The sequence below is a fragment of the Ranitomeya imitator genome, chromosome 3 (genome assembly GCF_032444005.1).
Source record: "Ranitomeya imitator isolate aRanImi1 chromosome 3, aRanImi1.pri, whole genome shotgun sequence".
NCBI lineage: Eukaryota > Metazoa > Chordata > Amphibia > Anura > Dendrobatidae > Ranitomeya > Ranitomeya imitator.
In genome coordinates, this window is record NC_091284.1 from 41,109,506 (window position 1) to 41,170,453 (window position 60,948).

The 60,948-nt window shown below is 47.6% G+C and overlaps 2 protein-coding genes across 2 annotated transcripts in view; one reads left to right on the forward strand and one right to left on the reverse strand.

The window, feature by feature from the left end:
• LOC138671545 (antho-RFamide neuropeptides type 2-like) overlaps window positions 1–2,239 on the reverse strand; it is an 8,282-nt gene extending 6,043 nt beyond the window's left edge. Inside the window, exon 1 of the mRNA XM_069759724.1 lies at window positions 968–2,239. Coding sequence (XP_069615825.1) covers window positions 968–2,239 — 1,272 coding nt within the window. The remainder of the gene's footprint in view (window positions 1–967) is intronic.
• Window positions 2,240–31,244: 29,005 nt separating this feature from the next.
• Window positions 31,245–60,669, forward strand: BACH1 (BTB domain and CNC homolog 1). The gene is made up of 5 exons (XM_069760821.1): window positions 31,245–31,311; window positions 42,382–42,666; window positions 45,383–46,720; window positions 50,683–50,889; window positions 59,050–60,669. The coding sequence occupies exons 2-5, from the start codon at window positions 42,427–42,429 to the stop codon at window positions 59,446–59,448; spliced, it is 2,184 nt and encodes a 727-aa protein (XP_069616922.1). The 5' UTR covers window positions 31,245–31,311; window positions 42,382–42,426; the 3' UTR covers window positions 59,449–60,669.
• The last annotated feature ends 279 nt before the right edge of the window (window positions 60,670–60,948 follow it).

Here is a 60,948-nt window from a genome sequence, read left to right on the forward strand (position 1 = left end):
TTGTCTAGTGCACGATTAAACATGAGCACCAAATTGTTTTTAAAGTACACATAATTTTAGAGGTATACATATTAAATGTTAAGTTTTAGAGTCTAGTGGCTGGCTATGCTGTATCATAATCTACTTATCACATGTGATTTTGTGGTGCGATCTCAGAAGAAATTGCATGGGAGGCACCGCATGAGGCAAGTCACTGCAAAGTCTCTTTTCTGAGATAACAAGAAATAACACTAGGGCAGACTAGACGGATCAGACAGGTTTTTTCTTCCATCAGGTTCTATACAGAAATACTGTTTGTCTATCAGGCATCATCAAAAACTGCATCTTGTGAACCTGACCTTATGGGACCCTTTGAAGTCACCCTTGTATCCAGAACTTCAATAACTAGAAAACTGCTGGGTTGTACTGGGGTCTGCTCGTCTGAACCTGCTTCCCTGGGCCCGTACGCCCATGCCTGCACCCTGAACCTGTACTTGTGTCTGATCCTGTCTGAATTAGGACCTGACACTTAAACTGTTTGTATCCCAGTCTGTGTCTTTCCCTGAACATCTGAACCTGTCTCTGAAGCCTCCTGTATCTGAGTCAGGGCCTGTTTCCACACCAGCCGTGTCTGATTCAGTTCCTCCCTCCAAACATGTTGTCTGAATCAGTCCCTGCCCTAAACTTGCTACTGCAGTTCCCTTTCCAAAACCAGCTGTGTCTGAATCAGTGCCGATCTCTAATCTGCTGTCCCTGTGCAACATTAGTAATTAGTGTGCACTTGATTGTAAGTACCCTGTGTGAATCCGGCTCTGTCTGTCCCGTGTTCACCTGTCCATGTATTTTGTCCTGTGTCAACTTGGCTCTTTCTGTCCTGTGTGTACCCGTTGTTGTACTTATCTTGTGTGAATCCGATCCTTGTGTTAGTCCTATGTGAACCTGGCCCTGGCTGTCCTGTGAGAACCTGCGGTTCCATGCCTTTCCACACCTGCGGTTCCATGCCTTGCCGCTCCTGCGGTTCCATGCCTTGCCGCTCCTGCGGTTCCATGCCTTTCCGCACCTGCGGTTCCATGCCTTTCCGCACCTGTGGTTCCATGCCTTTCCACACCTGCGGTTCCATGCCTTTCCGCACCTGTGGTTCCATGCCTTTCCGCACCTGCGGTTCCATGCCTTTCCGCACCTGCGGTTCCATGCCTTGCCGCTCCTGCGGTTCCATGCCTTGCCGCTCCTGCGGTTCCATGCCTTTCCGCACCTGCGGTCCCATGCCTTTCCACACCTGCGGTTCCATGCCTTTCCACACCTGCGGTTCCATGCCTTGCCGCTCCTGCGGTTCCATGCCTTTCCACACCTGCGGTTCCATGCCTTGCCGCTCCTGCGGTCCCATGCCTTTCCACACCTGCGGTTCCATGCCTTGCCGCTCCTGCGGTTCCATGCCTTTCCGCACCTGCAGTTCCATGCCTTTCCACACCTGCGGTTCCATGCCTTGCCGCTCCTGCGGTTCCATGCCTTTCCGCACCTGCAGTTCCATGCCTTTCCGCACCTGCGGTTCCATGCCTTTCCACACCTTCGGTTCCATGCCTTGCCGCTCCTGCGGTCCCATGCCTTTCTGCACCTGCAGTTCCATGCCTTTCCGCACCTGCGGTTCCATGCCTTTCCACACCTGCGGTTCCATGCCTTTCCGCACCTGCGGTTCCACGCCTTTCCGCACCTGCGGTTCCATGCCTTGCTGCTCCTGCGGTTCCATGCCTTTCCGCTCCTGCGGTTCCATGCCTTGCTGCTCCTGCGGTTCCATGCCTTTCCGCACCTGCGGTTCCATGCCTTTCCGCACCTGCGGTTCCGTACTTATCTGCATCTGCAGTTCCATGCCTTTCCGCACCTGCGGTTCCGTACTTATCTGCATCTGCAGTTCCATGCCTTTCCGCTCCTGCGGTTCCATGCCTTGCTGCTCCTGCGGTTCCATGCCTTTCCGCACCTGCGGTTCCATGCCTTTCCGCACCTGCGGTTCCATGCCTTTCCGCACCTGCGGTTCCGTACTTATCTGCATCTGCAGTTCCATGCCTTTCCGCACCTGCGGTTCCGTACTTATCTGCATCTGCAGTTCCATGCCTTTCCGCACCTGCGGTTCCATGCCTTGCTGCTCCTGCGGTTCCATGCCTTTCCACACCTGCGGTTCCATGCCATTCCACACCTGAGGTTCCGTACTTATCTGCACCTGCGACTCCCTGCCTATGCGCACCTGCGGCTCCGTACCTGTCCGCATTTGCGGTTCTGTACCGGTCCGCATCTGCGGCTCCGTTCCTAGCTGCTCCTGCGGTTCCTTGCCTGTCCGCACTTGCGGTCCAGAACCTCTCCTAACAGTGACCTAGTTCTTCCTAAAGCGGTCCACTTTGAACTGGGTTCTATCCGTTCCTGTATTCCAGTCGTACCATAATAATAATAATAATCTTTATTTATGTAGCGCCAACATATTCTGCAGCGCTTTACAGTTTAACAGTTTCAAACACAACAGTTATAAGTAACAACGTTAATAATACAATAATTAAAGCAAAATAAGCCGCCCCTGCTCGTGAGAGCTTACAATCTACAATGAGGTGGGAGAGATACATAGTACAGGTGTGTATTTACAATGATGTATTTACAATGATGGTCCAGCCATCTTCAGGGGGTGGGGGATAGATGGGGATAGTGAATGGGCTACACACACATAAACATAAAATGACTTTGATTAGTGAATGTGATGGGCAGCTCTGAACAAATGTGTTTTGAGCCCCAAAAACTATGCAAATTGTGGATGGTCCTAATATCTTGGGGTAGAGCATTCCAGAGGATTGGCGCAGCACGGGAGAAGTCTTGTAGTCGGGAGTTGGAGGTACGGATTAGTACAGAGGTTAGACGAAAGTCATTTGCAGAGCGCAGCGGTCGGTTAGGCCGATAGACAGAAATGAGGGAGGAGATGTAAGGGGGTGCCGCACTGTGGAGAGCTTTGTGGGTGAGAACAAGTACTTTGAATTGTATCCTGTAATGAATGGGCAGCCAGTGTAATGACTGGCGAAGAGCGGATGCATCTGAGTAACGATTAGCTAGATAGACAACCCTGGCTGCTGCATTAAGGATGGACTGGAGAGGGGAAAGTCGAGTGAGAGGGTGGCCAATTAATAGAGCGTTACAGTAGTCCAGGCGGGAGTGGATCAGGGCGACAGTGAGGGTTGTTGTTTCCATGGTGAGAAAAGGGCGGATTCTAGAGATGTTCTTTAGGTGTAAGCGGCACGAGCGAGCAAGAGATTGTATGTGGGAGGTGAAGAAGAGATCGGAGTCAAACATAACACCCAGACAGACATACACAAAGAAAAGCAGACTAGGTCCTATTGAAGTGACCGAGGGCAAGGTCGCCCATGTATATCCATGATCTGGCCCAGCAAAACTTCCACACTCAGATTCTATTTTAACAACCGTATCTTTACTGTTATACATTTTCCTTAACACAGCGGAACACAATAATAGACAGTACAAAATATGCCTATTCACAGAGATAACGTGTAATAACAAACTGTCCCTCACTTTCCCTATCCACACGTTACCAGTTCCTTTGCTCCAGGAGGTTATCTTCCCACGTCGCAGGCCTGTCTGTCACTGCAGGGGGACGCTCCAGCCGAAGAGAAAAACAACAGGGATTAAACAAAACTCCATCCCTCAGGTCCAGACTGTAGTCCTGGGGTTCAACAGGTAAGGGTGGAATGTTCGGCCTCTCAACAGAGGACCCGCTTACAGTTCATGGGCTCCAGGGTCTGTGAAGATGTCACCGTTGGGTGCTCCGCAGTGTGGGAGCTGGGAACAATCTGGATGTCAGCTTCCAAGAGATAGCGGTCATCCAGGCAATCTTCTATATCGCCTCTACAGGAGGACGCCAGCACACACCGACCTCTCTCTGCACACACCAGTTTCCCGGGCTCTCTTTTTCCCTCCCCTTCCTGTTCACATGACATCACAGGGGGAAGTTCTGCCAATACAGTTTGTTTCTCTGTAATCACATTCAGCATAGGTATAACTTCTGGCCACACGGGGGCAGTGTCTGTCACAGATTCTATGTCAATGATAATAGAACAGTCACAGCCGGCCAGCTCACTACACTATAAATGGGGATCACCACAAGGCGAAAATGACACTAGTATAAACACAACTTTATTAGGCAACACATGAAAAAAATGACACAAACACTCACATTTAAAAACATTTAAAAAGCATAATCATGCTATGAAAAACAGCCCATAATACGGCAGTAACCCACACAGGACTCAAAGAGTACGATATCATATACAATGTATCCTCATAGAACCAGTCTGGCCATAATATGATATATATGGGCCATAGTACCTTGGCACTCCCCCAGATAATTTATACAAGCAAAAAACAAATATGTGCAAAAAAACAACAAAATATGGAGCTCACACAAACATGCTGATCCCTGCACCTAAATGAGACTGCACAACCTGCCTAACAATATGGAAACATATACATATGGGTGCATAGACTGAAAGGTGACAGGGACCATTTAGCAAGCAATACAGCCACTTTTGATATGTGACCCATGATGTACCACCAAAAATAATACTAAAATAGCACAGGGAGAGTTTCAAGGCCACATATGGACCAGGTCAATACCCCTGACGAAGCCACCCTGTGTGGTGGCGACACGCGTTGGGTCGTTGTGTAGCCCGCATTAGGATTCTCATGGGAGGCTCAACAGGCAGTGGTACTATAAGCTTTTGGGCATGAGACATTGGTAGCCCTTGGTCCATATGTGGCCTTGAAACTCTCCCTGTGCTATTTTAGTATTATTTTTGGTGGTACATCATAGGTCACATATCAAAAGTGGCTGTATTGCTTGCTAAATGGTCCCTGTCACCTTTCACTCTATGCACCCATATGTACATCTGTTTCCATATTGTTAGGCATATATAAATTAGGCAGGTATAAATTATCTGGGGGAGTGCCAAGGTACTATGGCCCATATATATCATATTATGGCCAGACTGGTTCTATGAGGATACATTGTATATGATATCGTACTCTTTGAGTCCTGTGTGGGTTACTGCCGTATTATGGGCTGTTTTTCATAGCATGATTAGGCTTTTTAAATGTATTTAAATGTGAGTGTTTGTGTCATTTTTTTCATGTGTTGCCTAATAAAGTTGTGTTTATACTAGTGTCATTTTCACCTTGTGGTGATCCCCATTTATAGGACCTAGTCTGCTTTTCTTTGTGTATGTCAATCTTTTCATAGGTCCTGGTGGTATCCCACTGTCCGTGGTGCCCCCTTACATTTATATTGTATAAAACCCAGACAGCGCGCCTGCTGCCGGGGTGTTATTATGGTGCCACCCACGGAGAGGGAAATGTCAGATTTAGGGAGGTTAGTAGATGGTGGGAGCAGAAGAAGTTCAGTTTTGGAGAGGTTGAGTTTCAGATAGAGAGCGGACATGATGTTGGAGACTGCGGACAGACAGTCAGTGGCGTTCTGTAGTACAGCGGGGGTAAGGTCAGGGGATGACGTGTATAGTTGTGTGTCATCAGCATAAAGATGGTACTGAAAGCTAAATCTGCTGATGGTCTGTCCAATTGGGGCTGTGTAGAGGGAGAAGAGAAGGGGGCCAAGGACTGAGCCCTGAGGTACCCCGACAGTGAGAGGAAGAGAAGATGAAGTGGAGCCAGAAAACAGAACACTGAAGGAGCGGTCAGAAAGATAGGAAGAGAACCAGGAGAGAGCAGTGTCCTTAATGCCTAGTCACTGTTGACCTAGGGTGGTCGACAGTGTCGAAAGCTGCAGAAAGGTCGAGAAGAATGAGCAGAGAGTGGTCACCATTACGTTTTGCTGTCAGAAGGTCATTGGTCACTTTGATGAGAGCAGTTTCTGTTGAATGTAGGGGCGGAAACCGGACTGTGAAGGGTCTAGGAGGGAGTGAGTGGAGAGGTAACGGGTAAGGCGGGAGTACATCAGGCGCTCCAAGAGTTTAGAGATGAAGGGGAGATTGGAGACCGGTCTGTAGTTGCTTGTGCAGGATGGGTCGAGAGCAGGTTTCTTTAGTAATGGAGTAATGATAGAGTGTTTGAAGGAGGAGGGGAAAATGCCAGAGGAGAGGGAGAGATTAAAGATTGTAGTTGGGTGAGTTGTGATGACTGGAGAGACTGGAGGAGGTATGAGGGAATGGGGTTGGTGGTGCAAGTAGTCGGACGAGAAGAGGAGAGGAGCCTGGAGACTTCTTCTTCTGTGATGGGATTGAATGTGGAGAGTGGGCCAGGGGAAATGCAGGGACGGATGGGAGTCACTGAACTTGGTGATTGGGAGTCGATTTCCTGACGGATATTGTCTATTTTCTCTATAAAGTGGGAGGCCAGGTCATCAGACCAAATGTCTGTGATAGGGTCTTGTGCTTTTGGCCCGAGGAGGGAGTGAAAGGTGTCAAAAAGTTTCTTGGGGGTTGTTGGATAGTGAGGAGATCAGGGTGGTGAAGTAGGTCTGTTTGGCGAGGTGAAGGGCAGAGTTATAGGTCCTTAACATAAATCTGAAGTGTATGAAGTCTTCTGGTGTGCGAGTTTTCCTCCATAAGCGTTCAGCACACCTAGAGCATCACTTGAGAAATCGGGTTACTTTGTGTTTGGAGGTTCTGAGGGTGAGGGGCACTACTTGGTCAAGGGTGCTTCTAAGAGTGTCATTGAAGTGATGTACAGCCAGATCAGGACAGGAAAAAGAAGAGATTGGGGACAATGATGAGTGTAGGGAGTCTGGAAGTACTGTATATGATGGTTAATGGCATGTAGATTTCTGAATGTATGGTAGGTAGGAGCGTGCTGGGGTGGGCGAGGATTTGTGAGTGTGAAGGAGAGAATGTTGTGGTTAGAGAGGGGAAGCGGTGAGTTATCTAGGTAGGAGATTGAGCAGAGTCGGGCGAAGACCAGGTCCAGGGTGTTACCGTCTTTGTGTGTTTCAGAGGTTGAGAGCTGTGAGAGGCCTAGAGAAGTGGTTAGTGATAGAAGCTGGGATGCAGATGTGGAAGTGGGGCTATTAGTGGGGATGTTGAAGTCTCCCAGGATAAGGGTTGGTAGTTCTGAGGACATGAAGTGCGGCAGCCAGGCAGAGAAATGGTCCAGGAAGTGGGTGGGTGAGCCCGGGGGCCGGTATATGACCGCTACTCTATATTGGTACCAGCCAATATCTGCCAGTATCTGCGTAACTGTATATCAGCCATGTCCACCAACACCTACCTGCCTGTATTTCAGCTGTGCCCACCAGCAACTGCCTGCCCGATTATCAGCCATGCCTATCAGCATCTGCTTGCCTACCAGCACCTGTCTGTATATCAGCCATTGCTGCCAGCACCAGCCAGTTAGTATACTAGACGTGTCTGCCAGTACCTGCCTGTATATCAGCTGTGCCAACGTAGGACTGGAGCACCTTGGGCCCACGAGAGAAAATCATTCTTGGGGCCCACTATGTAGCTACATAGAAATAAATACAAGACCACCAATTGTCCGGTAAAACACGCTAATATCAGGGTATAATGTAAGGTAGTACACGTCTTAATTATGTAGCAGGTATTGTGGTAGCCCCCTCATAGAATATAATTTAGCCCCCTCATAGAATATAATGTAGCCCTCTCATAGAATATAATGTAGCCCTCCTCACAGAATATAATGTAGCCCCCCATAAAATATAATGTAGCCCCTTCATAGGTTATAATACAGCCCCCCATAGAATATTATGTAGCCCCCTCTTATACAATGCAGCCCCCCATAGAATATAATGTAGCCCCCTCATAGGGTATAATGCAGCCCCTCACAGAATATGTAGCCCCCTCATCGAATTTAGTGCAGCCCCCCGTATAATATAATGTAGCCCCCCATAGGGTATAATGTATCCCCCTCATAGAGTATAATGTAGCCTCCCTACAGAATATAATGTAGCCCCCTCAGAGTATAATGCAGCCCCCTCACAGAATATAATGTAGCCCCCCACAGAATATAATGCAGCCCACCTCATAGGGTATAATGCAGGTCCCTCATAGGTTATAATGCAGCCCCCTCATAGGGTATAATACAGCCCACTTATGGGGTACAATGCAGCCCCCACTCATAGGGAATCTGCCGGCAGCTGACATCAGGGCGCACATCGCCGGCGTATGACATCACTGTCATATACCGGAACGAAGGTCCATGCCTCAGATGCATTATTTTTTTGTAAAGCCACGGGATGGGGCATATAATAATAATAATTATATTTCTATAGCGCCAACATATTCCGCAGCACTTTACATTTTAGAGGGGATTGTACAGACAAAAGACATTACAGCATAACAGTAACCACATAGATCAACAGATACTAAGAGGAATGAGGGCCCTGGTCACAAGCTTACAATCTATTATTCACTATGGGGCTGCATTATGCCCCTATGGGGGTCAATTATACTACTATGGGGCTGCATTACACCACTATGGGGCTGCATTATATACCACTATGGGACTGTATTATATACCACTATGGGGCTGCATTATACCACTATGGGGCTGCATTATATACCACTATGGGGCTGCATTATATACCACTATGCGGCTCCATTGTACTACTATGGGGCTGCATTATACGACTATATATGACTATAGGATGCATTATACTATTATGGATGACTATGGGAGCAATATGGAGAGACATGAGGCAAAATGGGTGGACACGTGGGGTCCAGAATGGGAGGACACATGGGGTCCAGAATGTGGGATTTTATTACTGTAGGGGGTAATTAAAGGACATTATTTTTTAGGATACTGTCTTCAGTGTGGGTGAGGAGAGGTCCTGTTACTGTGCAGGGCAACACCGTCGCTTTTTTCTTCATCTGGCGTAGTATAGAGGTTGGCTAAAAATTGGGGAATGTGCACTAGATAACTGTGTTATTTTCTGCAGAGAGGAGTCCTGGCTGGAAGAAGTGATGGCGGTCTGCACTGGATGAAGAAGAAAAGCGAAGATGAAGGACTTCAACTACAGACGTCACCAATGAGTTAGTGTGTTACCTGTACACTTACACTATATACTGTTTACAGAGCTCATGTGTGTAATGTCACCGGTGATCACTGTATTACCTGTACACTGACACTGTATACAGAGCTCCTGTGTATAATGTCACTAGTGATCACTGTATTACCTGTACACTGACACTATATACAGAGCTCCTGTGTATAATGTCACTGGTGATCACTGTATTACCTGTACAAGGACATTGTATAATAAGTACAGATCTCCTCTGTATAATGGCATTAGTATTGTTTGTTTTTTTATTAATGATCAGTATTGTAGTATTCGGTCACTATGTGGTGGTAATATGTGATTTGTTCATGGTGTGGCGGTATTTGTTCCTTGTATTTGCTGTTATTCGGTCACTGGTGGTAATATGTGGTCTGGTCATGGCGTGGCGGTATTTGTTCCTTGTGTGTGGCATTATTTGGACACTATGTGGTGGGAAAATGTGGTCTGGTCATGACGTAGTGGTATTTGTTCCTTGTATGTGGTATTATTGGTCACCATGTGGTGGTAATATGTGATTCGGACATGGTGCAGTGGTATTTGTCCCTCGTATGTGACATTATTGGTCATTTTAAAAATTGAAAAATAAATAAAAATATACCTAAAATTGTATTGGAAGTTTAACAAGTTACAGTGGAGTAGAGCCGGCCAAAAGAGTCTACCTTGTCGTGGTGGCGGATTAAAAAAATATTTTGGCCAAAACAAAAGCTGCTGGCTATATATGTGACCTGGTGATGGAAACTGTTAATGTGTGATTGGTGAGGACGTGGTGCAGAGGTGGAGATTTTACAAGAGAGGGTGGTGGGACTGTGGAAGGTTCGAGGGGTAGAGGCGGGGCTAGGGTGGAGCCAGGGCGGAGTTTCCAGGGGCCCCAAAAATTTTGCCAGTATGGGGCCCCGAAATTCCTAGTGGCTGCCCTATTAGCGACACACCACTGGCTGGGGGCTCTAGGCAGCTGCCAGCCCTGTATGCCAGCAGATGCCAGTGCCTGGGCCCACTGGTTCTCCGGTGGGCCAGATAGACCCTGAGCTGTACCCTCCAGCATCTGTCTGTATATCAGCCGTGCCTGCCAGTACCTCTCTGACGGTATACCAGCTGTCTGCCAGTACTTGCCTGCCTGTGAATCAGCCATGCCAGTCAGTATACCTGCTGTGCCTGCCTGTATACCTGCCATTCCAGCCAGCACCTATCATTGCGGCTTCCTGTCCCTTTGGTGGTCAGCTGCTGTGTGTTCAAAGTCTGTCCAAGAGTAGCACCTGGCGTCTATCCAGAGCCAAGTCTAATGCCACCATCAGGGGCTCTAGGAAGGGTGTTCGCTTAACCATGCCCCTCCAGGCTCTCCTCGGTCAACAAGAGCGTTCCACTGCCTAGACACAGGATTGTGTCGGCCTCCTCCACTACGCCACCAACGCTTGTGCCCTGCCTGCACGATAACTGAAACGGACGAGATTCCTTCATCCACTGGCAGCATACCATATGCCTAAGGAGGGTCTTCTCTATGAGAACTCACCAGAACACATTGGGTCCACTGTATGCGTACTTAACATAGCACTATATCTCTATGTGACCTTGAGGACATATCAGAACATACGGGACGAACAGTACCTGATATTTTTGCTCACTATACCCACAGTCCAGCCACAAGATTTGTTCCGGCCGCAGGATACGGCTTTTGTGCGTGGGCACACGTTGTCTAGCGTCCCCGCTAGGTATACCTCCATACCATTTTTGTATGACTCAACACAAAGTAAAGGATCCTTCTTTATATACAACAGAGTTCTAACAGGCGGTTTTGTGAACAAGGCCACGGGTTGGCCGAAACGTCAATTCGCCTATTATCTCCTTTTTCACCAATTTAAATAAACTTTCCAATTAATGCATTTGAAAACCATACGAGTGCAGTGATTTTTTCTGACTTTATGACGTATGGGATTTAACATCCCGTTCACTGGCACCGTGAACTATACTGATTGAGTGCTTTCATTTCTTCTCTCTCCTCGGTCAACGGCACAGTGAGTCCACGATACAATCGTGTGTTTAATAGTCCTCACGGGTGCGTAACAAAGTGCAACTCATCTGGATATAGGTCAATAAAGATCACTGAGATTTTCTGGATTGTAAATTGCCAGGTTAAAGGAATGTCTCTATATTTTATGGACGTTGGGATTTGGGTATAAACGCTCTTTGCTGTTGGTAGCGGAGTACAGTAATACTATGGGAAGAGTCTTTCTACAGAAGAGGGTTGGGGTGAATTCCTAGTATGATGCATCACTCATCAGCTGACTTCCACACGGCTGGGCCCGAGCAGATTAGCCGGCTGGTCTCTCGCTTTCTACTTTTTCATCGTTCTTATCTCTCCTTCAAAATTTCACTAGAACTTTTTTTTCCTTCCCCATCGCAATATATTTGTGAGCGTTCCCAAGAGCGATAAGTCATAGTGCGCAGAGCACGTCATCTACTGCAAGGAGAAGCTGCAGAAAAATGAAGGATATGTTCTAAGGTAAGCGCTTCTATTACTAGCTGGCGATAAAAAGGATTAAAGGTCTGTACCATGGGACAAAAATCCATTGTAAAATATGCAAAAAAAAAAAATACTGTGGAAATTCTGAGGATTTGCTGCACATTTCATCGTTTGCATCGCAAATCTGCAGCTGATTTTCTTTTTTCAGCGCCCTGGACCCATTTTTGGTCCGTGTGTCAGTTTTTCACATACGAAAAAAAAATATGATGGAGGTTTTTCAAAACTTCTCTCAATGGCTCAGTGAAGCACAGATGAACACGCACAAGATGAAGCACGGAGCGCATCCCAGAGATATCCGTTTTTTTATAAGAACCTCATACAAATATCAAAAGCAGACATGTCTCCATTTTTTTTTCCATCTTCAAACAAAAAAAAAAGGGACATGTGAACAGACCCGTAGATTGAAATGTTTTCAATCCAGGAAAAACACGGATAATAATTCCAGATGTCTGAATGAGGCCTGATACACTGCAGGTTTTTTTTTGCACCCTGAACACCTGTGGTGTATGCACCCCATGAAAATGTACTCTAAAGATCTATATGGTACCCCCATTTTCATGCTTTGTGATGAAGGTAGACGACGATGCAATATTGCACATTATCACTGCTAGTAAGAGTGGATAAAAAGTGTGCCTGCTGATATTGTTGATTTTTGCTGAACCCCAAATCGCACTACCGTGAAGTGTGATAATCTTGACATGTTAAATCTGTAAGGACTCCAGGCTTTAAAAAAGCATTCCATCACTTGCTTAAAAATAAATGTTTTTTAAAGAGACCCTGAGCTTCCCTGATTCTGCCACACTTATCTGTTTTGCGCTGTGTCACTCCATTCCTGAGATATTCACATTTGTTGCTTCTGGAGCGCATAATGGGAAATCTCTGCTTGCAGACCAACTGGACACTTCGTCAGAGTCTTCTCTGGTGACGTGTGCTTTTGCTCCTCCTTTCTAGATGCTGCCAGTTACAGCTCTACAGCATCTGGATTGGCAGCATCTGCAAGGGAGGGGTGAAAGTCAACTCTGCTGAGAAGACTCTGAAAAAATGCCCAGTTGGTCTGCAAGCAGAGATTTCACATATCATTTAACACATAGTTATGACTGTTTTAACCAAGCTAAGGCACTCGTTGCACCCTTGTTGTGGACAAACAGGTTAGTTTCCACCAGGACAGCCTTAAGCAACTGCTCCAGGACCTCTGCTTCCAGGGGTTTGTTGTTCTGCGGAGGAATACCGGGAAAGGGTTATCATGAACCTGTCCAGTGGGATCGAAAGAATCTCAGTCTACAAACCCAGGCAGCATTGGATATTTTAATCCAGGCAGGGTAGAAGGCGGACAGCCTACCCCCCACCTAGGCAGGCAGTCATTGAGGTGGTTTCTTATGCTCCGGAGGGGAGCTCCCAAACATGAATCCCCTACCTTTCCTCCTTCTGTCATCCCACTTGGCTCGGTCCCTGAAAGGCTTTCCACGGCTGAATTTTCTCCTACTGAAGGGACGCCTGTAGCAGGGAAATTCTTCTTCTTATCGTCCCCTGCTTTCTCCAGAAGCTTGTCTAGGACCAGCCTAAACAGGTACTCCCCCTCGCATGGAATATCACAAAAATTAGACCTGGCCTGAATTTCCCCGAGCCAGCATTTCAGCCATAACGCTGTTGTGAATTCTGTGGCTGAATTCACTCCTGTGGTCACAAGTGGTACTGCAGCTTCTGAACTTCCTCCCTCAGGTGTTCTGGTGAGCTCGTTGGCTGCTTTGTTATTTAACTCCACCTGATTCTGTCTTCCTTGCTCCTTGTCAATGTTCCAGTGTTGGATCTGAGCTTTGGATCTTTCCTGTGGCCTGCTGCTCTGCTTAGATAAGTGCTTCTTTGCTTTTGTTGCTACTTTTTCTGTCCAGCTTGTCAATTCGTTTTGCTGGAAGCTCTGAGACGCAAAGGGTGTACCGCCGTGCCGTTAGTTCGGCACGGTGGGTCTTTTTGCCCCTTTTGCGTGGTTTTTTGCTTTAGGGTTTTTTGTAGACTGCAAAGTTCTCTTTGCTATCCTCGCTCTATCTAGAATATCGGGCCTCACTTTGCTGAATCTATTTCATCCCTTCGTTTTGTCTTTTCATCTTGCTAACAGTCATTATATGTGGGGGGCTGCCTTTTCCTTTGGGGTATTTCTCTGAGGCAAGTCAGGCTTGTATTTCTATCTTCAGGCTAGTCAGTTCCTCAGGCTGTGCCGAGTTGCATAGGTATTGTCAGGCGCAATCCACAGATGCCTTTAGTTGTGTTTAGGATAGGTTCAGGTATTGCGGTCTACAGAGATTCCACGTCTCAGAGCTCGTTCTATTATTTTTGGGTTATTGTCAGATCACTGTATGTGCTCTGATTGCTGGCACACTGTGTCACTGGATTGCCTACATAACAGTACAAGGAGCCAACCTAATGATTCTCAATAGAGGGAAAAAAGAAGTTCTGACATCATTTTTTTTTCTCAGCTCTGTGTTCAGTCTTTTTTTTCCCCTAGACATTTGGGTGTTTCAGGACACAGGTGTGGACATGGATATTCAGGGTCTGTGCTCTTCAATGGATAATCTCGTTACAAATGTACAAAGGATTCAAGATACTATTGATCAGAAATCTATGTTAGAACCAAGAATTCCTATTCTTGATTTGTTTTTTGGTGATAGAACTAAGTTTCTTAATTTCAAAAATAATTGTAAGCTATTTCTGGCCTTGAAACCTCATTCTTCTGGTAATCCTATTCAACAGGTTTTGATTATTATTTCTTTTTTGCGCGGCGACCCTCAGGACTGGGCATTTTCTCTTGCGCCAGGAGACCCTGCATTGAGTAATGTCAATGCGTTTTTCCTGGCGCTCGGATTACTTTACGATGAGCCTAATTCAGTGGATCAGGCTGAGAAAAATTTGCTGGCTTTGTGCCAGGGTCAGGATGATATAGAAGTATATTGTCAGAAATTTAGGAAGTGGTCAGTACTCACTCTGTGGAATGAATCTGCGCTGGCAGCTTTGTTCAGAAAGGGTCTCTCTGAGGCTCTTAAGGATGTCATGGTGGGTTTTCCTATGCCTGCTGGTTTGAATGAGTCTATGTCTTTGGCCATTCAGATCGGTCGACGCTTGCGCGAGCGTAAATCTGTGCACCATTTGGCGGTATTGTCTAAGATTAAACCTGAGCGTATGCAGTGCGATAGGACTATGACCAGAGTTGAACGGCAAGAACACAGACGTCTGAATGGTCTGTTTTTCTACTGTGGTGATTCCACTCATGCTATTTCTGATTGTCCTAAGCGCACTAAGCGGTTCGATAGGTCTGCCGTCATTGGTACTGTACAATCCAAATTCCTTCTGTCCATTACCTTGATATGCTCTTTGTCATCGTATTCTGTCATGGCGTTTGTGGATTCAGGCGCTGCCCTGAATCTGATGGATTTGGATTATGCTAAACGTTGTGGGTTTTTCTTGGAGCCTTTGCGGTGTCCTATTCCGTTGAGAGGAATTGATGCTACACCTTTGGCCAAGAATAAACCTCAGTACTGGACCCAGCTGACCATGTGCATGGCTCCTGCACATCAGGAAGTTATTCGCTTTCTGGTGCTACATAGCCTGCATGATGTGGTCGTGTTGGGGTTGCCATGGCTGCAAACCCATAATCCAGTATTGGATTGGAACTCTATGTCGGTATCCAGCTGGGGTTGTCAGGGGGTATATGGTGATGTTCCATTTTTGTCTATTTCGTCATCCACTCCTTCTGAGGTCCCAGAGTTCTTGTCTGATTATCAGGATGTATTTGAAGAGCCCAAGTCCGATGCCCTACCTCCGCATAGGGATTGTGATTGTGCTATCAATTTGATTCCTGGTAGTAAATTCCCTAAAGGTCGATTATTTAATTTATCTGTGCCTGAACACGCCGCTATGCGCAGTTATGTGAAGGAATCCCTGGAGAAGGGACATATTTGCCCATCGTCATCACCACTGGGAGTAGGGTTCTTTTTTGTAGCCAAGAAGGATGGTTCGCTGAGACCGTGTATTGATTACCGCCTTCTTAATAAGATCACTGTTAAATTTCAGTATCCCTTGCCATTGTTATCTGACTTGTTTGCTCGGATTAAGGGGGCTAGTTGGTTCACTAAGATAGATCTTCGTGGTGCGTATAAACTGGTGAGAATCAGGCAAGGAGATGAATGGAAAACTGCATTTAATACGCCCGAGGGTAATTTTGAGTATCTAGTGATGCCGTTCGGACTTGCCAATGCTCCATCTGTTTTTCAGTCTTTTATGCATGACATCTTCCGTGAGTATCTGCATAAATTCCTGATTGTTTACTTGGATGACATTTTGATCTTCTCAGATGATTGGGACTCTCATGTGAAGCAGGTCAGAATGGTTTTCCAGGTCCTGCGTGCTAATTCCTTGTTTGTGAAGGGATCAAAGTGTCTCTTCGGTGTGCAGAAAGTTTCATTTTTGGGGTTCATCTTTTCCCCTTCTACTATCGAGATGGATCCGGTTAAGGTCCAAGCCATCCAGGATTGGACTCAGCCGACATCTCTGAAAAGTCTGCAAAAATTCCTGGGCTTTGCTAATTTTTATCGTCGCTTCATCTGTAATTTTTCTAGCATTGCCAAACCATTGACCGATTTGACCAAGAAGGGTGCTGATTTGGTTAATTGGTCTTCTGCTGCTGTGGAAGCTTTTCAGGAGTTGAAGCATCGTTTTTGTTCTGCCCCTGTGTTGTGTCAACCAGATGTTTCTCTTCCGTTCCAGGTCGAAGTTGATGCTTCTGAGATTGGAGCAGGGGCAGTTTTGTCACAGAGAGGTTCTGGTTGCTCAGTGTTGAAACCATGTGCTTTCTTTTCCAGGAAGTTTTCGGCTGCTGAGCGTAATTATGATGTGGGCAACCGAGAGTTGCTGGCCACGAAGTGGGCATTCGAGGAATGGCGTCATTGGCTTGAAGGAGCTAAGCATCGCGTGGTGGTATTGACTGATCATAAGAACCTTACTTATCTCGAGTCTGCCAAGCGCTTGAATCCTAGACAGGCCCGTTGGTCGTTATTTTTTGCCCGCTTCGATTTTGTGATTTCGTACCTTCCGGGCTCAAAAAATGTGAAGGCGGATGCTCTGTCTAGGAGTTTTGTGCCCGACTCTCCGGGTTCATCTGAGCCGGCGAGTATCCTCAAGGAAGGAGTCATTGTGTCTGCCATCTCCCCTGATTTGCGGCGAGTGTTACAAAAATTTCAGGCGAATAAACCTGATCGTTGTCCGGCGGAGAAACTGTTCGTCCCTGATAGGTGGACTAATAAAGTTATCTCTGAACTTCATTGTTCGGTGTTGGCTGGTCATCCTGGAATCTTTGGTACCAGAGAGTTAGTGGCTAGATCCTTCTGGTGGCCATCTCTGTCACGGGATGTACGTACTTTTGTGCAGTTCTGTGGGATTTGTGCTAGGGCTAAGCCCTGCTGTTCACGTGCCAGTGGGTTGCTTTTGCCCTTGCCGGTCCCAAAGAGGCCTTGGACACATATTTCGATGGATTTCATTTCTGACGTTCCCGTTTCTCAAAAGATGTCAGTCATTTGGGTGGTCTGTGATCGCTTTTCTAAAATGGTCCATCTGGTGCCCTTGGTTAAATTGCCTTCCTCCTCTGATTTGGTGCCTTTGTTCTTCCAGCATGTGGTTCGTTTGCATGGCATTCCTGAGAATATTGTTTCTGACAGAGGTTCCCAGTTTGTTTCAAGGTTTTGGCGAGCCTTTTGTGGTAGGATGGGCATTGACCTATCTTTTTCCTCGGCTTTCCATCCTCAGACTAATGGCCAGACCGAACGAACCAATCAGACCTTGGAAACATATCTGAGATGTTTTGTTTCTGCAGACCAGGATGATTGGGTGTCCTTTTTGCCGTTGGCTGAGTTCGCCCTTAATAATCGGGCCAGCTCGGCTACCTTGGTCTCTCCATTTTTCTGCAATTCTGGGTTCCATCCTCGTTTCTCTTCAGGACAGGTTGAGTCTTCGGACTGTCCTGGTGTGGATTCTGTGGTGGACAGGTTGCAGCAGATCTGGACTCAGGTAGTGGACAATTTGACCTTGTCCCAGGAGAAGGCTCAACTTTTCGCTAATCGCAGACGCCGTGTGGGTCCCCGACTTCGTGTTGGGGATCTGGTTTGGTTATCTTCTCGTCATATTCCTATGAAGGTTTCCTCTCCTAAATTTAAACCTCGTTTTATTGGTCCGTATAGGATTTCTGAGATTCTCAATCCTGTGTCTTTTCGTCTGACCCTCCCAGACTCCTTTTCCATACATAATGTATTCCATAGGTCATTGTTGCGGAGATACGTGGCACCTATGGTTCCGTCTGTTGAGCCTCCTGCCCCGGTTTTGGTGGAGGGGGAATTGGAGTATATTGTGGAGAAAATTTTGGATTCTCGTGTTTCTAGACGGAAACTCCAGTATCTGGTTAAATGGAAGGGTTATGCTCAGGAAGATAATTCCTGGGTTTTTGCCTCTGATGTCCATGCTCCAGATCTTGTTCGTGCCTTTCATGTGGCTCATCCTGGTCGGCCTGGGGGCTCTGGTGAGGGTTCGGTGACCCCTCCTCAAGGGGGGGGGTACTGTTGTGAATTCTGTGGCTGAATTCACTCCTGTGGTCACAAGTGGTACTGCAGCTTCTGAGCTTCCTCCCTCAGGTGTTCTGGTGAGCTCGTTGGCTGCTTTGTTATTTAACTCCGCCTGATTCTGTCTTCCTTGCTCCTTGTCAATGTTCCAGTGTTGGATCTGAGCTTTGGATCTTTCCTGTGGCCTGCTGCTCTGCTTAGATAAGTGCTTCTTTGCTTTTGTTGCTACTTTTTCTGTCCAGCTTGTCAATTCGTTTTGCTGGAAGCTCTGAGACGCAAAGGGTGTACCGCCGTGCCGTTAGTTCGGCACGGTGGGTCTTTTTGCCCCCTTTGCGTGGTTTTTTGCTTTAGGGTTTTTTGTAGACTGCAAAGTTCTCTTTGCTATCCTCGCTCTATCTAGAATATCGGGCCTCACTTTGCTGAATCTATTTCATCCCTACGTTTTGTCTTTTCATCTTGCTAACAGTCATTATATGTGGGGGGCTGCCTTTTCCTTTGGGGTATTTCTCTGAGGCAAGTCAGGCTTGTATTTCTATCTTCAGGCTAGTCAGTTCCTCAGGCTGTGCCGAGTTGCATAGGTATTGTCAGGCGCAATCCACAGCTGCCTTTAGTTGTGTTTAGGATAGGTTCAGGTATTGCGGTCTACAGAGATTCCACGTCTCAGAGGTCGTTCTATTATTTTTGGGTTATTGTCAGATCACTGTATGTGCTCTGATTGCTGGCACACTGTGTCACTGGATTGCCTACATAACACAACGCTCTCCCGGCTGCACTCAAGGGCCAACCTGATCGAGTCTGCTGAGGCATCTGATAACAATGCTGTGGCACCCTGTATCATTGGTAATGACTCCAGAATAGTCTCTCTACAAGATCTCTACTTCAGTTGAGTCTCTAGTCGGTCCAACCAGATCATTATAGATCTGGCCACACATGTAGACGCAACCGCTGGCCTTAGAGTTCCTGCCGACATCTTAAGGAAGGTATCCACCTTTTTATCCATTGGGTCCTTTAAAGTCCACGTGTCCTCAAAGGGCAAAGAGGATTTTTTTGCCGCCTTGGCTACAGTCACATCAAGTTTCGGGGCCTTATCCCAAGACCTCTGCATTGGGTCGTAAAAAGGATACCTCCTTTTAAACGCTGGGGAAGGGAACCTTTCCTCTTTGGTCTTTTCCACTCTCAGTATACGAGATAGTGGATCTTATCATTCAAGGGGAAGGACCTGCGTTTCCTCTGGTCCAGTCATCCAAACAGGACATCCTGAACTGACTGCTCAGGATCTGTCTCTACTATCCCCATAGTTTTCCTGACTGCCTTCATCAATTTATCCAACCAAGTCTATGGGGAAACAGAACCGAAGAAGAAGATGCTGATGAAGATGACCCAGAAGAATCCTCGCCCCTGACAAAGTCACTAGAAGTGTCCCATTCCGGGGACCTAGTCTTCCTCTTTTTTTCCTTCCCGTTATGGGCCTTTCCTTGGGACAGGGACTTCATGGACTCTTTTACTTCAGTCCTAATAATTTCCCTTAGACTCGTAGCGAAATTTGGCGGCAAGGGGAACCTGCAAACTGCACACACCTTATGTCTTGATTTCCCTGCACACTTCTTTCCCTGGCAGGAATCAGGAGGAAAATAAGGGGAAGACTACATAACAGAGTGAAATTTCACGTAGATCACTTACAAGTTTGAATAAAATAAATAGGTAATAGATTACAAGGGTAACACATCTCAGCCACAGGATCTTCCCCCGAGACTGCTGAATCATTCACTCTGCTGGAGCTCCTCTGACTGGACCTCCCTGCAGAATCCAGACTGTCACTTACACGGCCACTTCCCGCACTGTCACGGTATCGTCGACGGAATGCTCGAGGCTTCTGACCAAGCTGCTGCTGTGCAAGATGTACCCGCTCCTGCTGCTGACATGACTCCATCCTTTCAGAAAAGGATCAGGGCACACCCCCATCCGGTACCCACGGATATCCGGGTCAGCAGGTCGCCTGGTCTTTGGCACCATTGCAGAGATCTCTTCCCCAGAGCCCATCAGCCGCGCCCCTTGTGATACGGTCCCCAGTGTGCCCTGACCCCCGCTGGCACGGAACACGTGACCACTGGCAAAGCACACCACGCCGACATGACCCCTAATCCTTGAAGCATCGACACTACTGCCTGCTCTGGACGCTCCACCGGAGCACCCAGCTGTGTCAACAGGGCCCACCCCAGACACGTCACCAGGGCGCCCCTGGCCATGCCATCAGGGCCTGCCCCAGAAGCGTCAAGCGTCACCAGGGCTGGACACATCACGCGACCCCTCCTCGGACGTGCCCCTGGGCGGCCAGGACACGTTACCAGGAGTCCCTGACGCAGAACAAGGACCCGCCAACACATCATCAGGACCGGACACCTGAAACTCCTAAATCCTTCATCCAATTTTAATGTGGATACCCTCAAATGAAAGCTGAAAGTCTGAACTTCAACTGCATTAATTAATTGTGGTAATGTCTATAACCAAAATTAGAAAAATGTTGTCTCTGTCCAAATATATATGGACGTAACTGTACCTCTCCTGGTATTTACCATTTTGATGGTGTTCACTATTTAGTCCGTTGAGACCGGATTTTTGCTAATTTATTACTCATCCCATTCCAATTCTTCACCCCTTTTCCCTATATTCTTTGATTTAATGGTGGCATACACCGATGTGTTTTTTGTTAAATGAGATTTGACAATAATAACCTATACTAACCAATGAGAAGCAAACTGCAAAAATGTTTGATACTTGTCTTGTTAAAGGTACCTTGCGGGTCACAATGCAACCCCATTGACATGCATTAGGCTGTGATGCAGCGGCGTAGAGCGGTGTCGCGGTGCAAGTCCCGTTGTAGTCCCAGTCTAAAAGGTACATTGACATGTAGTTGTAGTTGTTCATCTAAAGCAGGCTCTGACTGGCCCACTGGGAAACCGATGAATTCCCCGGTGGGCCCTGTGAAGGAGTGTTAATGAGCAGTGCTAAAACACTTGATTCAATATTTACAGAGAAAGGCATCCTCTAATCATTCCTTACACAAACTACCCCATTTAATATTATATTGAAGCAAATATAGAGATTATGTAGAAGTAAATTTGTGTCCTGGGATCAGGTTATTTTTGGCCCTAGATTCAATGCTACTGGCAAGCCCTTAACACCCTTGCCCAGAAATCAGAGGAAGGTGGCATATATTGCCACACACCACCAACATGGCCACTAACTGCCAGCCAGTGCTGCAATATGTACCGATAAGTATGTGCAGTTTACTATAAGGGTATTTCCATAAATGTATAATAGGTCCAGAAGAGGTCACACCTCTGGGGTCCTCACCTATTGGGAGAACCTTGTCTAATGGTACCTAGCAAGTGCATTCTCCACTGGCTTTGATGAGTTCATCTGTGAATGAAGCTCACAGACCTAAGACTGAGTTCAGATGAGCTTGTGGGAAAAAAAAATTGACCAATTTTCATACAGAAAAAACAAGACAATTTTCATCCATATTATCACCCATAGTCTATCCATCCGTCTGTGTTTTTTCTTACGTCCACATGTAAGAATCCGTTTTAATACATCAACTGAAAAACGTTGACAAGACTAAATACAGTTTACTATGTTGTATGTGTAAAAAATGGATGCAATACCGATGATACCTCTAGGATCCATTTTTTACGTGCAGTCATTAGTGTCTCAGGGGCCTCACGCCATTGTTCTCCTAGCCACTGGTCTCATTATGTTGATGGGGATAGTAGACTCAGTGAAGCTGCCAGGGGGTCTCACATGCAGTCTCAGGTGATGGGCTCGGCCTCGGGAAAGTACCTCCAGCAATCCACAGCTAGCTTTCAGGGTGGGGGTTCCTCGAGGGTCGGGTTCAATTCCAGGGGGGTTTGCTTTAGTTATTTAGGACACTGATGAGTGGATGGGGGGAAGTTGTTGCCAGCTGGAACTGGATACACGTTCTACAGTCGTGATATCTGTTTTCTGGAGGAGCAAAGGCTGTGACTGCTGACTATACCTGCGGGAGATACACAAGCTGTGGGCCAACCAAAATTGGGGAGGCAATGTGTATCACGTGGTACGGGGGCATCTCTAAATCATTGTCATTGAACCATTTCTTCACCAATCTTGACGTATGCTTCGGGTCGTTGTCCTGCTGAAACACTATGTAGTCCTTTTCATATCCATAGTACTAGAATGTACAAGGTAACGCGTCTTGTAAGATACACACATATAGCTCAGCAGGGAGACCACCATCAATCCTGGTCAAGTATTCAATGCCTTTGACTGTGAATCAACCCCATATCATCAGGATTCCTCCACTGCACTTGACAGTTTCTTCGATTTCTCAATCCATTAGCCCCTTTTCCCATGTGTCTTTCAGACCCATTTGTACTCATCAGAGCTTAGTCTATTGACTTTCTTCTCATCGCTTCAGATCATCAGTTTCCAATCTTCTACTGTCCACTTTTTGTAAATTTTGCACACATGAGCTGACGCTTCTAATGATGACATAGAAGTCAAGGTCCTTCACCATTTTTCGGGCCACCATTCCAGACTTGTGTAAGGTGCATCACACAGTACCTTCATGGACTTCTGTGATCTCACTATTACGAAGCATATGAGCCACCTCCACTGCCGTGTTTGCCACACCAGAACTGATAGACCTTGTGATAAGCTGACTTATTGACTCCTATATTTTGCGTGGACGTTCTCCTCTTGGCTTTTGAATGAATCAGTTGACTTCATTTCCTATTCTTCCAGCTGTGATAGCGTTCACATGATGTAGTTTGGCAATTTTTTGGCAGAGAGACCGCTATCGATGAGCTGGATGATGCTGTTTCTCTTTTCTTGAGAAATCGTTTTCATGGTGGCTCTTCGATTGAAACCAATGACCTTTCATTTGGAAATCAACCTAATAACACACTGAGCTGTTAGGGAATGTGAGACAAGGTTTTAATTTGTAGTATCCAGGAAGAAAAATATTTTCCATTACCAGGAGCAAAACAGTAACAATGCAGTAATGTGACAAGAATCTGCATAACTAATCATACTCTAAATCGTTGCAAGTCAAATTTATATATGAGATATCCAAGATGATTGTCTATAAAATGATGGCAGTCTCACGATAAAAGCCATAGTGGAAGGTGAGATATGGAGCCCGAAAATCAAAAGTTCAAAACATTGTCACCCTTTTGCTCGTTAGTGTAAAACTAGTTGCATTGTTAACCTGCCTAGGTGATTAATACAACCCAAAACCTCAGATCTTCACTTCAATGGAGAAAGCTGCAATCAACCGCAGTCATCTCTCCAGTTGAGTGTTTGTAGAATTGGGTCAGAAGTTTGACACCAGGTATTTCAATGTGCCAAATATGGCTAAAAAGAGAACTATATTTTCTGAGAAACCAAGGTCGGGGTAGGGCACCCAGCTAAATGTCTCCATACCTATTGTCCTATTGCACCTCTTTACTATTTTTGATAACCCGTCTAGTCTCCAGTTGGCTTTTCTTGGCACTTCTCCTATATTTGCTGCATATGGGCCATGTACATGGCATTAAAAGAGCCGTCGGGAGGCCGATGTGATCTCAGCAGAGCACCACAGCCTCTTTGTTCTAGTGGTCAGTGGGGGCTTTCAGTGCCGGGACCCCATTGGTCTTTACTTCTAATATTTGTACATGACATGTCACTTCTTTATATTGACATTGGCTCCTCAATCAGACAATGACTAAGGAGGAACTGAGAATACTGCAAACATCCCTATATTACTACAGCTAGGGAGGACTATGCCATGCTTACATTTTTCCTACTGACTTGACAAGATAGAAAATACACAATATGGGACACCACCACATCACCTACAGGAGCTTTCATGACCTCCCACTGTAAATCCATAGACATTAATATGGAGTCGGTTCCTCTGCAGATATATCGGCTCCTGCTCTTCTGGGAAGGATTTCTACAAGATTTTTGGAGGTGTCTGTGGGATTTCTTGCCCCTTTATTCAGAAGAGCACTTGTGAGGAGAGACCGTGATGTTGGGGAGAGGCCGGGCTCACAATCTCCGGTTTCGTTGTTGGATGGAGCTGAGGTCTGATGTGCTTCCATCAGTCATGATCTTCCCACCAAATTCCCCCAGCCATGTCTTTATAGAACTTGTACACTAGGCACAGTCATGAGGAGCAGAAAAGGGTCTTCCCCAAACTGTTCCCATAGAGTTGGAAGCTAAAATTGTCCTAGATATCTGGTGGTGAAGCATTAAGCATTCATTTTCTGTCACTGGAACTAAGGGTCAGAGGTGCCAAACTGTACAGGGGGCACAATGCAGTCAGGTAACGTTTTCCTGGAATTCATCAAAGCACAGCAATAGCACTGTATGATAGTATGATAACACTGTATGGTGGTATTGCGGTTTTATCACTGTATGACGGTATGGTGGTATTATAGCACGGTATGGTGGTATTATATCGCTGTATGATGGTTGTGAAGAAACAGGGTCAGTGGGTGCTCTAGTCCTTTAACAAGTCTGCCTTTAACAAGACTGCATGGACCAGGCTCATACCACTGAACGCCCGCTCTATCTCCCCGTGGGCAATACACTATACAGACAACACAGGGTGGGGGTAAAACAGTGTGACAATACTTTATTGAACCACAACACTCAATAGCAAACAGAACAATCTCAGCGATTACCCCAAGATGGTGCACATTACAGGGTCTCACCCTTCCGCTGACTCACCGGGATAATGGTAGATGTTATGTCCAAGCTCCCAGGGTCTCTGTTCCATCTGTGATACACACACAGAGAGGAGGTAACGACAAGTGTAGGAAGATGACAGAGAACAGTCTATAGAGTCCGTACAAGGTCCAAAGCCAGTTGACACGAGAGTCACCACCTAGCTTATCTGACCATCTCCATGGAACCAGGCGACCAGCGGGTCTCAAAACCTGGCTTTCTCCAAACATATACATGGTTCAGAGATGGTCACTGGATCAGATATGTGTCCTTCCAACCGGAGCCGAAAACCCATACATAAGTTGATTCCTATAGAATCATAGATCCGTGTCCCTCGTGATGGCGCCATGTTGAACTCGTCTCCCGGTACTTACCTACACGCAACCTCTGATCCTCACAAGACCTCCTTCTCTTCTCCCCTCTTATCTCCTCCGCGCATCCCCCCTACTCTGGAACTCTCTACCACAACATATCAGACTCTCACCTACCATCGAAACCTTCAAAAAGAACCTGAAGACCCACCTCTTCCGACAAGCCTACAACCTGCAGTAATCACCGATCGATCAAACCACTGCACGACCAGCTCTATCCTCACCCACTGTATTCTCACCCATCCCTTGTAGATTGTGAACCCTCGCGGGCAGGGTCCTCTCTCCTCCTGTACCAGTTATGACTTGTATTGTTCAAGATTATTGTACCTGTTTTTATATGTATACCCCTCCTCACATGTAAAGCGCCATGGAATAAATGGCGCTATAATAATAAATAATAATAATAATTGGCTGCAGTCCTGTCTCTCCTCCGTTACGTATCTTGCAGAATTTCCGGCTGATAGCTCTGTGTTTTTGAGATCTGCTCTCTGAGTCTTTGTGTACCCGAGGCCTGTAAGCTATTTTTAGAATTATAATAATAAATAATAATAATAATAATCTTTATTTTTATATAGCGCTAACATATTCCGCAGCGCTTTACAGTTTGTACACATTATCATCGCTGTCCCCGATGGGGCTCACAATCTAGATTCCCTATCAGTATGTCTTTGGAATGTGGGAGGAAACCGGAGTACCCGGAGGAAACCCACGCAAACACGGAGAGAACATACAAACTCTTTGCAGATGTTGTCCTTGGTGGGGTTTGAAACCAGGACTCCAGAGCTGCAAGGCTGCTGTGCTAACCACTGCGCCACCATGCTGCCCTAGAATTACCCAGTGTCCTTCAGTCCCCCTCACAGCCTTTCCCTATCTACCTTCAAAGTCAACAAGCTGGTTACTGAATACAATACACAGTTTGCATATCAGCACACAATAAACAAAGATAAACACACACTTATGTACAAGTCACTATTACAGACTTACACAGTATGTTAAATAGTATATCAGTTTGCAAGTCTGCCTTCTTGACCCACCAGACATAAACACCTAAATTTATAAGCCAATATACAGATAAAAAGTCAATTCTTCTTGGGTTGCAAAAACATAGTTGTCTGGGTAATTAAGATATACTCTGGTTTCTTCACAATGGTATGGCGATATTATAGCACTGTATGATGGTATGGTGGTATTATAGCACTGTATTATGGTGGTATTATAGCACTGTTATAGCACTGTTTGGTGGTATGGTGGTAATATAGCACTTTATGGTGGTATATCACTGTATAATGGTATGGGGGTATTATAGCAGTGTATGGTGGTATTATAACATTGTATGATGGTATAATAGCACTGTATGGTGGTATACTGGTATTCTAGCACTGTATCGTGGGATTCTAGCACTGTATGGTGGCATGGTGGTATTATAGCACTTTATGGTGGTATTCTAGCACTGTATGATGGTATGGTGTTATTATAGCATTGTATGATGGTATGGCGGTATTATAGCACTATATGGTGGTATTATAGCTCTGTGTAGCGGTATTATTGTATGGTGGTATTCTAGTACTGTATGGTGGCATTATAGAACTGTATCACGTCTCTCCAGACCGCAGCATGTCAATTTCACTAATAGAATGTATTGGACGCGGTGAATCCGAAGGGTTCTGTGAACCCATGTGGACTCATCTGCGTTCTATAGACGGCAGCGAACATGCGCTGCATCCAAAGCGCTGCCAGTTCCAGATGGTGGGCACATACCCTTACTGTATCACCCACCTTCCTAGGTTTTTATACTCCGTGTACGGGAATATGGCCTGTTAATATGAGGAGTCATCTAAATATGGAATCACATGGTTCCTAGGGAATAAAACAGAACATTTGATCCGGTGTACTTCAGCAGAATCTCTTGTTTCGGTTGCATTTCTGGTAATTGTTGTGCTGTGATGAAATATTCAGTTACACAACAGCTTCAGTCGTGGAGCGAGGAAACGCTGATTCATCCCCTGTCAGCACGCCACAGTGAGTCAGCAGCCTGAGACCTCACACCAGTGTGCATACTGGTGTCCACTGGGAATCCCGCCTCATCCTAGGAAACCCGCATTGAGGTTAATGCGGTGCAATCCGACCCTCAGGCCCGACAATGTGAAGAGAATAGACAGTTATGGGATTATAATGCACCATTATGTTATATTATGATGCTCCTTCTTCCTTATAAGGTTTGGTCCAAGAACCTCACTGAATCAAATAAGAATTGCAGGGTTATTCTCTAACCATAAGAAGTTATCCTCAATCCATAGTATAGGGGATTTCTTACTAATCACTGGTTATCCGACTGCTGGGACCCCCACTGATCCTGAAAAAGGCAGATACCGGTCTTGAATTGAATGGATTGAGCAAGCACATCCTCCGCTCCATTCATTATCTACGAGACTGATGCAAATTGCTGAGCGCTGCATTCCACAGTCTCATAGACAATGAATGGAGCATTGTATTTTTTGCTATATTAACATAGGTTTTGCACAGTCCAGTTCCCAGGATCCAGAGCCTCAATTTTGAGGATGTGGTGGGCCGAGCGGTAGGACCCCCATTCATCAGTTACTGATCTTCTATTCTATGGAATGGGGATCATGTACTTTTTTTTAGGGCTAACCCTTTCTGCTGCGGAAATACACATCAACTTGTCAGTATGCCCAGCCATTCAGTAGAACAGTGGTGGCCAATGACCCCTAAAAATGTCAGCCATGGGTCAACCATAACAAACTCACTGAGGGCTCGGCAACTCCCATTATTATCAAACACGTAATGGAAAATGCAGCACCAAGGGCAAATCTGGCTTCCTCTCCATGGGGAACGCTGACTCCGTGAATCAGTAACAGGGGTCACAGGCCCCCCGTTTCCTGGTAGGTGAGCACATCACTATGCATAGTTCCCAACAGTGCCGAATTATCAGGAACTATTGGGCACAATCACCCCAATCTTGGCAAGTGTCAGTCCAAAACGAGGCAAGGTTTGTGTAAACCCTGCACAAATACAGAGAGTTTTTGCACATTGTTCGACATTATGGGGTGCCTTTAATGTTCCTTTTAAAGGGGTTATCTAACTATATATTATAATGTGTAGACTAGTTCTGAGGGGTCCATCATATTGTGTGTGTGTATGTGGGGGGCTGTGGGGGCATCATACTGTGTGAGAAGTACTGTGGGGGCATCATATTGTGCAAGGAGACATCATACTGTGTGTTGAGTACTATGGGGGCATCATAGTTTGTGGGTAGTACTGTGGGGGGGGGGGCATCATAACCTGTGGGGTGCGCGGAGGCATCATACTGTGTGGTGAGTACTTTGGGAACATCATATTTTGCGTGGGGGCATCATACTGTATGGGGTGTGCTGTGGGGGCATCATATTATGTGCGGGGGCATCATACTGTGTAGGAGGTCCTGTGGGGGCATTGTGCTGTGTGTTGAGTACTATGGGGGCATCATACTGTATGGGGTGTGCTGTGGGGGCATCTTACTGTGTAGGAGGTCCTGTGGGGGCATTGTGCTGTGTGTTGAGTACTATGGGGGCATCATACTGTATGGGGTGTGCTGTGGGGGCATCTTACTGTGTAGGAGGTCCTGTGGTGGCATTGTGCTGTGTGTTGAGTACTATGGGGGCATCATACTGTATGGGGTGTGCTGTGGGGGCATCTTACTGTGTAGGAGGCACTGTGGGGGCATTGTACTGTGTGTTGACTGTTGAGTACTATGGGGCATCATACTGTGAGGGGTGCGTGGAGGCATCATACTGTGTGGGAGGCACTGTGGGAGCATCATATTTTGTGCGGGAACATCATACTATATGGGGTGTGCTGTGGGGGCATCATACTGCGCAGGAGGTTCTGTGGGGGCATCATATTGTGTGTGGTGAGTACTATGGGGGCATCATACTGTATGGGGTGTGCTGTGGGGGCATCATACTGTATGGGGTGTGCTGTGGGGGCATCATACTGTATGGGGTGTGCTGTGGGGGCATCATACTGTATGGGGTGTGCTTTGGGGGCATCATATTGTGTGGGTGAGTACTATGGGGGCATCATTCTTTGTGGGAGGTAATGTGGGGGCATCATACTGTATGGGGTGTGCTGTGGGGGCATCATACTGTATGGGGTGTGCTGTGGGGGCATCATATTATGTGTGGTGAGTACTATGGGGGCAGGTTCTGTGGGGGCATCATATTATGTGTGGTGAGTACTATGGGGGCATCATTCTTTGTGGGAGGTAATGTGGGGACATCATATTGTGTGTGGTGAGTACTATGGGGGCATCATACTGTATGGGGTGTGCTGTGGGGGCATCATACTGTATGGGGTGTGCTGTGGGGGCATCATACTGTATGGGGTGTGCTGTGGGGACATCATACTGTATGGGGTGTGCTGTGGGGGCATCATATTATGTGTGGTGAGTACTATGGGGGCATCATTCTTTGTGGGAGGTAATGTGAGGGCATCATACTGTATGGGGTGTGCTGTGGGGACATCATACTGTATGGGGTGTGCTGTGGGGACATCATACTGTATGGGGTGTACTGTGGGGGCATCATATTATGTGTGGTGAGTACTATGGGGGCATCATTCTTTGTGGGAGGTAATGTGGGGGCATCATACTGTATGGGGTGTGCTGTGGGGACATCATACTGTATGGGGTGTGCTGTGGGGACATCATACTGTATGGGGTGTACTGTGGGGGCATCATATTATGTGTGGTGAGTACTATGGGGGCATCATTCTTTGTGGGAGGTAATGTGGGGGCATCATACTGTATGGGGTGTGCTGTGGGGACATCATACTGTATGGGGTGTGCTGTGGGGGCATCATACTGCGCAGGAGGTTCTATGGGGGCATCATATTGTGTGTGGTGAGTACTATGGGGGCATCATACTGTATGGGGTGTGCTGTGGGGGCATCATACTGTATGGGGTGTGCTGTGGGGGCATCATATTGTGTGGTGAGTACTATGGGGGCATGATTCTTTGTGGGAGGTAATGTGGGGGCATCATACTGTATGGGGTGTGCTGTGGGGGCATCATATTATGTGTGGTGAGTACTATGGGGGCATCATTCTTTGTGGGAGGTAATGTGGGGGCATCATACTGTATGGGGTGTGCTGTGGGGGCATCATACTGTATGGGGTGTGCTGTGGGGGCATCATATTATGTGTGGTGAGTACTATGGGGGCATCATTCTTTGTGGGAGGTAATGTGGGGGCATCATACTGTATGGGGTGTGCTGTGGGGACATCATACTGTATGGGGTGTGCTGTGGGGGCATCATACTGCGCAGGAGGTTCTATGGGGGCATCATATTGTGTGTGGTGAGTACTATGGGGGCATCATACTGTATGGGGTGTGCTGTGGGGGCATCATACTGTATGGGGTGTGCTGTGGGGGCATCATATTGTGTGGTGAGTACTATGGGGGCATGATTCTTTGTGGGAGGTAATGTGGGGGCATCATACTGTATGGGGTGTGCTGTGGGGGCATCATACTGTATGGGGTGTGCTGTGGGGGCATCATATTATGTGTGGTGAGTACTATGGGGGCATGATTCTTTGTGGGAGGTAATGTGGGGGCATCATACTGTATGGGGTGTGCTGTGGGGGCATCATACTGTATGGGGTGTGCTGTGGGGGCATCATATTATGTGTGGTGAGTACTATGGGGGCATCATTCTTTGTGGGAGGTAATGTGGGGGCATCATACTGTAACCATTGTCCGGGCCTTGCTGCACCGATGTATATGTGAGTGACGCCTCTCTATTACACTGTTTGTACATTTTCTTCAGATGTCTCACACTGAGGCTGCACGGTATGTGATATTCACAGCACACATTCCACTCACCCTCACACACACTTTGCATACTGTCCGAATATGACCCTCCTCAGCCTCTGTAGCCGGTGACGTCACACAGTCACGTCACTGCAGGAGACACAGGCAGCTGGAGGAGAATAAGGAAGAGCAGAGAGAGGAGTCCATGTCTCCGGCCGCGGTGAGTGAGGGGAGAGGGGCCGCCCGGGACTGCGGGGAGGAGAGGGCCGCCATGTCTGAGGGGCGCCGACATCACCTCTTAAAGGGGACGCGTCCTCTGTGGTCAGTGTGAGGGCTGCTGTGTGTATGGCAGTGGCTTGGCATTGTGGCACTTTGCATCACACAATGTGTGTTAGGTTCTATACATATATATATATATATATATATATATATATATATATTTATATCAGCTGTGACGTCACAGGGTCCAGTGTGAGGACGTCTTGGATCCATATAAATAGCCATTAAAAGGTATCAACCACCGAGGACTCTCAATTCTAAATATTTTTCTATAAATAGGCTGGAGATGCAATACCATACACAGCCTGTGGGCAAGAGAGGCGCTGTTTCTGGGGGGAGGGGGAAATTAAATGGGTGCAAACTGCATAAATGGTCTACAAAGTGGTGCATAGTGAATTATATATATTATTGCAATTCACTGGTCATCCAGAGGGGGAGCTGCTGCTGGGAGCTGACTCTCTATGTGGCTCCTATAGAGGACATCTGTCAGACGTATATCCGATGGCTGAGAGGTGCGTGCCCCTCTTAAAGGCTTAGTCCCATGACTATTTTGATATCTGGGGGTATCACCTCTTGGGGGGCGCCACTGTACATGAGAATGCAGCGGTTGCAGCACAGTTTTCGTTGCACAGCGGCGCTCTCAGGCATTGAACTGTGCAGGGATCTGCGACCGCTCCCATCAGCTACAGCACTGCAGCCAGTCACTGACCTCCGCAGCTTGGCCGTCTTATGTAGGAGTAACTGACTGCAGTGCTGCTGATGTGACATCACCACTGCAGCTGATCAACAAAGACCAGAGCCGTAGCAAGAGGCAGCTCTAGACCCCGGGAGGGGGAGAAAAAGGTCAGCTACTGAGTAGTTATGAGCGAATGTGCTCAGATAAGGTGTTATCTCAGCATGCTCAGGTGCTGAGTGTTTACAGCATGTTCCAATACTATGTTCGAGTCCCCGCGGCTGCATGTCTCATGGCTGCTCAACAGCTGCAGCATACGCATGGATTGCCTGTTTGTTATACAACCCCTGCGTGTGTTGCGGCTGTCAAACAGTCGTGAGACATGCAGCTGCGGGGACTCAAACATAGTATTAGAGCATTCTGTAGACACTCAACACCCGAGCATGCTGAGATAACACCTTATCCCAGCACGTTTGCTCATCACTATTCCTGAGTAGTGAAGAGCGAGTGCACTCGTTGCTCTTGTGACCTCTGAGTATTTGTTAGTGCTCACTGATTTCGTTTTCATCCCGGCAGCTGAATGATTTACAGCTCTAGCCAGGCTGAGTACATGTGGGGGTTGCCTGGTTGCTAGGGAATCCCCACATGTAATCAAGCTGTCTAGTAGCTGTAAATCATTCAGCTGCCGGGATGTAAACTAAATCTCCAAGCAGTCACAAATACTCGGAGATCACCCGAGCAACGAGTACACTCGCTCATCACTATTCCTCAGTACTAACGGGAATAATCTTTTGAAATGGTTCCACCCACTTAAGCGATGGCATATCTCCCTTTAAGTCACAGCATCACAAGTTTCCAAGTAGAAGGTCTGGCTTTTTGACCACAATGTTTCCATGAAGACCACTTTCCTGGACAGTAGATGGCTGTAGCTGTGTCCCGCTGGTTGCTGCCAGCTCTGAACTGATTCCTCTGCTGGGCATCTTCTGATTTTACAGGATAGTAACATAATGTGTCCTTCACCTGCTGCTATGTTTCCTTGGCCGACCACTTCATCTATGGTCCTTAAAGTTGCCCATTTCTTGGTGCCTCTTCAAAAGACCTCGAACCGCACATCTTGACGTTTTTTTTTTCTGGTGCACACTTTGCTGATGCAGTACAACTACCTTGTGTCTTGCCATGGTGTTTGACCTGTGACCTAAAACTGTCTTCCAGAACCTCACCTTTTGCACCAGAGCTTGTGTGTTCCTCCCCCAGTGTTAAACCTCCCACACAGCTGATTGTTATGGTTTGTGTTTCACCCTACACATGATGCTGACGATCATTCTCAACGGTTTGGTATAATTAGTTATCCTACACCCGACCATAATTCTGTCTCTGACGTGTGCACATGTACCTTGATGCTGCAGTTTGGAATGTCACGAGCTGTCACCAAATATTGATTTGTCTTTGGATCTTTAATTTGTTCGCTTTGCATTTTGCTAATTGATAAACTGTACATTATTTATTTTTCATAGCTTCTTTTTCCTCACCTGCCTAACACTTTTGCACAGTACTGGATAAACTTTGACATTTGTGATTTCTAGATCAGCTAGTGCGATCATCACGATGATTCCGCGCCCCTGCAGAATGTCTGGGCTGCAGTTTGGGGGTCTGCTTGTTACCTTTTCTTGTCCCGTCACCTTATATGTCTTTGTCGCCCCGTACACGTGTGTTTCCAGGAACAAGTGTACAATGCGTGTCTCTGTAAATCAGTAATTCACGTCATAAACCTCACCCCCTCCAATCACTAGAAAGTCGGAGCCTCGTCCGTCACGTTCACTTTTCTGACTTCTGGAAAGTCATTGTTTATAGAAATGGAAAAAAAACTCGGTCAGGATTGTGCGAAACATCGCAGGTGTCTGGGCCTCAGAGTGACATAAGTGCTGTACACAAAGCTGCGAACATGCCGCCATATATCTGTGTGTATGGGGCCAGGTGGAGAATCCGATTATACCACGGGGCTATAGGAAGGGGCTGCTGTGACTCTAGGGGGATTTGGGGTCAAGCTTTAATTTCTGGGACCATATAAGGGCACCTGTGACATCTGAAGATTTTACATGGAAGGGCTGCAGTGACCACTGGGTCTATCTGGGGCTGCTGTGACCTCTGGGTCCATTTTGGGGCTGCTGTGACCACTGGGTCTATCTGGGGCTGCTTTGACCACTGGGTCTATTTCGGGCTGCAGTGACAACTGGGTCTATTTCGGGCTGCCGTGACCACTGGGTCTATTTGGGGCTGCAGTGACCACTGGGTCTATTTGGGGCTGCAGTGACCACTGGGTCTATTTGGGGCTGCTGTGACCAGTGGGTCTATCTGGGGCTCCTGTGACCACTGGGTCTATTTGGGGCTGCTGTGACCAGTGGGTCTATTTGGGGCTGCTGTGACCACTGGGTCTATTTGGGGCTGCCGTGACCACTGGGTCTATTTGGCGCTGCTGTGACCTCTGGGTCTATTTGGGGCTGCTGTGACCACTGGGTCTATTTGGCGCTGCTGTGACCTCTGGGTCTATTTGGGGCTGCTGTGACCAGTGGGTCTATTTGGGGCTGCTGTGACCTCTGGGTCTATTTGGGGCTGCTGTGACCACTGGGTCTATCTGGGGCTGCTGTGACCTCTGGGTCTATTTGGGGCTGCTGTGACCACTGGGTCTATTTGGGGCTGCTGTGACCAGTGGGTCTATTTGGGGCTCCTGTGACCACTGGGTCTATTTGGGGCTGCTGTGACCACTGGGTCTATTTGGGGCTGCCGTGACCACTGGGTTTATTTGGGGCTGCTGTGACCACTGGGTCTATCTGGGGCTCCTGTGACCACTGGGTGTATTTGGGGCTGCAGTGACCACTGGGTCTATTTGGGGCTGCAGTGACCACTGGGTCTATTTGGGGCTGCTGTGACCACTGGGTCTATTTGGGGCTGCTGTGACCACTGGGTGTATTTGGGGCTGCTGTGACCACTGGGTCTATTTGGGGCTGCTGTGACCACTGGGTCTATTTGGGGCTCCTGGGACCTCTGGGTCTATTTGGGGCTGCTGTGACCACTGGGTCTATCTGGGGCTGCCGTGACCACTGGGTCTATCTGGGGCTGCTGTGACCAGTGGGTCTATTTGGGGCTGCTGTGACCACTGGGTCTATTTGGGGCTGCTGTGACCACTGGGTCTATTTGGGGCTCCTGTGACCTCTGGGTGTATTTGGGGCTGCCGTGACCACTGGGTCTATTTGGGGCTGCCGTGACCACTGGGTTTATTTGGGGCTGCTGTGACCACTGGGTCTATCTGGGGCTCCTGTGACCACTGGGTCTATTTGGGGCTGCTGTGACCACTGGGTCTATTTGGGGCTGCTGTGACCACTGGGTCTATTTGGGGCTGCTGTGACCACTGGGTCTATTTGGGGCTCCTGGGACCTCTGGGTCTATCTGGGGCTGCTGTGACCACTGGGTCTATCTGGGGCTGCTGTGACCACTGGGTCTATCTGGGGCTGCTGTGACCAGTGGGTCTATTTGGGGCTCCTGGGACCTCTGGGTGTATTTGGGGCTGCCGTGACCACTGGGTGTATTTGGGGCTGCAGTGACCACTGGGTCTATCTGGGGCTGCTGTGACCACTGGGTCTATTTGGGGCTGCTGTGACCACTGGGTCTATTTGGGGCTGCTGTGACCACTGGGTCTATCTGGGGCTGCTGTGACCACTGGGTCTATCTGGGGCTGCTGTGACCAGTGGGTCTATTTGGGGCTCCTGGGACCTCTGGGTCTATCTGGGGCTGCTGTGACCACTGGGTCTATCTGGGGCTGCTGTGACCAGTGGGTCTATTTGGGGCTCCTGGGACCTCTGGGTGTATTTGGGGCTGCCGTGACCACTGGGTGTATTTGGGGCTGCAGTGACCACTGGGTCTATTTGGGGCTGCTGTGACCACTGGGTCTATTTGGGGCTGCCGTGACCACTGGGTCTATTTGGGGCTCCTGGGACCTCTGGGTGTATTTGGGGCTGCAGTGACCACTGGGTCTATTTGGGGCTGCTGTGACCAGTGGGTCTATTTGGGGCTCCTGGGACCTCTGGGTGTATTTGGGGCTGCCGTGACCACTGGGTGTATTTGGGGCTGCAGTGACCACTGGGTCTATTTGGGGCTGCTGTGACCACTGGGTCTATTTGGGGCTGCCGTGACCACTGGGTCTATTTGGGGCTCCTGGGACCTCTGGGTGTATTTGGGGCTGCAGTGACCACTGGGTCTATTTGGGGCTCCTGGGACCTCTGGGTGCATTTGGGGCTGCCGTGACCATAGGCGAGGCACTGATAAAACTGATGGATAAAATGAGCACGTTGACAAAACTGATTTACCTCCAAAAGGCCTGTGCGTATTATTCACTTATAAGCCGGTTTCATCCATCCCTTTTTTTTTTGCATCTGAGCTAAAAAAAACGAACAGCTATCCGCTTTGCTGGATCCAATTTTTATCCATTTTTGATCCATGTGTCAGTTTTTAACATCGGTGCAGCATCCGTTTTCCTCCAATTAAAAGAAGAAAAAAAAACATTTGTAAGCCACTCGTGCACTGGACTAGGATGATGGGGTGGAGGCCGTGTGCAGTGGTCTTTTTTCACAAATTCTCGATTTGAATAGGAGGCGAGTTAGATTCATGACTCGTATAAAAAGCGGACATTTTTCTCCTTTTTTTTTCTTCTGTGGGTGTGACTGCTAGGTTTTGTAGCCTTTTGCAAAGTCAGCAGAGGTGGAAATTCCCAGCAGCGGGATGTGAATATTCACACCTCACGTTACATTGACCTGTGAGCGGCGCGGGTTATTAGTCAAGGATGTCAGATTTGTTGTATAATCCGAGCAAGCGATAATTGCAATGTGTGCAAACGTGCGGAGCCCAGGTATGTACACAGGGCGTCCTTCTGACCTAGCGATGACAGCTTCACGTCTGCACAAGGTGAACAGTACATCATAGGAACCACTTAAAATAATGAGCAGAAAATACATTTTTTCAGACTTAAAATACTAGATTTAGGATGGGTAAAGAAGCAGTGTAGTTTTGGAACAATGTGGTTTGGCGGCTGTTCTCTACAGCCCCATAGACGTTGAATGGTGCATCACCTCCAATAATCCGTGCATCACCTCCAATAATCCATCCCATGTTGTTCAGTTGTTTTCTAGCTTTAGTTGCGCATTGAGGAAGAACTAGGGCTCGGGAATTCGGTTCTAATGGTCAGTGTCCCACTGATTAGACATTTATTGCATACTAGATTGTGGCCCGATTCTAACGCATCGGGTATTCTAGAATATGCATATCCCCGTAGTATATGGACAATGATGATTCCAGAATTCGCGGCAGACTGTGCCCGTCGCTGATTGGTCGAGGCAACCTTTATGACATCATCGTCACCATGGCAACCATTATGACATCTACGTTGATACTGTGCCCATCGCTGATTGGTCAAGGCGAATTCGCGGCAGACTGTGCCCGTCGCTGATTGGTCGAGGCAACCTTTATGACATCATCGTCGCCATGCTGTGCCCGTCGCTGATTGGTCGAGGCCTGGCGGCCTTGACCAATCAGACGCGGGATTTCCAAGACAGACAGACAGACAGACAAACCCTTAGACAATTATATATATATAGATTCTACGGATAGATGATTAAAGGGAGTCTGTCTGCCGAAAATGACTCTTCAAACCAAGCACTTGCGATCGGTGCACTCTTAGAGCGGTCGAGAAGTTTGGCGCGCCCTTTGGGTGGTCTAGTGTTTTGGCGTACGCACCCTTTGGGTTGTTGAGAGGTTCGCTGCGCACTGACTCTTGGGGTGGTCAAGAGGTTCAACAAGCACGCGCCCTTGGGATAGTCGAGAGGTTCGACAAGAATGCACCCTTGGGATGGTCAAGAGGTTTGACAAGCACGCGCCCTTGCGATAGTCGAGAGGTTCGACAAGCATACGCCCTTGGGATGGTCGAGAGGTTCAACAAGCATGCACCTTGAGATGGTTGAGAGGTTCAACAAGCATGCGCCCTTGGGATGGTCGAGAGGTTCGACGTGCACCCTCCCTTTGGGTGGTCAAGAGGTTTGGCACACATGTACCCTTGGGGTGATTGAGAGGTTCAATGCAGGAGTGATCTTTGAATTTGCGGAAATCTCCATCAGAAAACGTTTTACTGGATACATAGGTACAACAACAGATCACTGTCCCGTGGTTTCATGGTAACTGCCTTACCAAAGTACAGTTTCCAAAATAATAGTAATAGTAGTAATCAGCTTTTGTTTGTGTAATGGAGTCAGCAGTCATCAGCCATAACACCAAGCACCTGCCTAATATTGTGCATGATGGCCATCAAAACAGCTCTGGGCAATTGAGGCATGGACACCACGAGATCACTGATGGTGTACTGCTGTATCTGGCACCAAGATGACCGCAGATCCTGTGAGTCTCTCAGTGCGGACTCTGTCGATCGGATCTGTTTACCAGCGCATCCCACAGATGATTCCCACAGGGATCCTGCAGACCAAGTTTGTGTCGTCTTCCTCAGCCCATTCCTGGATGGTTTCTGCAGTGTGGCAGGGACGTTTTCCTGCCGATGGATGGTATTTGCTATTTGGTTCTATCTTTGCTATTTAGGGGATATTTGATCTATACAATGTTTGGGTACGTGGCTTGTGTCACATACAAATAAGGCCAGGACCCAAGCTTTCCCAGCAGAACATTGTCACATCACGTGACTGTTCAGTGTGTACGGAGTCAGTATGGCTGCACATGCTGGATGCTGCAGAAGCTTCATCCAGGCAGGTAATGACCTTACCAGTATTCAGCAACGTCCATCAAAATTACTAGACAGGATTAGGACGTGGCCATCTCGACTCCTCTCAGAACAGCACTCACATAATATTCTTGTACAGTAAGGGGTCGCAAGTAGAGGTGGGTGGACTCCTGTATGTTCGGGTCTGTTACTAAGCCATAGGCTTGATGTCACCGGACAATACAAAGGTGACATCAACCCCACAGATATGAATCCCACTTGCCATCGCTACAGGGCAAGTGGGAAGAGCCGGGCAAAGCGCCAGAATTGGTGCATCTAATAGGTGCGTCGTTTCTAGGCTTGGGGCTGCTGATTTTAGGCTGCGGGGGACAATATCAATGGCCCATTACCAGCCTGAGAATACCAGCCCCCAGCTGTCAGCATTAGCAAGGCTGGTTGTCAAAAATGGGGGGGCCCACACCGTTTATTCTTGATAACCAGCCTTGCTCACAGTGACAGCTGAGGGTTGCAGATCCCAGCTGTGAGTTTTGCTTGGCTGGTTATTAAAAATGCAGGGGAACCCATGCCAGTTTTTTTTTTTAATTATTTACTTAAAGTGCAGGCGCCGGTTGATGACTACTCCCATTAGCTGCTCCTGATCTGTTATTAGCGGCATCAGACGTAGGCTGATTGGAGCTGTAGTCCCATCAGCTGACGCCAGTGATCAGAGGTAAACGTTATACCTCCGATCACAGCTGTGGGCTCATGCTGCCATTTGACAGCGTTGGAACCGCGGCTATCTGACCGTTGGTGATGATTTTACCGCCGATCAGAAGCAGAGTTTGCCACGGTGTCATGTGCATGACAGCGCAACAAACACCCGGGGGCCGAACAGTAACACACACTTCCTGATGAAGTCCGTGTCCGAACAGCAGGTGTTCGGTATGGACGCCGAACTTTATTGTCCGGGTTTGCCCATTTCTAGTCGCAAGTGGACATTACAGAAGCAGGACAGGCCGTGGCTGTTTAATGTAACTGGCGGTCATTACCCAGATACCTGTATACATGGACCCTAGGAAAGGACAGCGCTGCACTGTGCACACAGTCTGTATTTACGCCATTGCAAAGATATTCAAGGGTTAAAAAGTCAAAAGCAAATAAACCGGTAGTCCCAGCTGGGAATTTCCATGTGTGTATCACGTACCTGACCTGCAGGTAGACCGTTGCAGCAGATGCACGTGTAGCTCTGTGTGTAATCGCTTATTGCTATGTGGTTGCCCTCGGGGGATATGCTAGACACTTGTAGACATGTGCCGGGTTCCCATGGTCCAGGTCACCACTGCTGTTTGAGAAGCTGCTTAGATATGTGCTCTGTGGTCATGGTGGAGCAGGCGTCTGCCCTGGCAGTGCCAGTCATCAGCCGTCAGAGCCAGCTGGGAGCTCTACCCCCATAAAATGAGGAATTAAGCTTCAAACGTGTCGTCCACCCTTCCAAATAGTTATAGAATACGTGTACTGTCCTTACTGATGCCCAGGTTCCCTGCCGGTCTCTGATTTCCTGATCCGACCTACAAACATGAGTCCAAAAGGATCTGCCATTGATGGTCCAAGAACATCCTGTACATCCGTCTGGCGGGGAAGAATCACATCAGATTTTCGGGTGGAGTTGATTTTCATATAATGCTTAAGGGGCAGTGAGCCAATTTCTGACTAAACAATATTCCCTTGTTGAGCAAGGCTGATGAAACAGTCTAAAACGCATTATAAATGTTGCAGAACCGGCGCCTGGGAATCAGCGGTACTGTTAGCGCTTTTCCCCGGCACCAGGTGTTGTAGACAGCTCTCACCATTCTCCTCTGCTCGCGCTGCGATCAGTGCTAGCAGGGGACACACAGCACAATATACACATCTGTCTGTAAATGTGACATAAGTAAGTACACCTGCACCAGAAGGTTTGCTAGTATTCAAACTCTCCTTGAATGGAGTTGACCTGAAATAACATGGCATCTGTCGAGTTATTAATCATGTAAGAAACGGCGGCCCATCGGCTTGGCCTTCGGTGGTCGTTTGTGCTGCTGCCGTCCCTTGTGGCCCAATTAGACAGTCTGGGTAATGGGCAGCTTTGAATCAATCTCTATATAAATGTATAACCAGTCTCTGCCATCTTGTGCCAGCGCAAGCAAGAGCGGCCAATGTGGCCTACATGCTGCCAATGTGTTTACTTGGCATTTCATTACAACCATTTTTTTTAAATTTTTTTGCAATTGCCTGTCAGGAATTTAGATAACATAAATATACAGATCACTGCATAGATGTTTGCCATTTAATTGCTATTAAAAAAAAAATAATTGTGAATTTCTTTGACTTTTCTTTTACCCAGTATGGCGCCACCTTGTGTTTGCAATCATGATAATATAATAATAATCTTTATTTTTATATTGCGCGAACATATTCCACAGCGCTTTACAGACATTATCATCGCTGTCCCCATTGGGGCTCACAATCTAAATTCCCTATCAGTATGTCTTTGGAATGTGGGAGGAAACCGGAGAACCCGGAGGAAACCCACGCAAACACGGGGAGAGCATACAAACTCTTTGCAGATGTTGTCCTTGGTAGGATTCGAACCCAGGACTCTAGGGCTGCAAGGCTGCAGTGCTAACCACTGAGCCACCGTGCTGCCCGCTGCATAGCAATGTGAACGTCCATCTAATGACTGAGTGCTGGTGGACACGTTCTCAGTCACTATGTGCAATGGGAATAGCTTTTTGCCTGCTTGTCTCTACAGTAGCGGGAAAGGAGAGCTGAGAGTTCACCTGAAGGATGGGAAGTAAAAGAGATTGGTCGGCTGCCAGAGGGGGAAGTAGAAAGACTAGTTGGATGCCAGAGGGGGAGGTACACTGATTATGCCCACCAGCAAAAAAAAAAAAAAGATTCTGGGGTGAAACATTAACATATTCTCCTACTGGACTACTGCTGGAGTTTAGGCAGGGTTATATGGTCCAAGTTTGGAGCACAATGTGCGGATTTGCTGCAAGTGTCCTGAAATCCATCTTTTTTAAATTTTATTTTGTAATCTAATGGTACACATAAGACATTGCAAGTTTATTTATGTTTTTCAGAGAAATCTGCTCCTTCCTCCTCCTGGACTGATTTTTTTTTTTCACTGTCCATATTCAGTGAAGGCAGATTTTCCCATTACTGAGATAGGAGACGTCCGTTGGTGCTTGTAAAATTCAATGGAAGGAGGAGCCGGAGGCAGAAATGACAGAAAGTTCTCCATAGAACTTTACGAGCACCAACTGTCATCTCCTCTCTGTCATTGGAACATCTGCATGCAGTGATGGCCCCATTTTACCCCTAAATTGAGACTTTTGAGAATGAATGATCAGTCCGGGAGGAGAAAGAAGCAGATTTATCTGATAAGATATATTACAAAGTTTATTATTACAGACTTTTTACTCTTTAAAGCCAGATAAAGATGCAGAAAGTGTCCCAATCCTCTGCACGTATGGGGATACTCGTCCTTCACCGGGCACGTTGTGTCGGAGGCCTCTGTAGTAACCCTGTGTGTGTTTCTCTTGCAGTGGTGGAGATACAAGGAAGCATGGTAGCCGAGACCCCGATGCACGATGTCTTGTAGTGAGAAGAAGGACGCTGATTTCGCTTACGAGTCTTCAGTTCACAGCGCAAACCTTCTGCTTCGCCTGAACAGCCATCGGGAGCAGGGCCTGCTGTGTGATGTGACCGTGGTGGTGGAAGAGCAGAGGTTCAGGGCTCATCGCTCTGTGCTCGCTGCTTCCAGCGATTACTTCCTATCACGGGTTGTGCAACCAAGCAATGGCGAGTGTGTCGTAACCCTGCCCGAAGAGGTGAGGACGGCCGAGGAGTCTTACATCTACAGTGGGTGCGGAAAGTATTCAGATCCCTTTACATTTTTCTCTTTGTTTCATTGCAGCCATTTGGTTCATTCAAAAAAAGTTAATTTTTTTTTCTCATTAATGTACACTCTGCACCCCATCTTGAGTGAAAAATAACAGAAATGTAGAAATTTTTGCAATTTTATTAAAGTAAGAAAAACTGAAATATCACATGGCCATAAGTCTTCAGACCCTTTGCTCAGTATTGAGGAGAAGCACCTTCTGAGCTAGTACAGCCATGAGTCTTCTTGGGAATGATGCAACAAGTTTTTCACCCCTGGATTTGGGGATCTTCTTCCATTCTTCCCTGCAGATCCTCTCCAGTTCCGTCAGGTTGGATGGTGAACATTGGTGGACGCCATTTTCAGGTCTCTCCAGAGATGCTCAGTTGGGTTTAGGTCAGGGCTCTGGCTGGGCAAGTCAAGAATGGTCACAGAGTTGTTCTGAAGCCACTCCTTTGTTATTTTAGCTGTGTGCTTAGGGTCATTGTCTTGTTGGAAGGTGAACCTTCATCCAAATCTGAGCTCCAGAGCACTCTAGAAGAGGTTTTCATCCAGGATATCTCTGTACTTGGCCGCATTCATGTTTCCTTCAATGGCAACCAGTCAACCTGTCCCTGCAGCTAAAAAACACCCCCATAGCATGATGCTGCCACCACCATGTTTCACTGTTGGGACTGTATTGGGCAGGTGATGAACAGTGCCTGGTTTTCTCCACACATACCGCTTACAATTATCGCTAAAAAGGTCTATCTTCATCTCATCAGAGCAGAGAATCTTATTTCTCATAATCTGGGAGTCCTTCATGTGTGGTTTGTTGTTTTTTTTTTTGTTTGTTTGTTTTTTTTAACTGGTTCATGCAGCTTTACATGAACACCCGAGCCTTACACTATGGCCGGTCCGAATAACTAAAGCAATTGTTACCATCCACCTCTCGTGTCTCCCCTTTTCCTCATAGTTTGTAGCTTGCGAGCAGGGCCCTCATTCCTCCTGGTATCTGTTTTGAACTGTATTTCTGTTAAGCTGTAATGTCTATTGTCTGTACAAGTCCCCTCTATAATTTGTAAAGCGCTGCGGAATATGTTGGCGCTATGTAAATAAAAATTATTATTATTATAAAAATTATTATTTTTTAGCAAACTCTATGCAGGCTTTCATATGTCTTGCACTGAGGAGAGGCTTCCGTCCGACCACTCTGAGCAAAGGGTCTCAATACTTATGACCATGTGATATTTCAGTTTTTCTTTGTTAATAAATTTGTAAAACTTTCTACATTTCTGTTTTTTTCAGTCAATATGGGGTGCAGAGTGTACATTTATGAGGAAAAAATGAACTTTTTTGAATTTACTAAATGGCTGCACTAAAACACAGAGTGAAAAACTTAAAGGGACCTGAATACTTTCCGTACCCACTGTATGACATGCTATCTATTTCTATTAACTTACCAACATCATTAATGATCTACGCAACACCAAAGCACAGAATCACTGTCATGTATATATCCCCTTTGGTCACATCAGTCCCTCCTTGTACTCTGGTGGTCACAGCCGCCCCTCCTTGTGCGCTGGTGGTCACAGCAGCCCCTCCTTGTGCGCTGGTGGTCACAGCAGCCCCTCCTTGTACTCTGGTAGTCACAGTCACCCCTCCTTGTACTTTGGTAGCCCACAGCCGCCCCTCCTTGTACTTTGGTAGCCCACAGCCGCCCCTCCTTGTGCGCTGGTGGTCACAACCGCCCCTCCTTGTGCTCTGGTGGTCACAGCCGCCCCTCCTTGTACTCTGGTGGTCACAACCGCCCCTCCTTGTACTCTGGTGGTCACAGCCGCCCCTCCTTGTACTCTGGTGGTCACAGCAGCCCCTCCTTGTACTCTGGTGGTCACAACCGCCCCTCCTTGTGCTCTGGTGGTCACAGCCGCCCCTCCTTGTGCTCTGGTGGTCACAGCAGCCCCTCCTTGTGCTCTGGTAGTCACAGCCGCCCCTCCTTGTACTCTGGTGGTCACAGCCGCCCCTCCTTGTACTCTGGTAGTCACAGCCGCCCCTCCTTGTGCTCTGGTGGTCACAGCCGCCCCTCCTTGTGCTCTGGTAGTCACAGCCGCCCCTCCTTGTGCTCTGGTAGTCACAGCCGCCCCTCCTTGTACTCTGGTAGTCACAGCCGCCCCTCCTTGTGCTCTGGTGGTCACAGCCGCCCCTCCTTGTGCTCTGGTAGTCACAGCCGCCCCTCCTTGTGCTCTGGTAGTCACAGCCGCCCCTCCTTGTACTCTGGTAGCCCACAGCCGCCCCTCCTTGTGCTCTGGTAGCCCACAGCCGCCCCTCCTTGTACTCTGGTAGTCACAGCCGCCCCTCCTTGTACTCTGGTGGTCACAGCCGCCCCTCCTTGTGCTCTGGTAGTCACAGCCGCCCCTCCTTGTACTCTGGTAGTCACAGCCGCCCCTCCTTGTGCTCTGGTAGCCCACAGCCGCCCCTCCTTGTGCTCTGGTAGCCCACAGCCGCCCCTCCTTGTACTCTGGTAGTCACAGCCGCCCCTCCTTGTACTCTGGTGGTCACAGCCGCCCCTCCTTGTGCTCTGGTGATCACAGCGGGCTCTTTTTGCTTTTCTGTGGTTGTTTTTTTTTGTTTGTATTTTTTACACGTCCTTGGGATAATTTTCATTCTTTCTCATCTTGTTTTCTCAGGTGACTGTGAAGGGCTTTCTTCCGCTGCTCCATTTTTCTTACACTTCGAAACTTCTCGTCAACAAAGACAACTTACTGGAAATCAAAAAATGTGCAAAGTTCCTGGAGGTCCATGATATCGAGGAGGCCTGCTTCCAGTTCCTCTCCCTAAAATTCTCCGACCATAAATGCGAAACCTCAGAATGTCCCCGAAAAAAATGCTGCAAGTCCTTCTGCCCGAAGGCGAGCATCCAGCGCCAACCCGACGAGACTTTGAGAGCAGTGGTACACGAGGTGGAAGATATCTGGAAGGAGGACTTCTCCCAGAACCTCAAGTGTCCAACGGAGATTGCAAACTTATCCCCGTCCCCAGAAAGTCCAAAACAGCCATGTGAAACTTTTTGCTTTGCCAGAGAGAATGCTTCCAACTTTTCCTCTCTTTGCCCAAAGTACAGGAAGTTTCAGAAAGCTTGCGGACGGGGCAGAGTCCGATCCGTCAGCACGTGCTCCAGCAACCAAGAAGCTCAGAGTTTGTCACCAGCTCCATCCAGTGAGATGTCCGAAGGTACCAGTCAGCCAAAATCTCAGGTGGAGGACCTTCAGTTATCAAAGGCTGATGTAAATCTGAGCTCTCTACCTCTGCAGGGCACGGATGTGATATATTATGACAACCTGTGCAACGAGGACAAAATCGCCAGCCCAGCCGTCTACCCTCCATGTTTTCCTATAAGAGCCGGACTTCCAGACTTCAGTTCTGTGCCTTTTCCGTGCGTGTACCAGCCATATCGGAACGTTAACTACATGGACCCCCTGAATGGCTCCAATCCAGCTGTGCTTCCTGACAAGGGCGGCAACGAAACAAGCAGCAGCCGGGCACCTGATTTACCAAGACAGGAATATGTGTCCGACCCGGACATGTCTTCTGCCATGGAACCAATCCAAGAACGTAGTAATGTGGAGAGAGAAGTAGCCGAACATCTCGCAAAAGGTTTTTGGTCCGATGTGTACCCCAGCCAATTTTCAGGTCATGAAGAAACAGAAATGTCAACTCCAAAGCAACTACAGGACCTGAACAGTGCGGATAGAAGATCGGAATGCCCATGGCTTTCCATTTCTATTTCAAATGAGACCCCCGAACGGACCTTTACTACCCTTAATTCTGTGTCGTGCCCGTTTATGAGTAACATTTCCAATGAGGCTTGCGACACTAATCCGGATGCGAACAGTGAAAATGTGGATAGAGGAACGATGCCGGACAAGTGCCCGTATGTGTGTCCTATTAACTTGGAGGAGGATTCGGAAACGGACAGCGAGGAAGATAGCGGCGGATCTTGTTCTGCCAAAGAACAGGAGTGTGAGGTAGGATGCACCCATAAAGGGATTCTTAGCAATTTTTGTTGCAAATGTCGGTACTAAGCAAAATGGTATGGGAATGCCCCTTTGTCTTATGCTGTTCTCGTAAAAGTAGATACAGATGCTTCTCACAAAATTAGAATATCATCAAAAAGTAAATTTATTTCAGTTCTTCAATACAAAAAGTGAAACTCATCTATTCTTCATTACACACAGAGTGATCTATTTCATGCATTTATTTCTGTTAATGTTAATGATTATGGCTTACAGCCAATGAAAGCCCAAAAGTAATTTATCTCAGTAAATTAGAATAATTACCAAAAAACACCTGCAAAAGGCTTCCTAAGCGTTTATAAAGGTCCCTTATGTTTCAGTAGCTCCACAATCATGGGGAAGACTGCTGACTTGACAGATGTCCAGAAGGCAGTCATTGACACACACCACAAGGAGGGTAAGCCACAAAGGTCATTGCTAAAGAAGCCGGCTGTTCACAGAGTGCTGTATCCAAGGATATTAATGGAAAGTTGACTGGAAGAAAAAGTGTGGTAGAAGAAGGTGAACAAGCAACCGGGATAACCACAGCCATGAAAGGATTAAGAAAAGGTCATTCAAAGATTTGGTGGAGATTAACAAGGAGTGGACTGCTGCTGGAGTCATTGCTTCAGGAGCCACCACACACAGACGTATCCAGGACATGGGCTACAAGTGTCACATTCCTTGTGTCGGCCACTCATGACCAATAGACAACGCCAGAAGCGTCTTACGTGGGCCAAGGAGAAAAAGAACTGGACTGTTGTCAGTGGTCCAAGGTGTTGTTTTCAGATGAAAGTAAATTTTGCATTTCATTTAGAAATCAAGGTCCCAGAGTCTGGAGGAAGAGTGGAGAGGCCACAACCCAAGGTGCTGGAGGTCTAGTGTGAAGTCTCCACAATCAGTGATGGTTTAGAGAGCCATGTCATCTGTTGCTGTAGGTCCACTGTGTTTTATCAAGACCAAAGTCAGCGCAGCCGTCTACCAGGAAATCTTAGAGCCCTTCATGCTTCCCTCTGTCGACAAGCTTTTTGGAGATGGAAATGTCATTCTCCAGCAGGACTTGGCTCCTGTCCACACGGCCAAAAGTTCCAATACCTGGTTTACAAACAACAGTATCACTGTGCTTGATTGGCAGCAAACTCGCCTGACCTTAACCCCATAGAGAATCTATGGAGTATTGTCAGGAGGAAGATGAGACACCAGACCCAACAATGCAGACAAGATGAAGGGTGCTATCAAAGCAAACAGTGGTTTCCCCCCACATATGGGGTATCCGCATACTCAGGACAAACTGGACAACAACTTTTGGGGTCTAATTTCCCTTGGGAAAATAAAAAATTACGGGCTAAAACATAATTTTTGAGGATAGAAAAATGATTTTTTTATTTTCACGGCTCTGCGTTATAAACTTCTGTGAAGTACTTGGGGGTTCAAAGTGCTCACTTGACATCTAGATAAGTTCCTTGGGGGGTCTAGTTTCCAAAATGAGGTCACTTGTGGGGGGTTTCTACTGTTTAAGCATATCAAGGCCTCTGCAAACGTAACATGATGCCCGCAGACCATTCCATCAAAGTCTGCATTTCAAAATGTCACTATTTCCCTTCCGAGCCCCGACGTGCGCCCAAACAGTGGTTCCTCCCCACATATGGGGTATCAGCGTACTCAGGACAAACCGGACAACAACTTTTGGGGTCCAATTTCTCCTGTTAACCTTGGGAAAATAAAAAATTGTGGGCTAAAAAATAATTTTTGAGGAAAGAAAAATGATTTTTTGTTTTCATGGCGCTGCGTTATAAACTTCTGTGAAGCACTTGGGGGTTCAAAGTGCTCACCACACATATAGATTAGTTCCTTGGGGGTCTAGTTTCCAAAATGGGGTCACATGTGGGGGAGCTCCAATGTTTAGGCACACAGGGGCTCTCCAAACGCGACATGGTGTCCGCTAAAGATTGTAGCTAATTTGTAATTTAAAAAGTCAAATGACGCTCCTTCCCTTCCGAGCCCTGCCGTGCGCCCAAACAGTGCCCTCTACCCCCCACATATGGGGTATCGGCATACTCAGGACAAATTGTACAATAACTCTCGGGGTCCAGTTTCTCCTATTGCCCTTGTGAAAATAAAAACATTTGTTGCTAAAAGATCATTTTTGTGACTAGAAAGTTAAATGTTCATTTTTTCCTTCCATGTTGCTTCTGCTGCTGTGAAGCACCTGAAGGGTTAATAAACTTCTTGAATGTGGTTTTGTGCACCTTGAGGGGTGCAGTTTTTAGAATGGTGTCACTTTTGGGTATTTTCAGCCATATAGACCCCTCAAACTGACTTCAAGTGTGAGGTGGTCCCTAAAAAAATGGTTTTGTAAATTTTGTTGTAAAAATGAGAAATCGCTGGTCAACTTTTAACCCTTATAACTTCCTAGCCCCAAAAATTGTTGTTTCCAAAATTGTGCTGATGTAAAGTATACATGTGGGAAATGTTATTTATTAACTATTTTGTGTCACATAACTCTCTGGTTTAACAGAATAAAAATTACAAATTTGAAAATGGAAAAAATTTCAACATTTTCGCCAAATGTCCAATTTTTTCACAAATAAATGCAAAAATTATCGACCTAAATTTACCATTAACATGAAGCCCAATATGTCACGAAAAAAACCGTCTCAGAACCGCTAGGATCCGTTGAAGCGTTCCTGAGTTATTCATAAAGGGAAACTGGTCAGAATTGCAAAAAACGGCCAGGTCATTAAGGTCAACATAGGCTGGGTCATGAAGGGGTTAAAATAATTTTTCAAGCTGGTTTTATAAAGTATTCTAATTTACTGAGATAATGACTTTTGGGTTTTCATTGTCTCTAAGCCATAATCATCAACATTAACAGAAATAAACACTTGAAATACATGACTCTGTGTGTAATGACTCTAGATAAGATAGTTTCACTTTTTGTATTGAAGAACTGAAATAAATTAACTTTTTGATGATATTTTAACTTTGTGAGACGCACCTGTGTATGGGATTGGTGACTTCAAGGGGTTATGACTGTAGATGAGAGCCAGCGGCTAACCACAAGAGCAACAATTTTCTTGTACTAAACCATTAAAAATTGTAAAAAAAAAAAAAATATTTATGCAAATCTAGATTGAAATCTGCTCTAAAAATTAATTAAGATTAAGTTGATATTTTGTATGTACAACGCAGGTCGTTTTCCTCTGGCGGTGGGGCTCGTGCTGCTGGCGGTGGGGCTCGTGCTGCTGGCGGTGGGGCTCGTGCTGCTGGCGGTGGGGCTCGTGCTGCTGGCGGTGGGGCTCGTGCTGCTGGCGGTGGGGCTCGTGCTGCTGGCGGTGGGGCTCGTGCTGCTGGCGGTGGGGCTCGTGCTGCTGGCGGTGGGGCTCGTGCTGCTGGCGGTGGGGCTCGTGCTGCTGGCGGTGGGGCTCGTGCTGCTGGCGGTGGGGCTCGTGCTGCTGGCGGTGGGGCTCGGGCTGCTGGCGATGGGGCTCGTGCTGCGGGCGGTGGGGCTGCGGACGGTGGGGCTCGTGCTGCAGGTGGTGGGGCTCGGGCTGTTGGCGGTGGGGCTCGGGCTGCTGGCGGTGAGGCTCGGGCTGCGGGCGGTGGGGCTGCGGTGGTGGGGCTGCGGCAGGCGGCTCAGGCTGCTCGTCCAGTTTTCTGCCTTTTTTCCCCATTCTGTCGCATCTGAATGTAAGAAATAAAGTAGACAGAGCTGTTCTTCTTATTAATTATACTTCTCAGTAGCGTCTGCAGGACGTACCAGCAATGACAACGCACAGCCTCAGTGATGACCCGTGCCGTCGGATCAGATGCCGTGGGCTGGGATTTGCATGAAATAGTATTGGCAATCACAGTAATCCTTTTATCGTCACTGCCCAGTCTGCAGATTTGTGCTTTTCTTCTAAATTTATTGATATTTTTTTTCCTTGTTCTAGAAAAAACTGCCATTCAACTCTCAGAAAATAATCTCACTTTCACGATACGACTTCCAGTCTTTGGTAAAAATGCACAAGCTCAGTCCCGAGCAGCTGGACTGTGTCCACGACATACGCCGGCGGAGTAAGAACAGGATTGCTGCTCAGCGCTGCCGGAAAAGAAAGCTGGACTGCATCCAAAACCTGGAGACGGAGATACGGAAGCTGGTGAGTTCTGCCGTCCAGGCGCGAAAACAGAATATAGCTTGTGTGGACATTGGCCGGCGTTCTTGCCCTTTGAGAGCATACGGATTCGGCGGTTTTCGAAACATTTCAAACAAATGAATGAGGTCGGCCCATACACAACAACTGTGCCAGCCCCGGCGATGCCAGAAGATGGGTGGAGGTCCCAGAGGTGGGCCACGGTTCTCAGACACTTATGGCGTATACTGTGCTTCATTTGTCAGTGATTGCAGTTAAAAAAATGTAGAAGAGCATTTGTGAGGTCGGGTACTGATGTTGGGGAGACGTCGGGCTCACAACCTCTGGTTTAGTTTATCCCATGGTGTTTCATGAGGCTGAGGTCCATTCTTCCATGATAAACTCCTGTCTGTATGGACCTTATGCACGGGGAACAGAGAGGGGACTTCCCCAAACTGTTCTCAAGCTGAAAGCTACAATTGTCCACATTTGTCTTGCGCTGAAGCATTCAGATTTTCCTTAAACAAGTCCACAGCATTATCATCCTTCACCATCCGTACAGTGAGCACAATGCAATCCAGGGGTAACGTCCTCCATCAGATATCAGACAGAAGCGTGAACACATTTCCTCCAGAGTCCAGTGGTGGCGGCTTTACATCACTCCATCCGACGCTCTGCATTGTGCTTGGTGATGTACGGCTGCATGCAGCTGCTCGGCTATGAAGCTCCTGGCAAGGATGCAGTGTTTGTGCTGCAGTTATACTAGACGAGGTCTGCACTCTGCAGCTATGGGATCAGCAGAGCGGTGGTGACTTTTCTGCCACCTGATCCTCAGCACTCAGCCCCCTGCTCTGTAACATTACGGGGTCTCCACTTTGTGGCCGAGTTGCTGCAGTTCCTTCCACTTCCCAATAATATCACTCACAGGTGATGGGGGAAAGATTTAGGGGAGGAGAAATGTTGTGGACGGACTTGTTACCCCGGTGGCTCCTATTACATCACCGCGCTGGTATCGGGAAGCTCTGCACCACCAGCTATTACCCCGGGGGGCAGAGGTTATAGCGCAGGGGCAGTGGGACTGAATGAAAAACTAGAATTCGGTGATTGAGGATTGTCCCGATACTTTTATAGTGGATCTTTTCACCTGGGCAAGAATAGAACTTTGTCTATCGCCTTTCATTGGGGGACACAGGAACCATGGGGTGTATGCTGCTGCTACTAGGAGGCTGACACTATGCACAAAAAATGTTAGCTCCTCCTCTGCAGTGTACACCCCACCGACTGGCATTATACTCTTCAGTTTAGCTTAGTGTCAGTAGGAGGTGGACACGGGTCTTTCATTAAACCCTTATCTACCTCAATGTGTGTCGTTTTCTTTCAGGTTTTCCGGAGCGATACAGGGTGAGCAGTCACACCTGTAATCCCACAATACGGACTATGAGTACGGCGTGTACTGCCACCCCGTATCCTCATAGATCTGACAGCAGGACCAAGATCCTAGCACGCAAGCGTGCTCAGAAGTCCGGTCCTGGCTCCATCCCCCACCCACTCGCCCACCAGAGCCTGTCGGTTGGAGGAGACGAGGACGTCCATCATCAGCTCCGTGGACGTCTGACACCTTTCTCGGTTTAAGGTTAGTAACGGACGGCGTGGGAGTATTGAGGTGAGTATTTCCCCCACCCGTCCCAGTTAGGAAATCAAAAGAGGGATCCCTCTGGGCCTTTTTATTATACTAAGGACTGCAGTTACCAGGCTACCTTGTCCTGTTTTGTTCGGCGGGTCCCACGGGCAGGGATCGTCGCTGCACTGCAGCAGCCTTGCTGGCACCTCGCTTCCCCTCCTTGTTCCGGGGGGGCCGCCCTATCTTTCCTTCGGCGCGGTGACTTTTTCAGCCGCGCTGCCTTTTATTCCGGTGGCGGGCGGCCGCTCTGCCTCCTCGCTCCGGCGCGGCGGTCTCTACAGGCAGCCCCGCTGCCTAATTCCTCCGGCGGGCACGTTCCTTTGTTGTCCGGCGTGGCGGCCTTGGCAGGCAGCCGCGCTGTTCCCCTTTCCGCCGGCCGCACCGCTCGTTCTTCAGCGCAGCGGCTCTCTCCGGCGGTCGCATGCCTCTAATTTAGGCCCCGGCTTCTGTCCGGGCCTACTTCCGGCGCCGCGACTCCGCACACTTCCGGTTTTGAGGGCGGGCTTTTCTCCCGCCCAACAATCTTTCTTCTCAGTCCACAGACGCCATCTTTGTGTCCCTGGGCGCACGACCAATTCCGCCCTCTCCACTACTCCGCTGCTTGGTGCCACACATTGCCGCTCCGCCCCTTTCAGAGCGCGCATTCTGGCGTTTTTCTCAGCAGTCGCCATCTGCGTTTTCATGGATTGCGGCAGGAGCTCACATCGCCTTCCTGCCTAAAGGGCTACTTCTCCCCGGAGGTCCACCCGCAAGCCGGACAACTTCCTCCACGTGGAATCCGTTTTCAGCCGCGAGCATCTCTGCACTGCAGACTGACACTCCCCTCTGCCCCACTGTCCCCTAACGCAACCCGATTGTTCCTACCGCCCAGGATCCCCCGGCCGCTCCGCTTGAGTGATACCCCCACCCCAGGCTGGGCTTCCTCTCTATCACAATCGGTAGCGGATCTAGCTTGGGTGTCTCAGACTCTGGTGTCCGTGCTTGATCGATTTCCCCTGCAGGCTCCCGCAGTAGCCAGCGGGTCGCAGTAGCCTCCGTCCGAGCCCTCCATTATAAGCTGCAAAAGGTCCAGACAGGAACCCCGGTCTGAGTCCTCTTCTCGTTCCATCTCGCCCCACGTCAGCTTCCTCCCGGTTCTCCTCCCCTGAGTCAGGCGAGGCTTCTCTGATGCGCCCTCGGAGGATATTTCGGAGCTGGATTCTAACCAAATCGCTACCATGAGGGATATGGTTCTGAATCTCATTGGAGCGATAAATCAGACCTGTGGCATCAAGGAGATCTCTACGGAACCCGCAGATCAGGTGGTTTCGTTTAGACGGGCTAAACCACCTTCCAAGTATTTTGCTCCTCTCCCTGAATTCGAGGAGATCAAGATCATGACCAGAGAAAGAGAGAATCCGACCCGACGTTTTCAGAGGGGAAAGTGTCTTGGCGTTTTATATCCCTTTTCTCCAGAACTTACCACCAATTGGACTGATTCTCCCTCGGTGGATCCTCCAGTTTCCAGGCTGTCCACCAACACGGTCCTTCCACTGTCCGGCGGAGCATCTCTGAAGGATCCTAACGATAGTCATAGAATCCTTTGCGAAGTCAGCCTTTGAAGCGGCTGCAGCTACTCTATGCCCGGCTTTTGCTTCCACTTGGGTTTCAAAATCCATATCCAAATGGGCCAAACAACTCCGTCGGGGCATCCTGGACGGGGCTCCACCCGGACAGCTGGCGGAGCTTGCCAACTAGATTTCTCACGCGGGTGAATACCTGGTCTCCGCCTCCCTGGATGCCGCGTCTTGTGCGGCTCGGGCGTCCAGCAATGCTGTTGCCATCCGCCGGACCATTTGGCTCAAGGCCTGGCAGGCGGACTTGTCTTCTAAAACGCCCCTTACCAGCCTGGCTTTTCAAGGTTCACGTCTCTTTGGTTCTAAGCTGGACCAAATCATTAAGGATGCCACCGGGGACAAAAGTTCTCTTCTTCCCCAGTCTAAACCTCGTCGCCCTCCTCCTAGATGGCAATTTCGGTCCTTTCGGCCTTTTCTTCGCTTCGCGGCATCAAACTCCTTTTCCCAGCAGCCACAGGCACGTCAAGAGAAGAAGACGGTATCCTTTAGACCCACTCCTTCCTGGCGCTCTCGCTACTCCCAGGGTAGATCCTCCAGGTCTAGGACTGAAAGATCCACCTCGGCATGACTCACGGCAAGACCCCAGCCCACTTCTTCAGGGACGTCTGGATCTCCTCAGTAAAGGACGCATGGGTCAGGGAAGTTGTATCCTCGGGATACAAAATAGAGTTCATTTCACGGCCCCGGGATCGTTTCTTCGAATCCAGACCTCCAAGAGACCCGGGTTTCTTCGCAGCCATCGCTTCTCTCCTCAAAACCAGGGTAATTGTTCCCATCTCAGAAAAAGAACGGTTCACAGGTTTCTATTCCAATCTTTTTGTGGTACCGAAAAAAGACGGCAAGGTTCGTCCCATTCTGGATCTCAAATTTCTGAACAAGAGAGTTCGTCTGAGACACTTCAGGATGGAAACCCTTCGTTCAGTAATTGTTTCCATGGAGGCTCAAGAATTTCTGTGTTCCATAGATATTCAGGACACCTTCCTCCATGTCCCTTTATTCCCGGGATATCACCGATTCCTGCGCTTTGCGGTGCTCCAGGGCCATTTTCAGTTCATCGCCCTGCCATTCAGTCTCACAACCGCTCCCAGGGTTTTCACGAAAATCATGGCTGCGCTGATGGCCATCTTGAGGGTCAGGGGACTGGTACCTTTTCCATACCTCGACGACATCCTCATCAAGGCTCCGTCCTCTTCTCAGGCTCACGAGAGCCTGTCCATCGTCCTCGACACTAGCCCATTTCGGGTGGCTTGTCAACAAGAAGAAATCCTGTCTTGTTCCTCGTCTTTCTGGGCATGCTCTTCGACACTTGTCAGACCAAAGTCTTCCTTCCAGAGGACAAGAGATCCATCCTTCGTCGGGACGTACGCTTGCTCCAGGGTCCTCGGCTTCCCTCTTTCCGATCGGCCATGAAGGTTCTGGGGAGGATGGTAACAACATTGGAAGCAATTCCCTTTGCCCAATTTCACTCATGACCTCTTCAGCAGGCCATCCTGTCACAGTGGGACAGGTCTGTCTTGTCCCTGGATCGTCCGATCCGACTCTCTCCCTGGGTGAAACGGTTCCTCAACTAGTGGTCACCTCTTATCTCCCAAGGCAGTTCCTTCCTTCCAGTTCACTGGCAGGTGGTGACGACGGATGCCAGCCTGCTCGGCTGGGGCGCAGTGTTTCGCTACCTGACTGTTCAGGGTCATTGGTCGGCGCAGAAGTCTTCTCTGCCGATCAACGTCCTCGAGATTCGGGCCATCTTTCTTTCCCTTCGTCACTGGGAAAGAATTCTCAGGCGTCTACCTATCCAAATCCAGACGGACAATGCCACGGCGGTGGCATATGTCAACCATCAGTGGGGACTCGGAGCTCCTTGGCCGAGGTATTTAAGATCCTCCTCTGGGCAGAGGCAACGGTTCCGGTGATATCCGCGGTGCATATCCCCGGCGTGGACAATTGGGCCGCCAACTTCCTCGGCCGCGAGGGCCTCGCGGCAGGGGAATGGTCCTTGCATCAGGAGGTCTTCCATCAGATTTGTTTTCGATGGGGGACTCCGGACGTAGACCTCACGGCGTCCCGAATGAACAGGAAGGTCCCTCGGTTTGTCTCCAGGTCCACCCGCAGTGGGCGTCGACGCTTTGGCCATTCTTTGGTCGCAGTTCGTGCTCCCCTATCTGTTCCCACCCCTTCCCTTGCTTCCCAAGCTGTTAAAAAAGATCAAGGCGGAGGGGGTGCCGGTCATTCTGATCGCCCCAGATTGGCTCAGGAGAGCTTGGTTTGTGGAGATCGTCAATCTTTTCGCAGACGCCCCCTGGTGCCTTCCAGACAGACCCGATCTGCTGTCCCAGGGTCCGATCTGCCACCCGAATTCTCGGTCGCTCCGTTTAACAGCGTGGCTGTTGAGACCGCAGTTCTAAGAGCATCCGGCCTTTCGGACCGGGTGATTCATACCATGATCCAAGCTAGGAAGCCTCCGTCTTCCAGGATCTACTATCATACCTGGAAGGCTTACTTCCGTTGGTGCGAGTCCAACCGCGTTTCACCTATGTCCTTTTCCCTACCTTCCATTTTGGCCTTCCTTCAGGCAGGACTGGATTCGGGCCTTGCTCTTAGTTCCCTAAAGGGCCAGGTTTCTGCGCTCTCTATCCTTTTTCAGAAGACGTTATCTTCTCGGCCACAGGTTAAGACCTTTCTTCAAGGAGTAGCCCACGCTGTCCCTCCGTACAGGGTCCCTGTGGATTCATGGGATTTAAATCTTGTGCTGGGCGCTCTGAGGGGTTCACCCTTTGAGCCTCTCAGGGAGGTTTCCCTATCAGTTCTATCTTGGAAGATGGCCTTTCCTGTGGCCATCACTTCTATGCGCTGCGTTTCCGAGTTGGCGGCCCTTTCTTGCCGACCTTCTTTCTTGGTTATCCACCAGGACAAGGTGGTCCTCAGGCCTCTGCCTTCCTTCCTTCCTAAGGTGGTTTCCACCTTCCACCTCAACGAGGACATTGTTCTACCTTCCTTTTGTCCAGCTCCGACTCATCCTCCGGAGCGATCGTTGAACAAGCTGGACCTCGTCAGGGCAGTGAGGATCTACCTGGCTAGAACTGCCGCTTTCCGGAAGACGGATTCCCTTTCGTCATTCCTGATGGCATGCGTAGAGGTCTGCCGGCTTCCAAGGCGACTATTGCTCGCTGGATCAGAACGGCAATTTTGGAGGCTTACTGGGTCAAGAACAGAGTGCCCCCTCCTGGGATTAAGGCTCACTCTACCCAGGAAGACGGCGCTTCCTGAGCGGTGCACCACAGGGCTTCCGCCCTACAGCTTAGCAAAGCGACAACCTAGTCTTCCATTCACACGTTCGCCAAATTTTACAAGGTCCATACCTATGCTTCGACGGACGCCAGCCTAGGCAGAAGGATCTTGCAGGCGGCAGTAGTGAGTCCTCTGACCTGATGGAAGTCTGTTTTTCCCAACCCAGAGACTGTTTTGGGATGTCCCATGGTTCCTGTGTCCCCCAATGAGAGGCGATAGAGAAAACAGGATTTTTGGTTGCTTACCGTAAAATCTGTTTCTCGGAGCCTCCATTGGGGGACACAGCTCCCTCCCAATGTTTCTCAGTTTCTGTTGTTCTGTGTTCTATGACTGTTCTCACGTTTACACTTCTCACGTTTGTGGTTATGTTTCAACCTTATTGTTTTTCTCCTACTGCTTTCTCACTAACTGAAGTGTATAATGCCAGTCGGTGGGGTGTACACTGCAGAGGAGGAGCTTGCTTTTTTGTGCATAGTGTCAGCCTCCTAGTTGCAGAAGCATACACCCATGGTTCCTGTGTCCCCCAATGGAGACTCCGAGAAACAGATTTTACGGTAAGCAACCAAAAATCCTGTTGTTTCTGTAAAAAGCAGCCTCGTTTTTCTAAACTCCCAACTTTTTCCATTCTATTGTTCCTATGCAGATCTGGATCTTCTGTTTTAGAGGAGAACCCTTTTACTAGCATGAAGCAGAACACCAGGGGTTAACACGTAGAGAGCGGAGGTCTGTGAAGCACCAGGTCCCGTGTATGTTATCTAGCGTGTGTCCGGCCTGAGGCCGTGCTCTCTGCTGACGCCAGATAACGCGCGCGGATGATACGGCATGACTGGCATGCTAGAATTCCCACTCCACGGCGAGATTCCTGGCGCATTCACACTCGCAAAAAAAAATAATAATAATGATTTCTTGCCTCGATTAAGGCTTGTTCACACGCTATGTTTTTTTCACTGCAGATTTCAACCATCAGAGTTTTTTTTTTTTCAAATCTGCAGTGTCCATTCCTTCATCGTTATTTACGCCTTCAAATGAAAGGGAAAAAAAATGCATCAAAAATGTGTATTTTATGCAACTTTTTACTTACCAGCAGGGCTGTGGAGCCGGTAAGCCAAACCTCTGACTCCTCAATTTCCATGATACCGACTCTGACTCCACGAAAATGGACTCCGACTGTACAGCCCTGTTTACCAAAACACTGCAAAAAAAAAAAAAGTAATTATTCAATGTGTGCACTCATCTCCATCTACCCTCTCCTGCTTTTTCTCTAGAGTCTGAAGGCGCTGTCTGTCCACATATAATTCAGGATGAAAAATCCTCATGAAAAAAACACTTTTCTATTCTTTTTTTTTTTTTTACGCTGATTTGATGCCGTTTTTTACTTACTTTTTCATCCTTTGTTGTTTTTTTTATTTTTTTTTATTCAATTTTAATCATAATATACGGTGTGTTGTAAAAAAAAAAAAAATCTCAAAAAATACCCATTTTGCAGTGATTTACACTTGGGTGGGAGAGGCACATCAAAGAATTTACATTCTGCTTTCTAAAATAAGAAAATAAAATAAAAATTGTGTTTATTATTCATAGATGTTTTTTTATTTATTTTTCCAGCAAAATGAAAAGCACCATTTATTAAAGGAACGGGACCAAATTTTATCCACATTGGGAGAGACCAAGCAGAACCTGTCCGGTCTGTGCCACCAGGTGTGCCAGGAAGCATCGCTGAGCCACGAGCAGATACAAGTCCTAGCCAAATATTCCAGCTCGGAGTGTCCCTTGTCCTTCCTGGCTCCGGAAAGGGGGAAAATGCTCCTCCAGTGTGAAGCCATATTACAGGAATTCGCAGGAGGGCTACCAAACAACGTGGAGGCTCCGCACCGCAGTGCCGGCGACGGCGGCGTACAGAACACCGGCCACGTCCTGACCTCCGAAGCAGCCGGACCCGGGCAGTCCAGCACTGATTTTCGACATCCCGTGACTGCTCAATGCACTACTGATGAACAAAACTAGGACACACTCCTACACGGGGGAGTTTATATGTTAATACAAAGCAATAGATTTTATTTTTCTGGTTTGTTTTTTTTTCTATACATCATCCATAAAGAAATCCGATTGAATTTATTAGATTTTTCAGTAACTATTCAGAGGGAGGGTCTTTTGAATACATCCTCATTTTATATAGTATTATGCTGGAGATCCCATTTTGTCCACCAGTTTACCTCTATCCGGATCAATAGCATTCCCAAAAAAAAAATTAATTATAATATTATATTACCGCTATATATCCCCCAAGTAAGTTTTTTATTTTTATTTTTTTTAACTTCGTCTATGCATTTATTTTTTGTTACTGCTATAAACCCTATCACTAGAGTTGAGCAAATTGTTTTGCAAGACCGTGGTCCAGTGGCCTCGTCAGTAGTGCCACAGCCACCGGACGAGAACCCTGCAAACCTTTTAATTTGCTCTGGCAGTCAGGCTGTCGAATTGTTTTTTGCCCAATTCTGTCTATTACTTCTCTATGACTTATTGATGCCATACACAAAAGAGTAAAGAAAAACCTATAGCCTGCTCGCACCCACCAGCCGCGCCAGACTAGGGGCCGACTGTGCACTATTTAGCCTGGATTGTGTATGCGCTAAGCTCCTTTGCTCCCTCTAGTGGCGACCGTAGGGAAACAAAAATGGACCCGTCCCCTCCTGATAAGTCCCTTTTAGTTTAAATATAGGCAAAAATTGTTTTGTGTTTTTGTTTGTTTGTTGTTGTTTTTGACCCTTTTTGGTTTGAAATAATTTCCACCCAAAAAGTTATTATAACTTAATATTATAATAGTATTATATGATAGTATAATGGAATTCCAACTTCTAATACTTAAAGAGACACTAACTTCTTTCGTGGTTTTGATTTTTTTTTTTCTCTTTATTTTTGCTCAGCTAAAAGTTAGATCTCTTTCTTTTGAGATCCCATTATTCTTCTCCTTACTTCTTAGCAAAATTGGAGTAAAAGTAAATCTACTCCATCCGGGTTCATCATTTGTCCCTTTTCTTTATTTGATTGCATTTTTGCATTTTTTTTATTTTTTTTTTTTACTACAACTTCTGTACCTTGTTAATTAGTACATTTGCATTAAAAAAAAAAGGTCACAATTGTTGAATTGGCCCCGAGAATATGAAAAAAAAACAACACCCCCCCCCCCCTCGTAACGTGACCATTACAAGAATTAAAAAATAAAAACACAAGTAAAAACTTCAAACGGGTACAAATTAAAAGAATAATTTGGTGCAAATAAAAAAACTGGTTACAGACGCCAAAAAATGGACAAAAATGGCCCAAATGCAATAATGAAATGATCCCATTTGACTTCTGTCTACATTGAAAGTCTGGCTTGTGATTTATTTTATTAGGTAATGTATTAGAAAAATAAATAATTTTTTTTTTTCTATTTTGCATTTTATGCTTCTAACTTAGATCTGCAGCGTTAGATTTATTCTCTGCACTACAGCAAAAAATAAA

Excerpts from the sequence above, each read along its gene's own strand:
- BACH1 (XM_069760821.1), top strand. The coding sequence starts at position 42,427 with ATGTCTTGTAGTGAGAAGAAGGACGCTGATTTCGCTTACGAGTCTTCA. Across the intron at positions 42,667-45,382 it reads TCGTAACCCTGCCCGAAGAG|GTGACTGTGAAGGGCTTTCT; the intron begins GTGAGGACGGCC and ends TTGTTTTCTCAG. Across the intron at positions 46,721-50,682 it reads CCAAAGAACAGGAGTGTGAG|AAAAAACTGCCATTCAACTC; the intron begins GTAGGATGCACC and ends TCCTTGTTCTAG.